The 72,089-nt window shown below is 37.1% G+C and overlaps 1 protein-coding gene across 2 annotated transcripts; it reads right to left on the bottom strand.

Moving 5' to 3' along the window:
• Positions 1-15,505: 15,505 nt before the first annotated feature.
• On the bottom strand, positions 15,506-53,263 carry CRISPLD1 (cysteine rich secretory protein LCCL domain containing 1). Of its 2 annotated transcripts, XM_061994926.1 has the most exons (15): positions 53,071-53,263; positions 51,835-52,157; positions 33,015-33,133; positions 32,752-32,884; positions 31,445-31,560; positions 30,471-30,571; positions 29,176-29,355; positions 29,022-29,082; positions 28,845-28,911; positions 28,067-28,197; positions 24,567-24,610; positions 24,392-24,464; positions 22,220-22,295; positions 18,855-18,985; positions 15,506-16,952 (listed from the first exon to the last, which is right to left on the bottom strand). In XM_061994926.1, the coding sequence occupies exons 2-15, from the start codon at positions 52,090-52,092 to the stop codon at positions 16,901-16,903; spliced, it is 1,542 nt and encodes a 513-aa protein (XP_061850910.1). In that variant the 5' UTR covers positions 52,093-52,157; positions 53,071-53,263; the 3' UTR covers positions 15,506-16,900. The 2 variants fall into 2 exon arrangements, with proteins under 2 accessions (XP_061850910.1, XP_061850911.1); XM_061994927.1 differs by lacking the exon at positions 53,071-53,263 and having other exon boundaries at positions 51,963-52,041.
• Between the last annotated feature and the right edge of the window lie 18,826 nt (positions 53,264-72,089).

Raw genomic sequence — 72,089 nt, 5'->3', positions numbered from 1 at the left:
TGAAATAATGTTTTATTTAGGTAAGTATATTTTTATGACTCAACAAGCCTCAGTCTACCCAAGACGAAGTGAGGCCTTAAGTGTTCTATATTCTCATCCTGACATACATCAATGGGCTACACTGTACCCAACAGACTGTTTGCAACTGGCAGTCTAAAAGTCTAAGCTCAGGCGTCCTCTAAATCCCATTTGTCTTCCCAGGACATGCTGTAGAAGCAGGTAATGTCACAGAAGGCAGAAATAAAATAATAGCTTTCTTCCTTTACTTTGCTTTGTCTGCCTGATACCAGTCCTGTGATAATAGCACAAAAACAGATGGATTACATGTCGGAAGACGAACCATCCAGAGCACATGGAGGTACTCTGAAGTGGATTCTACACTCCAGATTCCTGCTAAGTTTTTTCCTAGGAAATAGAAGCCAGAGCTGTTTCAAAAAGATTCCTGTACAGGCAAACAGTATGGACAACTGGAAGCTTTCATTACAAGTCTTCTCTGACCCAGACACACAAAATCCAATGTAAATGCAGTGTAAGATTTTCTTACACTGAGGAAGAAGACTTCACACTCAATGACTCCATCTTTTGACTCAAAATACTGCAAACTCATCAAGAAAATAGTTTAAATTAACTAATTCCCCCAAACTTCTCCTAAAAAAAAAAAAAAAAAAGAGAGAAAGAAAGGCATAAACCTGAATATTTTGGGCATTTTTCAGTTTTCCTGCTAATTTCTATTTTTTCTTTTCAGTAATCAGTAAAAAAGGTAATTATTAAATCACTTTCCCAATCCAGAAAGGGAAAGGCAGTCAGAAAAAGAAAACATGTTATCCTCCTCCATATGTCCACTGAGACAATAAAAGATATTTAAGTAATTTTAATTAGATTTTTTTAAGGGTATGGAGGCCACAGCTAAGAAACATGAGACAATTTCATGGAGAGGTTACAACAAGTAGAGTGAGGAAAGTTCAGTGAGTTACTTTTGGTATTAAAGAAGGTCATTCATCTATTATGCCAGCATTGGGAAAGATTGAACAACAAACGAAACAAGAAATCAAATACTAGAAAATCATAGAATCATAGAATGATAGGGGTTGGAAGGGACTTCTAGAGATCATCTAGTCCATCCCCCCTGCAGAAGCAGGGTCACCTAGATCAGGTCACATAGGAACGTGTCCAGGCGGGTCTTGAAAACCTCCAAGGAAGGAGACTGCAAACCTCCCCTGGGCAGCCTGTTCCACTGCTCCATCACCTGAACAGTGAGATAGTTTTTTCTTATATTTAAGTGGAACTTTTTGTGTTTCAGTTTCATCCCATTGCCCCTTGTCCTGTTGCTAGCTACTATAGAAAAAGGGATGTCCCAACCTCCTAACACCCACCCTTTAGATATTTGTAAAAGTGAATAAGATCTCCCCTCAGTCTCCTCTCCTCCAGACTAAACAGCCCCACTTCTCGCAGTCTTTCCTCATAGGAAAGATGTTCCAGTCCCCTGATCATCTTGGTGGCCCTGCGCTGGACTCTCTCCAGAAGTTCTCTGTCCTTCTTGATCTGGGGAGCCCAGACCGGATACAGTACTCCAGGTGAGGCCTCACCAGGGCAGAGTAGAGAGGGAGAAGAACCTCCCTTGACCTGCTGGCCACACTCTTCTTGATGCATCCCAGGATGCCAAAAGAAGCTATTGTTATGAAAAAATGCAGGATTATTTTTCAAGATAAAAAATATGAAAGTCCAACTTTTGGTCAAACCTCAAATATAGAGAAACTGATTCATAAATTGGTTAAAATTTACAATTGTCATCTTCGCTTTACCGTCAGATTTAAAAATCTCCTTTTTACATTGCTTTATGTCATCTGTATGACATCCCTGGATTGGTGCAGCCAACTTTGGTATATTAGGAAAAAAAGATAGATCTTGTCATTGAGAGTGGTTCTGGTCATCCATTCCCAAGGATCAGCATCAGTTATCAAACCAGGTAAGGAAACTCAATAATTCTTAAGAGAAGTGTTATCCTGTATTAGGTTGCACAAACCTCTGTGACAAAAGGAAAGGAATAAGAAATTAACAAAAGCCAAAGAGAAAAGGGAACAAGTTATATAGCCGCAGGCTATACTCAGGAAAATTAATGCCAAGAGCTAAAATTTTGCATAAAACTCATCCATGAGTCATAAGAAAAGGCTGTCAGTCTTTCAGCTTCATGAAATTAAGTGACAGCCTCCTGGAACTGATCAAAAGTAGAGAGAACCATAAATTCTTTCTTTTTTCTTTCAAATTTGGCATACTTGTCTCTCAATCTGTCAACTATTTTGTTCACCTTTGTATTAGCATTCATATTTCCTTCTACCATCAGCTTTGCCTGCTGTTAATAGTGAGCAGCATATTCACAGACATTGCTGTTCCTGGCTTAGAAGAGTCCTATAAAAATGGTTTACCAGATACCGAGCCTTGGCCCACGCACCAAGTCTTAGGGAGATGTGGAGTGCGTATACTAGGTGTTATAACGCAGTGTGAGATAATTCCAGTGTTAGCCTGAGTTTCACTGGCATATTGCCTTTTCCTGACCTTTGTAGCTCTGAAATAAAAATTCACCTGAAGTTTCAGGTCAATATTCTGTGAAGGTTATTTATGTATGTACTGTGGTATTCAGGACTCCACTATTCTCCTTTTCTGTTGTCTCTTTGAGAGGTAGTTGCAGAGTAAAGATACAACAAGGTTTTGAAAAAAATTCAAAAGACTAAAATTTATTTGCAAAATACTGTGAGGATTCTTGAGAGTAACAATCACAGAACAACAGTTACAGAAAATCATGATACGTTTGTGAGCAACTCACAAAATATGAAGTGCAACAATTGTCATATATCTTGTAATATAGAAATAGTGATGCTAGTATATAAAATATATGTTTCTTTTTCTTCTTTTTCTCTTATTCTCCTCCTTTTACAACTCTAAATATTTTCTGTATAGGTATGCATATACTGGTTTGCTATTATGAATTAAAATTGTGTAAACAAGAAAGACTGATGGAATTAACAGGAAAAGATGTGACTATCACATTGTTAGTTTCACTGTTGCAGTTTAAATATGTTCATGATTTGGTGTAGCTATTGTTTCTGAGAAAGGCATATTATAATGACTAAGGTTTCAAAAGATCTCTATCTCATCCAGTGTCTTCTACACGGAACAGATTTTCTAAAGGATTAGGTGCATTAAGTGTTGTTTTATTCCAATATTGTGCCCTCACCTGTTACTTCTAGCCCTGTAGTCCCAAAATCACACTTTTTAGAAAAATTGGCTCTAAATGCACCAGTTGTGATAAATCAACAAATACATATGAATACTTGTTTAAAAAAAAACCCATCATTGTTGCATCATTAAGATTAACTTTGGAGCCTTTGCATCATTGGATTTTTGTCCTAACTAACAGAACACAAGAAGTGTACATTTTTCGCTGAGTGTTCCTGAAGCAGTACTAATGATGATAGGTTTAGGTTTTGCAATGCCAGACATAATCATAGATGTAAACTATATTCAATCTAATAATAGCAGAAAGTAAATCAACGCAACTAATTTAAAGAAGTCCTTGTTCAATTCTCATAAGTATTCACTAGAAGCAGAGAAAAAAAAAATCAGAGTACGCTCATGGGATTTGGGTCATTTTTGGGGTCAGGTAAAATATCATCTGGAACTGACTCAACATGAGTCCCTTATGTATATAAAAACAAGTATCTATTAGTTTGTTTGAGGCTGCTGTAAACAGATGGTTTTTTACATTATCCATTATTTTTACTGTGCTTAGGTTAATTTCCATCTCTGTGTTCAGCCACATAAATAGGCTGAATGCTGGGGGCTCTGCAGTAGTTCCCGAAAGAGCTTCCCTCTCAACAAAGAAAATTAATGACAGTAAAATTGCTTTCCAGTGCAGGCTAGAGTTTCTGTCCCATCCATGGAGCAAATCCAATTCTCTCCTGCTTTGTTTCCTGAAATCTTCATGCTGGAAAAGATATGCTCCATTGTATTACCAGATATTTATGAAACATTTGTTTAATAGTAGTAGTTTTTTTTTAAATAACATGAATTTGAAGAGAGTCTTGTTTGTTGCCTGCATTGTCATTTGGCGTTGTTGACCAGGAAATGAGCCTGGGAATTGGAAATCATGCATGCTCTGTTGTATAAGTTAATATGAATCCAAATTAGATGTCCTTTTAAGAAGCTTTGCCACTGTTTCTTCTGTGTTTTTGAATAAGATAGACTATACCATCAGCTTCTGTAAATTAGTGAATTTACCATAAAGTCAAGACAGCTAGCCTGATTGATACCAGCTGAGCTTTTAAAAATCACTGAGATTAACTGTTGGTATTATTTTTCTTGAGTAATGATGTTTACAAAGAGGAAAATGAAACAAAAGCTTCAGGGATAGAAAAGTTCCAGCTATGTATCTCAAAGGCAGCTGGGACAATGGGCCATTACAGGGAGTTGGTTCTTCATATGACACTAAATTTAACAGATTTTGTTCTACTAAAGCTCTGTTCATTATGCCAGGGCATAAATGCCCTAGCAGAAAGGGGTCAAGGGAGCTGTCAAGCTGTGTCAAGCACAAAGATTGTCTGAAAGCCAAAGAAAATGTTAACTTCAGTCTCAAAAGACTCAGGCATACCAAGTTTACGATCAGTCCACATAAGATGCCAAACTCAAGGCATACCTTGGGTAGAGATCTCTTGCAATGAGACCATTCCCATGTCTGCTCTGTTACTTTGGGTAAAGTCAAGTCTATCTTACTTGGAAGAAAGTCTTCCTTTGTCTTCTTGCCTTAATGTTATCCATGTAAGTAGTATGTACCAAGATTAGTTTTCTTGCTGTGTAAAAAACCCAGCATACAGAGGGATATATCTAATTGGATCATAGCATAGCATCCCAGAAAGACATATGGGGAGAAGTCTGTTGAGAAAATGTTTGTAATGGAGAGAAAGGAGAAAGATATGAGAAGTCTACTCATGGAATTATAAACAGCCCTATTCAGGCTCCTTGAAGTAAAATAATAGTGAGCAATTATGTGCTAAAGAAGCAAATGATCTGCCTCCAAGAGAAGTATTTTGAATAATGTGTGCCTCTGTTATTATTTTTGCCCCTGAAATAATCTACCATTGTTTTGAATATCCTATAATTCATACCACTTCCTCAAACATTTCTAACCCTGAATGCTTCACTTCCTGTTCCACACAGAGCTGTTAACAGTGAAATCAGACAAAGAACATTTTCTTACACCAGTTCATTCATCACATTCAAATCTCTGTTTTGTTTATGGAGCTAATGTAAAAAAGATTTGCTTTTTGCAGAGTATTTTCTTATCTCATGGTATTGCAAGGCTTCCCACTTTTACAAGTTGAGCCTTCAGTTTGTGTAAATAAGCCTGCCAGTAATTACAGGACTGAATACCATCTGTCTGAAACAGCAAAACTGGTCATCACTTTCAGCAGACTGTCCAATTTTGTAAAGGACGTGTTCTCAGGTGAGTTTTTTGGAATCCTAGCAGAGGAAATTTAGGATAATGTTAAGAACTAGATGAAGCTTGAGTCGTATGATGAGACTGAAAGGGTTTTTTTAAATGGAGAATAATATGAAAACATGATTGAAGTAAAACACCAAGAATAATGTTTGTTAGTGTCTGTAGACTGCACCTACCTAAAGAATGAGCAACATTAATTAAATCTTACCAATGCCTGAATGAAACTTCCCGATCCTGCAGGCACTGTTTGAATAGATTATTTGCAGACTAGTAGGAAGTACTAGAGGCAATGCATAAATAGGCATGACTTTCTGTCAAGATATAGACACTGTCTCCCTTAAGATCCTCACATAGAAGTTAATGAATTACGGCCTTGATGAGCAGACGGTGTGGTAGATTACATCCTGGCTGAATGTACTCACTCAAGAAGTGATGATCAGTGGCACAAAGTCTAGTGGGAGATCAGTAGCTAGTGGTATACTCAAGGGGTCTATACTGGATCTAAGCCATCTTAATGTCTTTATTAATTATCTGGATGAAATGAGACACTGTGCCCTCAGTAAGTGCTAATGACATAAATCTGTGAGGAGTGGTTGAGATGCCAGAAGGTCATGCTTCCATCCAGAGGTACCTTGACAGGCTGAAGAAATGGGCTGTCAGGAATTTCATGAAGTTCAGCAACTGCAACTGAAGAGGAACAACTCAGTGCATCAATATATGCCAAGGGCCACTCAGCTGGAAAGTAGACTTGAATAAAAGGGGCTGAGGTTTCTGATGAACATCAAGTTGAACATGAGCCAAAAATGCTCACTTGTGGCAAAGCAAGCTAATGATATCCTGGGGTGCATGAGACAGAGCACTGCTAGCAGGTTGAGGGAGGTGATCCTTCCCCTCTACTTAGCACTGATGAGGCCACACCTGGACTGTTGGTTCCAGTTCTGGACTCCTCAGTACAAGAGAGAGATGGACACACTGGATAGAGCCCAGTAAACAATGACAAAGATGATTAAGGGACTAGATCATTTCTCTTAGAAGAAAAGGCTGAGAGATTTGAGACCTTTCAGTCTGGAGAAGAATCAGAAGGGTTTCATCAGTGTATATAAATACCTGAAAGGAGGGTGAAAAGAGGGTGGAGCTAGGCTCTTCCCATTGATACCCATGACAGGACCAGACATGAGGTGCACAAACTGAAACACAGGATGATTTGTCAGAATATCAGGAAACACATTTTTACTGTGAGGGTGACTGAACACAGGCACAAGTTGCCCAGAGAGGTTGTGGAGTCTCCATCCTTGGAGATATTAAAAAACTGTCTGGACATGGTCTGCTGTAGGTGGCCCTGCTTGAGCAGGGTTGGACCAGAGGTCTCTTCCAACTTCAGCCATTCTGTGATTCTGTGACCACCCTACACTTCAATGTACCAGTGAAAAGGATTAGCTTCCTTTTATAAAGATCTCCTTATTAAAGCACCTAGTAGCAACATAAGACATTATACAGAACAGGCAATGCTGATCCTTCTTCACTAAAAACATTTGAAACACTGACCTCACTAAAATTTTATAACGATGTCATAATTTTCTGAATAACTCACTACTTTCAGAAGTATCCTTATGTTTAGGAAAAAAGCCATCCTTATGGCAGTTTTTGGGCAGAATCTCAGGTATTGGTGGGATTGTTCTGTTAAATGATTTACACAAGTTTAACTGAAAAAATAACTCAATCTTTCATTTAACAAACTTGCAGCATGACATCTAACAATAGACATCTTGACTGCTTCATAATGCAGTTTTCTAAATCTCCTAGTGCACAAAACCTGTCTGTTGCCAGTATTTTTACTTTGCTGAAGATGTCTTTGTTATCACACTTCCTTGTACATGCTCATGGTACAGCATGACTCCCTCCCTCTCCTCTCTGTGATTTCATATGAACATTTCCAGTGACAGAGCCCTGCAAGGCGTCTGCCATCCCCCTAGCCCTGCTGTGAGGTGCAGTATCACCACAGACATCCTCTCAAGATTTTATCTTTCTTTGTAACTACCACCTTTGACTAGGAAGGAAAAGAAGAATTTATGCTCTTGCTGAGACTCAAAGCAGCCAGGTTATGTGGGAGGAGAGATATTACCTCTATTCACAGTCACTTCTGTCACTAGGTGTGAGTTATGAGAATGAGAGTTGGGTAGCAACTTCAACTGTGCAAATACTTCCAGTAACTCCAGGGTCAAAAGCAGAAGTTGCACTGAATAACAAGTCTTTCAGATAACATATAACGTATAGCCAGTAGGTTGAAAAAAGCTATTTCCTTTACATTTTCTTTTTGAAGACACAAACTGCATTCCTGTCAGGGTTTTACCCCAGCTGGCGACTAAGTCTCACACACCTGCTTGCTCTCTCCCCTGTGGTGAGGTGGGTAAGATAATTGGAAAACTCATAAGTTGGGATAAATACAGTTTAATAAGTAAAGACAAAGCCAAGCACACAGCAAAGCAAGACAAGGAATTAATTCACTGTTTCCCATGGGCAGGCAGATGTTCAGCCATCTCCAGGAAACCAGAGCTATAGTACATGTTACTTGGGAAGACAAAATACCACCACTCCAAACTCCTCCCCACCTTCCCTTCTCCTTCCCCTGGCTTCATGTGCCGAGCATGATGCCACCTGGTGTGGGATATCCCTTTGGGTCAGTTGAGGTCATCTGTCCTAGTTCAGTTCCCTCCCAACTTCTTGTGCCCCAACTTGCTGGTGTGGTGTGGTGAGAAGCAGAAAAGGCCTTCACTCTGAATAAGTACTGCTCAGCAACAGCAAATACATCCCTGAATTTTTGTCATGGTTTAAGCTGAGACCACAATAAAGCACCACACAGCTGCTTGCATACTCTTCTTCACCATAGTGGGATGGAGAAGAAAAAAGAAAATAAAGGGCCTCATTTGTCAAGACAAGGACAGAGAAGAGTCACTCACTAATTAGGGTCACAGGCAAAACATTCAGTTTGAGGAAAAACAAAATCAATTTAATCTAGCACTGACCAAAATCAGAAACAAAGAGAAAGCTGATGAGAAATACAATTAGTTCTTTGAAAACACCTTCCCCAAACCCCTCCTTTGTTCCTAGGCTAATCTCTGCTCCCTATCTGCAGTCTTTGAGAAACATTCTGCTCCAACACCACCTCCCCACAGAGTCACAGCCCCTCTGGCCACAGCTTCCTGCTCTGGCATTGAGTCCTCCATGAGCTGCCAGCACATCTCAGTTTCACATTACCCTCCAAGGGTTGTAGGGAGACAGCTGCCATCTCACCTCAGGATGCATGGCTGGGGTGGGGGGGGGGTGTCTCTACTCTGGCACACTTCTTCCCTCTACTTCTACACTGATCATGGTGCCTGCATGGTCTTTTTACTCTCATTCTACTTCCTCTCCTTCCATTTCCTCTTCCTGCTGCAAATTTTCTCTTCTTAAATAGTTATCACAGAGGTACCTGATTGGCCTGGCCTGGGCCAGAGATGGGTTCAACTTAGAATCAGGAACGTTTTGAGAAACTTCTTACGGGGTCCACCACTGCAGTTCCTCCTCATTACAAAAAACCTGACACACACAAGCCCAACACAATTAACCTCCCAGCAGAAAACCAAAACGTAGTGCCATACTAGCTACTATGATGAAAATTGCTCCATCCAAAACCAGCCCAATGAGCAGATTATCTTCTTTACACTGGGAGGATAACCCACATATTGTATCTTTTGTAACTTTCTACCAATGCATATACTCTGTATTTTCACTTGTAAAACAATTCTGTCTAGGAATATGTATGTCTGGAGAGTACTGCTGATCAAGACTGGTAGAGATTCACAGTGAACTACAGATTAGAAGGAACCAGCAACGGAAAGAGTTTGGAGTAGAATAAACTACAGGAATTTTATTTTAATGTTACTAATAATTAATTCCAAATAAAATTCTGGGTTGGCACCTTTATATCTACAAATAATAAAATATCTAACTAGAAATTAAGACAAACTTCATGATTGTTCAGTTTAGAAGACATGAGAAGATGTACTTGCTAACTAACATACAATTTGGGAAATCTTTTTTGGCAAAGTTACAGAACAAACCACCCTCCATCCTGTCTTATGCTTAGTGGAAACCTTTCTGAAGAATTTGCTCTTCATGATCCATCAACTCCAGACTATTAGAGCAGTTCTAAAAGCTACCAGATCCCAAATAGTATTTATTTCATTAAAGGATACTGAAAGGTGCAGCTCTGTAGTATAAGCAGTTTCAAGGTATAAAGATACATTTCTGAAATAAAATGAGGACTATATCTTACTTTACCTTATGGTTATCAATAAATAACTTTTAGAGCCATATTTGAAAAAAAAGTTTCATTGAAAATCAGTTATAGACATCCATTTAAGTGATTTGCTTGCACAAAAACCAATGCTGGGTTTACAGATAGTTTGGGTACTTCTGAATGAACCTCAAAATTTGCATCAGGTTTTTGTGCATCAGTGTATCTCAGTAAGCTCTTATCCACCTACCAGTCAAACTACAGACAAAATCTCCTTCTTGGCCCCATTGATTTAATTATTTGCCTATTTTCACATATAAAAGATAAACAATTAGCTTTCAAATGTTATTTGAAGGTTATTTGGCTTGTGATAGTAACCAGACAATTTTAAAGTACTGATATCAATCTATATTAAGATTTATTATTTATGCTGTAACAGCATCTACTAGTTCTACTCATGGATCATGTGATACAGTCATGTACGTTTGTCATCCCCATACGTCAAATGCCTTGGTTTCCTGTAAGATGCATTTCTCATAATCTCTGAGACCTCAGCTCTTACAGCGCTCAGCTGCAAATCAGTCCCATATTTCTTATTAAAGCCTGATTCTTTGACAGACTAGGGATGTTAAGTTATTCAGTATATTACAAGAGACATTGAATCCTTTATCTATGCTTTTTACTACTGCTAAATAAGAAAGTTCTAGGGAATCATAGGGTGCAATTTTTACAGAAGTTCATCGGAGTTGTTCATGTGCTGATGTGAGGTAAGAGCTGAATGTCTTCTGAAAGATTATGGTAGAGATGGTGGTTTTCCTTAAGTATATTTTAGATGTTTTGTTTGGAATGTGCTTCTCCAGGAATAGTAATGAAAGCTACAAATTGAACTGAAGCATGTGTAGAAAAGAAGTCCTAAATCAAAGAAAGTTATTCTTACTGTGTAGTAGATGCAACAGCACATTTCATTCAAGGAGTGACTTCCTCATTTCTAGGACAAATCTTTGCATACTACAAAATAATTGCCTTGTAGCTGCCTTAAATTTATGAGGGCTTTGAAGACTCTTGAGCAGAAGCTTCTGAACATAAATCAACATTAGTGCCAAGCAACGACAAGTACATCATTCAATGTGTTTGATATAACATGCTTAAATCCTCAATCAGTGGAAGAAGGACAAGTGTCTATCAGCAAGCTACCAAATCCATCCGTCTAGTCATTCCTTTAATTTAAAAATGCAAGCTGATCTAATATACCCTGTAATTTTCACTGGGTAAGAGAGGAGAGCTCAGAGCACTTCACAAAACTATTCCTTGGCTCAGTTATAGCTATGCCAGACTAACACTATCAACTCTACTACAGCAAGCACTAAATCAATTCATACAATGTACTTCTTTGTGTACTGAACTGGGCCAAATCCAAAATCTGAGGCTAAGTCCTTTTGCATAAAATGATTTCTCTGTTTCTGTGCTTAGTGCAGCCTGCAGCCCCAAAGGTCATTCTGACACAATAAAAGAAATGCTTATTCAGAAGACATGATCTTTCAGTAGGAAAAAAACCCACTCAAAACCAGATGGATTTCAACAGATAAATAAGGAATGAAGACTGAACTGCCTACAGAGAGATTTATTTAGCAACTGTTTCCAATTTATCTTTGGGATGTACAGTAGCAGCAATTTATGAAAAGTCAAAGCCAGCTTGCTATTTATGTTGCATATAAACAAGCCTAAGTGAGTAATTAAGAAACTGAAGTACTTGGAGTTTTTTCAAACTGTATATTAAGTCTGGAAGTCTTACCACCTCCTAGCACTTTTTTGTTTTTTGAGCATCCTAAAAATTATAGGTATTACTACAAATTCTTAGGACTCATTCAGCCTTTGGAAGTTATTCCAAAACCATATGCATGAAAATCTAAAGCAAGTTCTTATGTTCATTCTAAGATTATATTCCTAATAAGGATATTGTCTTCACAAACAACATTTATTCAGAAGTAACTGCAAATACAGCAAATTCAGTTAAACTGTGTTAAACTGTGTTAAACTGTGTAACCAGTCTTTATATTAAACGCAATTTCAGGGAGATTATTGCAAATATTGCTGATGCTAACTACAGCAATTTCTGTTTATCTGAAATAAATGGGAATTCTTTGAATAAGTGAACTTCTTAATAAACAGCATGTGATGACATTTAGTTATAATGCTTATGCTTTAAATGAAATTAGTGAATGTAAAAGCCCGAGAGTTATTGACATTGGCAACTGAAGTCTTTTGTGTGCCTATTAAAAGATATAGTATTGCAAACCTATTCATGTTGTTTGGCCAGCCTATCTCAGACCTCAATCAGCAACTTTGCTTCTAGCCTTGAGACACCCACTACATTGTTAGTGAAGACAAAGCCAATATTGGATACAGTACTGGGGGTAGATTCTGAACTGAAAAACCAGACTAATTATTGCAGAAATTAATGTGGCTGGTAAGACATTGAGCATCATGACTGGCTATTTTGGCTGCAAGTTCTTTACATTGCTCCTTCAGTCTTTTGTATTTTCCCATGCCTCATTATATGGACTAGCTTCTGAAAATTTAAGATTCCTTATTAGTGCTTTCTGTAAAGTGCTATGATGGTTTAATTATGTAGACACCTGTCTCCCAGCAAGTAGGCTAAGAAGAAAAAGATATTTAAAGCAGTTCATTAAACAGATCACAGCAAATTTCAGGTGTCACATTATCATTCTATATTAATATGGAGCAGGAATCACATTTTCTTGTATTTTCACATCCCCACCCCCCTAGTACATGACAAGGACCATTTGTTTAATAATAATAACATAAATAGTGACCATATATAAAATACTATTTCCATCCTTTATTCCTGAGAGCAAAAGCAGGCTAAAGCTAAGGCTTTTCCCATGTGCACTATGTATGTCTTTATAAAATCATATGCAACTTTCTGAATACTAAAGTATGCTATCATTTGTACATCTAAAGCTCTGTAAGATGCATATTATATACCGAATGAAACAAAATTCTTCAGGCTTTTCATTCCTTGTATAATTCCCTAGAGTTCCACAGATGCTATAAAAAGACCTAAGACATAGAAGTGTGACAGTACAGTATTCCATACAGTATTTATATAAATTTCCAAACAGAATATTGCACTGTGTGAATAGTCTTTGTAACTCCCAAGTATTTACATTTCTAAACCCTACCCTTTGTATGACTACAGCAATTGCAGGAAATAAACCTTCCCTTGTGTATTCACAGGAAGCTGGGTTATCTGAGTTTTAAACCACATTCAAAACATACTTCAAAAGCAATTGCCACACAGAAGACAGTGTTTATGTGAATAACTTGGTTACATCTCTGCCATATGAAATAAAGTACCCTGCATTTTCCTGAGAAAAGGCATCAAAACACACAAAAAAGCTGATGTTACTTTTCTTCTTTTAAACCTGCTGAGAATCCATAGGCAGCTGACGGTCTGATACTCACATAAAACTTGAAACTGAGTACTTCATCAGTTACCAAAATGTAAACTTACACACATTAGCCCAACCTTTGGTTCAGGTCTGATTCCAAAAATACCTTAATCCTAGATCAGATTGTCCCCTATGCAGAAATCAAACATGAGAAAGTCTGTAAACTCTAAAAATCTTCAATATCCACAAAGTTTAGGAAATGTTTCTTAGTTACCTTAGTTAATGTCCAGCTAGTACTTGAAGGTCTGCCTACATGAGTATGGGTCCCATGTTCTCTAAAACTTATAGCTATGAAAATAGTGAGACCGTTAAAGAATTATCTGTTATGAAATTAGCTACTCCAGCTGGAAGGGATTCAGCATAGCAGAGAAATGTGTCACCTGATCCTTACTGAAAAGCCCATTGAACAAGTGAACTACGCTTGACAAATACATGACTCCTCTCCAAAAGATTCCTATGATTTTCTTTTGAAAAGATTCCTCATAGAGCAAGTTGTAATAGGAAATACAGCAGGATCATGGGAAAAGGTTCGTATGCACTCTTGCCTGCTTCACATGTGCTTTTAAGGGTCTACTGTACTTAGTGCGTTTACATTTCTTGGTATTTAAACCCTTTCAAAATTACAAACGTCAGATGTCGACGTAATAAAACAGCTCTTTTTTTTTTTTTTTTTTTGTGTGGTAAAGGACTGTTATGCATCATCTGCAGAGAGAGACCTGGGAGTCTTGATTGATAATAAACTAACCATGAGCCACCAATGTGCCCTCATGGCCAAGAAGGCCAATGGCATACAGTTGCTTCTGATGCAGACAAAAGTACCAATGTGTAGCTCCTACCCTGCAACTGCTTGGAAATGACTACTCACTGACTCATTACTTACAATAAATATAGAGACAACTTCTAAAAATTTTGGGTTTTTATGTTCTGAGAAACCCAACTGGAAGTATTGCAAGGCCTTTTTGCAGTGCAAGTCTATCACAAGCCTTGGAGTGACTTGGAGCCTCATCACAAAGTCTACTTGTGCTTTGGTTGACAGTATTGCAAAAGTTTCTTTCAATGGTTCTCCCCTCATCATCTGCAAAAAAGGAAGAATGTCATGTTTTCAACTGGGACAAAGTTAATGTTCTTAGTAGCTGGTACAGTGCTGTATTTTGGATCTAGTATAATGTTCGTAACACAGAGACGTTTCGGTCACAGATTTTTCAGTTTCTCAAGCTCTGCAAGTGAGCAGGTGCACAAGAAACTGGTATGGAGAATGGCCAGGATAGCTGACCTGAACTAGCCCAGGTGATATTCCATACCATAGACCATCATGCCCAAGAGGGTAAACTACTGCTTATGGACTGGCTAAGCTTTTAGTCAGCGGGTGGTGAGCAATTGCATTGCACATCTCTTATCTTTCTCGGGTTCTATTTCTCTCCCTTTTTTCTATCTTACTCTTCATTGTCATAATCATTATTATTCTATTTTATTTTATTTCGGTTATTAAACTGTTCTTGTCTCAGCCCATAAGTTTTACTGTTTTTTTTTACCTTTTCAGTTTTCCTCCCCATCCCGCAGGCAAGGGGCAGGAGGTGAAGGAGTGAATAAGTGAGTGAATGGCTGCATGGTGCTTAGTTACCTGTTGGGGCTAAACCATGACAAGGAGTTATACATCGAAAACTCATTGACTCACTCATCAATTAAACAGATTCCCAAATGGAACTCTGAATTTGACCATCAGTCTTGTGAGGCAAAAAAAAAATGTTTAATATAAAAACTTATTTATTCCCAACACACGTAGCTAGGAACTTCTACCACATCAGCAGAGTTGTACTGAATAAAAGGTGGAGGCTTTTTCATAACCACTTCCTGACAGAGTTCCCCATTAAAATGAGAGCAATCTGTTTTGCAAAGATTCTTGGCAAAACTTGAAAAAAGTTACCAGAAGATTTAGCTATAAAACTCCTAATGAAAGTTATATGCCTAAATTGCCTAATTGATTTTTAGAACCTCAAACTATGCTTGGTCCACTTGCAGTGTTTAGGTCAGAAAAAAACACAGAAGTAAATTTTCTGTGGTTGTGATTTTTTTTCTTCTTGAGGGAAGACAACTTAAAAATAAAAGCTTTCAAATGTACTCTTACTATGTAAATTAATTTTATTCAAAACAGATTTTAAAAACTAACAAAGCTTGCCTAACTACATGAGGTAGTACATGTAGCAAAACAGAAGGCAGAATATAGTATTCTGAAATATGAAGAATACAAACAAGTTTACAGGATGGAAGGGAATAAATTCAACAACAGAAAAAAATACATCAAAAATAAATTTTAACGGCTTTTCAGTCTTAAAGCACCAATAGACTTTTCATAGAAAGAAACATAGTATCACCACTACATGTTCTTCATATACCATACATGGTAGAAATAATGCACAAGGCTGTTCACCATAAATAAATTCTTAAAAATGGTGAAGCAACAAATGATGTAATTATCACTGGCCTCCATACCACTATACTTCCTGGCCTGCAGGAGTATTTGCCAGGTCAGGAGAAGCAAGGTTAACTTTTGTTATAATTATCTTTAATTTTTTTGAACATTTACCCTCATGTTAATGTATAATATATGGATGCCATGTACAGCTTAAGGCCTCAAGCTTGGAAATTTTTATGTACGTGTACAATTCTATGTTTTCACTAAAACACAATTTAGGTAAATTGAAGGTGTTGCATGGCAAAAAATACAGCAAGTATATGTGCAGAATTGCATTGCAGAACTGATGGCTTAGTCCTAAATTTCAGGTTACTCCATTTCTCAATACAAAAATTTTCTCAGATATTTCAAGGTTATACATGTCTATTTCTCATTAGACCATCCCAAGGCAGCTGAATATCTGCGGAGGACTGGGCCATAATGAGTTGGTTATGTGAACTAAAGAGCTCCACAGCATCCAATAGCTACTTTATTAACATATTTAAAAAATAACAAAAATGAATGGATGATTGTTTTAAAAATATGTCTTTAGAGGAAAACACGGTAATATGGCCCAGCACATTGCTATACTTTATATGTTCCATTTTATTTGAAAATAGGTATTCGAACTTGTTATGATTAGCGTGAAATTGAAAACAGCCTAGCTCTTCAGTTATGCTTGCATGGCTAATGCTACTGGAAATCAACAAAAAGTTATATATTTTTAATTTACTTTAAAGCATGATTTATGATACTGAATTATTGGGATGGCTTTTTTTGTGTACACCGAAAATAGAAACCCAGGCCTCACAATGGTATAGTTTTTAGGTTACTGTTAGTGGCATATATAAAGCACCGTACGATAATATATTCAGATGAAGAAAACAAAGAACATTTATGAGCTTTGAATTAACTCTATAGGAGTTAACTGCTAAGAAAATATAGCAATATTTAACACAGGATTCAAAATATTGTTATGTATCATTACAGATTTTCAAATGAATTTTTCTCCCATGTTTAGTTTTACAGATTTTTTCATTAAGATATAGATGCAATTTAAACTTTTTGGTGGAAAGCAGTATACATCTTCTGTACAATAATGTTACAGCTTTTTACAAATTTGGGGAATTATAAGACATGGCCTTTATTACTCTCTTCCAAGTGCTCTGGTTTCACTTGCCTGGTTTACATTTTACTTGCTAGATTCAAACAACAGCAAATACTCTGAATGCTTTGCTTCCTGGAGGATTCTGTAAACTGAAACATAAAAACATGCCTAATGTTATTTTTAAGACTGCAACACCCCAATAACAACTTTTTAAAATTGTTAAATACAATTCTAGAATCCCATGACTCTTTTGGTGACTACTTGTAACTTTAGCTCTCTAAGAAATTAAAAAAAAAAAACCTGTTACAAACAAAAATTACATAAATTTCAGATTAATTTTTCTTCCAAGAATCTTATTAACAAAATTGTAACATAAATTTTAATATAAAACAATTAATGTAATCCTTTGTGATGAGGTATTCTGATTTAAGAATAAAATTCTATGAAAGTAAAATACTAAAAAAAAAGTCTTTAGGAAAAAGAGAAAGCATGTATCTTATATTAACAACCATATTCAGAGAGAAGCTGTAGAATCGGGAGGTCGCTTGTTTGTTTATATGCTGAAGAATAAGTTTCAGAACAGAACATTTTACAAAACCAAAGGAACTTCTTTCTGAAGAGATAAATATCCGGCTTTAAAAGAAAGAAAAAGTACCCAAATGCAACAAAATTTTATCAGAAAAAATATTTTTGTCTTATATACTGAATTTGCATGTCATATTTCATGGTCCCATTGCTTTCTCTTTACCACACCCTGTTTGAAGCACATCTGGGAAGGAAAGGGAAACGGAGGTGAAAGTAAGGAAGGGCACAATGAAATAGGTTGCCTGCAACGAACGGCATTACAATCCATCATTTTCTGCTTCACAGACAACTTGCATGGGATTGTTTTCCAATCACTGACCTTCCAAACTTTACCAAGATGGTAAAGTACAAATAATGACTAAATTTACAACAATATTCCTGGCTACATCTCTACTCAATTATGAGATTTATATGGAGAACTAAAGCGTCAGTAAGGAAGCACTTTTTCTGAGGGAACTGAATGGTCATGGGAATTGCCAAAAAATAGGTAAATTAAATCATCCACTAAGCAAAGGAAATTTGTAATTTACAAGTTTCCAAGTTTGTTAAAGTTATTGAGGGAAAGAGGCAGGACATTTCCACTGCCCCACCACCCCCTGTCCAATTGGAAATAAGAAAAAAAATACTCCATCTGTTCCTACTTCCAAGCTCTCTGCAGAAACTTTTGGAGTTAATTTTTTTCCACACAAGTTTACTGGAAAGCCTGTAGTTTTAGAGGTAACAATCACTCTTAGATTTACAGGGATAAAAGACTGGTACAAGATTTTCTTTTAAGGTAATTTATCTTCCTTCCTTTAGAATCTGGCAAACTGTTTCAGTGATTAAATTTAATCAGCAACATGCAGCCACACGTTATCATAGAATGCATGAATGCACTGAATACAACTAAATGAACTTTCCTGGCATCTACCTGTCTTTCAGAAAAACACTGTTAAAAACAGTCAAACCATTACAAAAATAATATATATTTTTTTTAAATATGGTTTAATGGTTACGAACTTTAGCATTGATGAATATTATTTTTGATCCAGGCCCACTGGTTCAATACTACGTTAATCATAATTTCATCATGAACCAATGAACCTGCATTAGATATTAGCAGTCATCTATTGCAGATCCTCCAACTTGGATAGAATAAATTATTAATGTTAAAAAGTCCAAAAGAAAGCAAAGGCAGTTTTCTGATCTAATACTGCATTAGCTGCAACAGAATCAGCAAAATAAACAAGAGGGTTATTTTATTTCGTAAGCAGCTTTTCAGAGTAATGATTTACAAGCTTAGAGGAGGCAGGCAGCTCTGGTACCACAGTTTCTCCAAAGCCACCACAGCTGTTCTGTAAATCACTCACGTTGGCCTATTGCTCAGTTTCTAGCACTGCCCTAGGTACAAGCAGACACAATGCAAGACTCTGTAAATCTAATTGAGGTGAAGGGTAAAGTATAATCTTTGAAACTGGGCTCTGTACCTTTCTGAATATATTCCATTTTGAAAGGAAGCAACATACACCTTTCTTTTGTCTACTGGCATCACATCAACATAACCACCTTGGTTACGGACTACACCAGCATGTACAGCTGCCCGGCAGATACTGGATATCTAAGAAAAAATGAGGAGAAGATTAGTTTTCATTCATTTCTTCTTTAGTTTCAAAATTCTTTAGAAAAATAAAAGACAAACCGAATTCTAGAAAACATATGTCTGTTTATTGCATGTTTAATTTTATTCACCTTCTAGTATTTAAATCCATTTCAAAGGAATTAGGACAGTTTATAAGTAAAGACACTGCCTCTTCAAAGACCTCCTACAGCATGACCCTAATTTTTTTTTTTTCAGGCTATTTCAGTTCAAACATCAGGAACTTGTCTGAATTCTTGAGCCTTTTAAAAGGAAAGCTTCATCAGCCTTCGCTTCAATGGCAGAGAGGTAGTAAACCCAAACCTTTGCCAATTCTTATAAATTGAGATTCAGTTTTATCTCCAGCCAGAAGCAAACAAGGGAACCAAGGAACAACTGAGGCACACTGCAGTCATGTCTTTCTAGGGCAATGTCCCGCCCAAAAGTTGAGGGAAAGACTGTAATAATTCCATCTCTCAAACAATAGTTAAATGATCCATATTCAAAAGGAACATCACAATTTCCTATCCAGGCATGGACGAATACTAAATTCTAATTAGATTAAAGGTATAATATGAGCACCAAACAGAAGACAGAGGTTTAATATTATTCCTTACATACGACAGTTGATTAATGGCAGACTAATGGCTTTAGCTCCTCAATTCTGAGTGAGGAACTAAAGCCAGAATGTTAAGACTTTGCAATTGCTTCAAAGGAAGAATTTTTGAATCAGAGTCTAATTCCACAGACTTTACACAGGCAAAATTACTGTTGGGCTTGCCGCAAGCGTTGAGAACAAAAATTTGGGTCGATGCAAACACAGATCCACCACCATCAATGAAGGAGGTGTTGGTTTATGAACTCTGACAGAAGCTTGACATAAATGTATACATGATTGCTATATAAACCATGTGGTTTCTCTGCCACAGACAAAGAGATAATAGCTAGCAGACTGGAAGAATGGAGGATGAAATAATAAGGGGTTTTATTTCAAACAAGTTTGGAACAGTCACTGCAATATTAAAGGAAAAAAAGAACATGAGGAAAAGAGGGTAAAAATTCTGTGGGGTACTACTGATAAACTATAGAACAACCCTTCTCAGGCACAGGGAAGAAAAGAAGTTACTGAAGAAAATGAAATGAGTTTCAGAATGAATGTCTGATCAGATGAAAGCCAGAAAAGGAAAGGTTTACCTAGATTCTCATGGGTACTACAAAAATCTTTTTGTAAACATATTTTTTGCATTAGTGATATCTATGAATGTTATTTGCTATTTTTTTCTTAATACCATTGCAAAATCTTCATTTACTGAATTCAAGTTACCTAAGTAGTAGTGCAAATAAATTGACACATGTGTACATCTGCATAATTATATATGCATTTTTGAAAAAAAAGATCTTTCAGGAACACCAAAAAAAATTCATCTGTTTTGTGGAATTAACCAAGATCACGTCCTGAAATTTCAAATACATTTACTACAAGTGGGCAGATGAATTCTCTATAGCTATGAATGAATCTCTCTGTGAATACATGAAAAACTGCAAAAGAGGACACACTTGTCAAATAGATTATTCGCTATAAGCACTTCATCTGAAACTACTTCAGTAGAATATTGTAATCTACAAAATATTCAACTATATTATTTATATTTGCTATTATTATTATTGACAATTTCAATAAAAAGCACTTTACCTTTAAAATAATTTAAGTGTTAACAACAAAGGAACAGCATAGAAAATCACATAATGCTGATACCATCAATAGGAACACCTGAACAAATATGGTTAGGACACATCTGTGTACATAGGAGCTACATGTCCTGGGACCCTTTCTGTAGGAAGTGGAGAGGAGCAGACATCTCTATTAGGAAATTCACCTCATACTAAGCTAGTCTCACTCTGAAAGGTCAAAGGAATTCTGCTCTGCAGATGCCTATTTATCTTCTTTACTACTATATGTATGTACTACAAACTACTGTAAACATAACCTAGATTACCACCTTCAGTGTAGCTATCTACAGCATCTGAAATTGATAAGAAGACTCCCATCCCTGGATTCTTACCTGTATCTAGGTCCATTTTTTCCTAAAAGCAGTATGGCTGCACACATTTCTATACAATGGAGATGAATAATGAGATAGTACATCTAAAATAAGTTTAATGTATAACTCTTTAATACTAATTAAGGTAATCTGGGACTTCTTCAACCAGAGCAAATACATATTCCTAGATGTTCTCCTGTATAAGTTAAACAGAAATGGATCTTCTTTCTCTACAACAGTCTTTTCTAACTCACTGAGAAACTTAGGCTGTAGGCTTTGATTGGAATCACAGAATTGAAAATAAAATTGTCTTCCACAAAATGGACTTTCATTGAAACTATTTTCACTGTCCTTCTTATCCACATGCATGAATCAGTTATCTTCCTGAACTGGAGGTACTTCTCACACATGGTAAAACTACTTATGGACAAGAGTGTTTTCAGGACAAGTTACTCAGGTAAACTAATTGACATTAGTTTCTTTCAAAATATTGATGAATAAATATTTGCATATTGTTTTCACACATTTCAAAGTCCTGGAAAGTAGTGGCAATCATCATCTTACCCAACTGGTTGCAATATTATTCCTTATAAAAGCTGAAAGACAGCTGAAGCATATAGCTAACAGGCAAAAATGTGAACTGCTCTTTCTGCCACTACCTTCTGGCTTTTAAACAGAAAGAGAACAAAGGAGGGACATAAAAAAGAACCCTCTTTTCATTCTTTTTACCCATTTCAGAACTAAACCTAGAAAAGACAGGGAAAAATGTTTACTAGGAAATGAAATGACAAGAAAAATTACAATATTAGTCTGTTACTATGAGAATGGGAGATACACAAAAAATAGTTGCATGAAGGTCTAAGAAGAAAGGTTTTAAATGAGTGTACACTGCCCATACTGAATAAATCGATGAGAATTTTGATAAAATATTGAAATTGTGGAACTATAGATTACTGAAGTCTACAATGAGTTTTCAAATAACTGTATCTTCAGTATCTCAGTACTACTAATTTAAAGGGAAGCCTCTGAAAAAGAACCTCTGAAAAGATTGTGTAAAAAATCAGCCTATGGAGAAAAACTGGACATCTACATTGTATCTTATTATCTTTATATTATAGCTTTTCATGAGATTTTATTTTTCATTATATACTGCAATGTAAATCATTATACTTACATCAGAATAAATTCGTGTTCCAATTACACGAGCATAGTGTGGATTTGCCTGCATACAGTTGTGAGGGCAATACACCCTTAAATATTAAAAATAAAACATACACAGTTAGGAAGATTTATATCAGAGCATTACTATATCATATTTAACATCAGCATTATTGAGTATAAATCAATTTGATGATGCATACATGGGTCTATACTGATGCTAAAAGGCTGTCATTTTCTAAGGCTATGACAATATAAGTGAAAGTATTGCTCAATTGCTCATGTAAGTTGTAGTTCACAATAAAGTGCTTAAAAATGTACTCAGTGGGTCCCGTCTTCCCTTTGGATAAGCAGATGGTGTCCTTGTTCAATATTTGTGAGGCAGTAGAAACGCCAGTGAGAAGAGAGATTGTTCACTTTTATACTATTGTATATTTGTGTAGCATCCTACACAAACTGTTCATTTGAATACTTTTCACAAGAAGCAGATCTGAATGAGGACCTGCTATGATGCTGACAACCTGGTGAAGCAAACCAATTTAGCAAATTATAATGAGGGGGAACACTTGGCATCTGTGTCTAAATTGTAAATCTTTGAAAAGTACTGAGATTCCTAGCTCTTTCCAGGACATTAGAAAGCTACTGCAACAAAGATTGTCTTTATTCAACTACATTTTGTTAACCTTTGAGGAAAAAACTCTCTCTGTGTTTGATGACTGCTATAGCTCCAAAATGTTCAAGAAAACCACGTGGGAAGTTAACAGTTGTGTGTCAGGCCTCTTGGTAATTGTGATGTGCTACAAGGAAGAAGAGTCAGTCAGCTTTAGGTCTACTCTCAGCCATTTAATTTTTAAAATGGGCCATGCCTTAATGGCTTTGGAGCCACTCTACATGAGGCAGCCCTGAGCAAGTGCACTTCTCCAGTATGCTAACCATGGTTCAATTGATATTCAGCATATCAAACCACTTGAGAGTACTACAGTCTTATCAGATGGGTAATTCAAACATGCTGATGCAGCTCAGAAAGAGATTTTTGTCTGAAGGAAGCAAGAAGTGTTTGGAAGACCTTTGGAAGACCTGTAGCTTTATTAGAGCATGAGAGGGGAAAAAGAAGTTGTGCGATCAATGCCATAGCTGTTTACTGATTTAACTCCTGAGACTACATTTTCAGAACTAAGAGCTCAGCATCTTGAATGAATCATTCCTGTTGGAAGGAATTAATCAGCCTTTTTAAATCTTGGTTTTGTTTTTAAATCTTAAAGATAGACCTCATTTTTCCTTAATCAATCTAGTTTTGCTTTTTAACAGTAATAATAATAATAAAAAAAAAAACCCAAGGATGACATTGTACCCATACATTCCTGCATTCCGTCACTTACTTCTCCACATCTTCCAGCTAGAAAGCCAGGAGTAACAGCCAAACACCAAACAAGTCCATGGACCCAAGTGCTACATGGAGAGATGTTTTCCTAGCAGTTCTGGCTTTGTACTTGCTTCCTGAATTGGCTGTAGGATTGCTATGAAAGTAATCCTGTGGATATCTCCAGCTTAGCTTGCGGTACATTGTATTTACATTTGACTCATCTATGGTTTTAAAAATGGTTACCAATTTCCTTCCCCAAAATATTGTGGCACAGGCTTCTTTCAAAGAGTTAAAATGTAGGCTTCAAAGAAATGACATGTATGTTTAAAGCTGTTAATTGAACCGCAAACCACAACTTATCTTAACCATACCTATTTTATTTGTTTTGCAAACATATTTGTTCACTCTATCCACCAGAACTCCTAAAGGAGTTGCTAACTTCTGCTGTAAACACCTCTATCAGATCTATCTTACAGGCAAATAAACTGAAATAAAGTATATTTTGCCCAAGGTACATAAATGTCCACTATTACAGACAAGGAAAAATAAAACCACCTTTTTCTTTGCAGTCTTTAGTCTAACCAGTGACAATTTCACTAAGATTTGCCAAGGGATCTAAGAAAGATCGTTATGGGCAAAAGAAGGTGAGATTCTCTGAATTAAAAAGCCCATAGCTGACCTTTTACTTAGACCAAAGACTGAAGTACGAGATAAACTTTTCTGGCTTCACTTTTAAAGCTATTGTTTTCACCTTTCTCAATGACAGTTATAGATAATTAGCAACTGACAGAATATATGGCAGTACTTGAAATCAATTAAACTCACCTTGGACAGTGTGAGGCTGGTTTTTGAAATGGGCACAGTTGTTCCACAGTAGTTTCACAGGTGATAGCTTGAACTGAAGAAAGTAAAATAGAAATAAATAAATGCCTGCTATTTAGGAAAAAAAACCAAAACAAAACATAAAGTGGTACTGAGTTTATAAGAAATAAATGCTAACCTGTGACTTTAGAGACAGTGAAGGAGTTAGCAGACTGGTATTTTCTGAAGAAGATATAATAGAAATAGTTAGTAAATAACATATCTCAGTGATTTCTTTCAGCTAGAGGACTTTTTACTAGAGAATTTAGAAATGAAGACATTGCCCACCATCAGTTTTTACTGACTGCTTTCCCTTTCCCAAGTTGTGAATGGATTTACTGCAATGAGACATTTACTTTATAATCCCGGTAAATCTGTTTGAAAACCTGGATTGCATGTTGAAATCTTTCAATAGTTTAATTTGTTAAGAGAATAAGTCTGCTAGGAACAAATTATGCAAGCTATTAGTCCCTCAAAATGTGGCAACCAAAATCTGTAGTTGCTCAGCAGCTTACATCTACCAGAAGAGATAATTCATGTCTCCCTAAAGGTTCATTCCTATGAATAGCTGCAACAATGACAAGTTTCTCCAAGCAGTGTTTTCTTTAAAAAAAATAATTAACTTTTGCTTTTTGAGTCTATGTTACATTGTCACAAGTATCACTGAAAGCCCAATATAACATGTAGCTGTCTGTTCTTCTCAGTAATTACACAGTACCCAGATGTATCTGTTTCCTGTTACATAAAGTCAGGTATATATATTCTGTTGTTGCATTACAACTGATCAATACATATGGTGCTCTTTATCCCCTATTTTCATCCTCTTTCAATGCATTGGCTATGACTCTGACATTTTTCACCTGTAACTAAGCTGATGATGGTTTTGGCAGTCATAAAGCTACTTATTAGTTTAAAAAAAAAACCCAAAAAAAACCAAACCAAAAAATCTGCAACCAAAAAACCCAAGGAAATTATTCCCTATTCACCTTTGGAGCAAATGTGTGTTCCACAGCACAGCACTGTATATTTAGAACCTGATTGCTTGCATTGGTTTATTTAGTTGTATGGCCCACCAGTTTTACATTTGTTCATTTATTGGATTCTGATATACTTTCATTGAGTTAGCTAATACTTGTGTTGCCCTAACATTGTCAAACACAATGAGGGAATAGTTCACTGCATGCTACTGTTGATTAGTTTATTGTTAAAAATTATATCCTACACTATGAAAATGCAACAGTTGAAAAAACTTCTGTATTAAAAATTCTGATAATAAAACAAATAAGCTGAAGATTTGGCTATATGTTGCACTGGCGTTCCCTTTTCTGTCTTTCTGGTCTGCAATATGCATTAAAGGTGAGGTCCACTTAATTTTGTCTATTCATTGAACAGGTGTGTAGTTTATGCAAGACTCCATCTAGAGTTACTGGTAAGAGTCAAGGAGTATTAAGGTATTCTAAGCCTTATTAATGGATCTTTTGAACACTGACATTTTGGTAAATAATTTTTATTTATCGCAAAGATTTTGATTTATAGACTGACTTGTAAAGCTGATGCCTGATTCAAAATATGTTGTAAATTTATTCTAAACGGTGATGTCCTAAATACTGCAGAACAATAATGAAGAATTATTCCAAGTATGTGCACACACAGCAGCAGGAGTTTCTGAAATATACTTTAGAGAGGAAAGTATAGATTTTGTCCTTTCATAGTCTTCAATCTATAAGGCATCTTTTTTTTTTTTTTTTAAACATCTGAACCACAGAGCCAAAACCAAAATTGCCATTACTGTTCAGCAATGATATGACTATCCACGACCATAGCAAACAAACCCAGGTGTTAATACCACAGTCTGAGTTCAGACTCCCAAAGGACAGGTGCTGAACACATTCTATAGACTGGACACTCAGTTTTGTTTCATATGGGACAGAAACACAGAGATTTCAAGAGATGGGAAATAAATTTCTTTTAGTCTGAAGACTGTCTACAGTTTAATGACTTTTACATTTGTAAGAAAGCTGGCTCCTAATATGTTAGGACTGATTCAATCAGGATTTACTTCTCTCTTTGTATCAAAGTATTTAAAAAAGAGATATTTGTCTGTTTCTTCACTGTTATAGGGGGGTACTTAAACCACAGTAACATTATAGGATGATCCAAACAAACATATTGATACCAATGTCTTAAATGCTACTCAAGTAGCCCAAATTATGGGCCACTGAACAAATATATTATTAAGCAAAATTGTTTTTTTTTTCAGTTAACTCCTTATTACTCCAATATTACTCCCGCATTAACTGTTAAACACATACTACAACTACACACATGCTAACTGTAGACAGAAATAAAGACACAAATGTACAGCTCTGCAGAATATATTAACATACAGGGAAGAGAAATTTGCAAATTTGCAGGTCAGTCCCCAGCCTGTACTGGAGTTGTTCCTCCCCAGGCGCAAGACTCTACACTTGTCCTTGTTGAACCTCATGAGGTTCCTCTCTGCCCAACTCTCAAGCTGGTTGAGATCTCATTGAATGGCAGCTCAGCCTTCTGGGGAATCAGCCACTCCTCCCAGTTTGGTGTCATCAGCCAACTTGCTGAGGGTACACTGTCCCCTCATTGAGGTTATTGATGAAGATGTTGAACAAGACTGGCTCAGAACTGGACCCTGTGGAACCCCACTGGCCACAGGCCTCCAACTTGACTCGGCTTCATTAATCGCCACCCTCTGGGCTCTGTCATGCATTCACCTCTCGAGCCACCTCACCATCCATGCATCCAACCCACACTGCTTGAGCTTTCCTGTGAATATGTTATGGGAGATGGTGTCAAAGGCCTTGCTGAAGTGATATCCACTGCTTTCCCCTCATCTACCTATCCAGTCATCCCTCCAGGGACTGGGCTTCTTGAGGCCCAGCCTTGGCAGTCAAAACTGAAGCAAAGAAGGCATTTGGTAGCGTTGCCTTCTCTGTATCCTCTGTCATCAGGGCATCCTCCTCATTTATCATTGGGCTTACATTCTTGCTTTTGCTGTGGATGAACTTGAAGAAGTCTTTCTTGTTGTCTTTTATATCCCTTGTCAGATTTAATACCAAGAGGGCTTTAGTATCAAACATATAGGAAGAAGTCTATTTTCTACTTCCACAGTACAATACAGTTGCTTCCAAATACAAACTTCCAAACACCAGCAAAAAGCAAGCTAATAGATACAGTAGATTTCCATGTCAGTGGTCCAACCTTGGAAATATTACCACTTCTGTCCAAAGAGTGTAAAACAATCTACTTCAGTACCAGTGTGTAGTAATTTTCTACAATAAATGCATACATTTACAAATGAATTAACTGAATACTCCAAAAATTGAGATTATTTAACTAGAAATACTTATTGCCCAAGTGATTTTGTGAATCATTTCACCTTTTTTACATAATTATTTCATCAGTTTTCAGTCCACTATTAAACACTGGTTAAAGTATCAGAATTTATAGAATAACTGTGTATCTATATGCCTCCTTATGGCACTGCCATATTCTTTATGATAAAAAGTATAAACAAAATGTTATGACTGTGATATATTTTGTATGAAATACAAAGACACAAGTGAAAAACTTTCTACACATTTTAACTGTAAGAAAACTTACCCAATTGACTGAATGCCATTTCTGTAAGACTTGATAAAGTAATTTTTCCTTCCTTGCCTAGTGACATCAACCCAACCACCTTCATTGTCTAGGATGCCATAATGTATGGCAGCTTTACAAATACTGGATTGCTGAAAAATAGAACAGGATTAACAGTTCCACATCAGACAATGCCACTTATTTTACATGGTAATTTATTTGTGAAAAAACCCACAGGTCTTAATCACAATGTGTAATTAAAAACTTGGTAGATGACTTATTGAGCTTGATGTTATCTGTGTAGGCATTACTTCAAATGAATAAAATACCCCTTTGCCTTACTTAAACTATACTCATTTACAGTATGGTTGTTCATAGCAGCTGTCATGCTCTATACTGTTTTTCAGTTCTCCAGAGGAAATTATATATTTTCAGCTGCCATAAAACTTACAGAAGTAGACCTATTTCACAGAAAAGAAATCCATGACTGTACCCACAAATTGCTGTACTTCTCCCTAAGTCACACCTTCACATGTTTACACACAGATATGTGGACACAGCAATTCCATTTCTGTTCATGTCTAAGAAGTATGATGTACATTAGGACAGTACATGCAGAATAGTAGACACAAACTTAGATTGTCTGATGCTATCATAAACATGTGCTGTAGGCTTTTATTTTTGGTGAATATTGATTTCTTAAAAATCTAGCCTTAATATGATTTTACCTAGTATTCCAACAGAAAAGACATTTCATTAAATATTCTACTGGTACAAAATCTAATTTTAAAATATTTACCATTTCATAATGCACACTTCCAATAACTTTGGCTTTGCTATCCAAACAGCCAGCAGGACATTCATACCTGAGAAAATAAAATACAGTTTGTTCTTAAATCTTGGGATTTAAGGGAAAATATACCAGCTAACATACAAATATAGCCTTTTAGAATGACAACTGTAAAGTTTACCGTACCTATTGCAAGTTGTTCCTTTGCACTGATCTCTTAGCCGTACTTCACATGAAACAATCTGAGCTAAAACAAGCAAAAAAGCAATTTCACTGCAATGTATTTGGTAATATATAATTCAAATTTGTTGACTACTTGCAAATCAGGTACATTCCTTACACATTTGCTGTGTGCTTATTACTTCATTTTTCTCACTGTCATCAGTGCCTGTGGAGGCTGAAGGTGAATGAGTTCTTGGCCGGCTTTGTGCTGTTGCATCCTGGGCTTTGGATTGCTGCCGTTCAATCTCATTGGTTTCCTCTTCTGGTTCACGGGGAGAATAAGGTCTTTCAGAGTCCTCTGTTTCAGAAAATGGGAAAAAATAATCTCTCAGAGAAAAAAAAAAAACCAACAGTATTTGTGGAATATAAATCCCTTACTACGTTTCAGTAACATGGCTTTGTTCTCATAAAATCATAGATGAATGCAAGCAAGAAAGCAAGGAACACTTCCCACTGCTTCATAAGATGAAAAACTTGAGATTAATCACATACCTTAAATATGGTTCTGATGTTGACAAAAAGTAATTTTTCCTAGCACAAGCAGTGCAACTGAGGTATGAAAATGCTCTTAACACTTACATTTTATTATCTTAATGCCATCAGAAACCCAATAAAACAATGATAATATTTCTATCATACATTGGAAGAGTTTTAACAAGTTTATTGATAACTTGTAATTGAAACAATTGATTTAATAAAAGCGTACACTTGAAAATGACGCCCTTCTATTCACACATAATGAAATTAATTTTGAAATACTCATCACTGAATCCACATTTCTTACTTAAGCGAGAACCATAAGGAATGTATCTGGGCACACTCATGCAGCTTTTATGATCTCTGTGAACTTTCAAATGTTATTTTAAAAAATTGCTAAATTGCACACTCAGTAAAACAAAAAGAACAGCAGCTTCATAATATGCTGTGTTTCAATGTTGAAAAATGTGAACAGCATTATGAAAATTATAAAAAATTGATAGTCATCCTAACTGACATTTTGTTTTATTAATGTCTTCTAGTCTTGTTCGTGATTTTTCTTATAGTAATTCACATGGCTATGTCACTGAGATAACGTTTCCCTATAAACAAGTACTGCCCAGACTTGCACTATAACTACAGAAAGAAATCCAAATCGCACACAGCAACAGTCTAGATCTTTGTGTACTAAAAGCCCTCAAGCGGCTCTTAAAGCAGCAGGAGTTCAGTACACTCCAATACTTCTGCTGAGGCTTGGCCTCACATTTCGTAAGTACATGATCTCATTCATCCTAGTAAAGTAGGCCCCTACCAAGTCTTTGGGCACATGCATAATATATTCTATTCTACTTTATTAAAGCATAATGAGGAAAGAAAGTAAAAGAAAGGTTAAATTTCTCTTCCCACTTATAGCTGTACTGTTGAAATAGTACATACCTCTGTAACAAAGATTTTCTCTGCAACCTCCTCCAAAACTAGGGGGACATGCAGAACAAGGACGGCCAGGTTTGTAAGGAGCATGACCCCACCAGTTCCCCCTTCACGTCAAAACAAAAAAAAAATAGCAACACATGCTTTAAGAAATGAGCACATTACCATTAAATAGTATTTAATATGTGGACAAATATATAACACTTCAATCATAACAATACTTCGATATTTCCGAGTAACCAGTGATAGGATAAGAGGAAATGGCCTCAAGTTGCACCAGAGGAAATATTGATTCAATATTACGAAAAAAATACATTCACTGAAAGAGTTGTTAAATACTGGACCAGGCTGCTCAGGAAGGTGATGGACTCATCCTTCCTGGAGGTATTTAAAGAAGATGTAGATAAGGTACTTAGGGACACATTTTAGTGATGGGCTTGGCAGTGTTAGGTTTACAGTGGACTCAACACTCTTAAAGGTCTTTTCCAATCTAAATGATTCTGGGATTCTGTACCAAATGCACAGGAAATAATTCAGAAGTTTGTGAAGAAAATACTGAAGTACTACCATAAACTGTGGTAAGAACTTTTTAGTTTGGCATGGCACATGACTAAAGTCTTCAACTACATGAGAACAAGCTCTGCTCTGCTATATGACATATCTGTAGAACTTGATCTTAACACAGGGTTCGTGTTACACAGTTACTAATGCCATAATGAGGAGATACATTTATTTTTCAAACAACTATGGCAGTGGAGTAGCAATCTCTGATTTTTTAATGCTAAAATACAAGCCAGAAAACTGAAGCTCTGAAAAATAATGAGGAGCTGTGCAACCAAAGGCTCCCTTGGGAACAATGCTCTACTTTGTAATATTACAAAACAATACAAAACCTAAACTGATTTTATTTCAGATTATTTCCTGGATTATTATAAAGTATCTTGCCTCCTCAAGATATTTTTGGATATCAGCCTACTTACTTAGGAGAATAATTGCATACAAGATAGACTGCTTTTGGCCAAATCTGCCCCCAGATATTCATGTTATGACACAAATTAATTGCACAACCAATTCTGCTACTTGTAGCCCAAACAACCTATGGAAAAGAAAAGAGAAAGACACGTGAAAATCAAAGCTGATTAACATAAAATAAAAATTTACCCCAAACTTCAATGTATAAAACTCAAATCACAAAACTATTGCTACATTTTCCCTCTCTTATAAATGGGTTGAAGTGACCTAGTTATAACTGTCAACTTATTAGAAAGAAAAGCTTTACCATGGCACAAAACATTTGTCTCCCACTTTAAAGTCTAAGCATGTATTTGAAAGCATAGAAAAATATTTACAAGGCATGATCTAAAGAACTGATTCTTGGAATTACAGTTAATAGATTGTGCATCAGAAGTTTCAAATAAGACAAAGATGAGAGGTGCTAAACATATTAATTCAAAATGAACTGTGTAGTTCCACCAGGATTTAGGAGTTGAAAAAGACAAGTACTGTGAAGAATTAGTCCCAAAAACAACTATATATGTATCGTAGACCTTGCATGTAATGAATAAACATAATTTTAAGTATTCTTACATAAATGGTATATAGGAATATGAAGGTAACTTTTAAAATTAGACACAACTGTAAATAGAAAATTAATGTTTAAAAATTAAACATGTTGAGGTTTTCTAATATTATACTGAAAATAACACGTAGATTTTAGTATAATCTGAGGATCATGTATTTCCCATTCACTGCAAACACGACTGGTTGCCACTGCAAACATGACTGTGGAGAAACTGAGGCTAGATACGTAGATTTCAGAAGTACCAAATTAATTCTTGTGCAACTTAAAATCCTGCTGAAGTTAAAGCAACATGTTAAAAAATGGTTTTGATCTAAGGAATTCACCTAAGAAAACCTTTAAAAAAAAATGTGCTGCTTCTTCAATATATTACAGAAAGGACTACCAGCACATCACTACAGGGACTAAAATATGCAAAACACACTGAGCAGTAACAGTCAGTTTAACACTGAAGGTTTTGAGCTTTCCTTGTTAAGGAAGTGATATTTATGAGTCTGAAATCTTAAAGATTTATATGACAATCCTATTCTGTATCACCAATACCCAATACTTGTGACTATGGAGTTTAGTAACAATAAACCTCTTTTGTCCTTTAGTGCTATGATATATACTGCAACATTAATATGTTCTACATGTCATACAGGGACTTAACTGGAGGTCTTGGCCACTCTTCTCTATAGTTAGCAAGGCACAGACCCATCTACATACCTGTGTGTAATGTGTACAAACAGGACCAGAGCATTTATAAGGACAATACGGGTTGCATTCATGAGGATGAGGATATGTGAAATCTCTCACTTCATCATACCATGCTTGGACATGAAATGTTGGAGGTCTGTACCTATGAAAGCCAATATTAATCTATTAGATCGTTCAGAAGTTGTAGCTTCTATCATTCTTCCTTTAAGTAACAAGTACAATTTGTTAGATTTAAAAAAACCTCTACCATACAAAAGAGTATATTAAAGTACCTTCCCCAGTGTGCCCCCAAATTCTGCCCAATTGATGGAAGAAGGCTTGCAGGCCCATGCTCCCATAGACATGTTTCAGCCCATGACTCTGCAGATCTCTCCAGTTCTGTGTCCCATGTCTGAAATTTGAAAGAACAGAAAGAGACAGATTCTTAGGAAACCTTGCTGTGCATCATAAACTTTAAATAAAAAATAAATTTAAAAAAACCCAAAAACAAGAAAAAAAAAAGAGAGGATTGACCATTTTTAAAGCTTCTGTTACTGAGGAAGAAAACTGAAAAAAAAAATGAGACTTGACAATTTTGTATCCCTCTTGTGTTATGTAAGAAAGAAAAATATTTTCAGCAAGAGAAAAAAAGTTTTAGTCCCTTCACAGCATTCCCTTTAGAAAACATGTGCAACCATGCTGCATGAAATAAAGCACAAATATGAAACTGAAGGGCTTAGTTCAACTTTCTGAACTAAATTAAGTGCATTTTCTGTCTCGTGTGATTTCTTTTTAGTAATCTGCACTTTTCTTAGCCAAAAGGGTATGATCCAACACACTTTCAGCATAAGACTTTGTTTCCTCTAAACCAATAGTTTATCTGAAAGTGATTTTCTCCCTTTTTTTAATCAGCCTTTGGGGAGATAATACACAGCTCATCATAAAACATGAAAAACGGATGTCATTCATTAATTTTATGTCTAGATTGGAAAAAAAAAGGGGCACTCAGGTAAGTAAAAGATATGCTTAGGACAAGTCAAAGAAAAATATGAATTATTGTTTATCACAATTGTTTATCCTTACTTTTTATTCTTTAAGGAACATGGAAGAATAGGCTTATAGCTGTAAGGCAATTGCAAGTTTCTTTCTTTTAAAAGCACACTTTAAATAAATACTTTAAACCCTACTCTTCTTGAAAGAAATTATTTACTGCACTAAGTCAAAAGTAGTCCCTCTCATGTAAAGTAACTATCTTGCTGCTTAACTTTTTTAATCTCCTGATAGTTGCAGAAGTAGTTTCCATATACCTGACTCTCTGTTACCAATGCTCAGTTTAGGAAATGGAAATATTTCCAAGAAGAAAATACACTTATAGATAAAACCTCAATTATTTCATCATAAGTTCAGATTAAGTTTCTTAGAGTGACACGGTGTTATCTAAATAACAGTAATTCAGTATTTCCAAACACAAATTCCCATGCATTCACTGGAGACCATGTCTACAAATTTCTGGCACAGTTTAAAGTTAAAACACCTCTTAACACCACCAAAGAATACACAAATATAGTGGACAAATTCCATGTGCTAGAAAATACTTTTCTATTGATTTTGACATGCAGTTTTCATTTTTTTAATCAGATTACTCAATAAAAACAATTTCATCCTTGGTTATGTAAGACCATGATTATGTAAATAATTTAATATTACTCTATTTAATCCTAGAAAAATCTGGTTTTAGTTCTCCTCTTCATGCATTGGATTCCCTTTTGTCTGCTACTATTAATATCATCAGCAACTAAGAAATTCACAAGGTACATTTTAACTCATAAAATGCAGCATTTTTTTATGTTACTCTAACAGTATAATAACGAGAGAATAAAGCTTTTATACACATATGGATATAAAGCCCACGGACTTTAGGAAACTGTATGAATTTTCATCCTACTGAATCATCACACCATCATAAATAGTTCTTCTTCCTATTGTACCCACTGTAAAAACCACAAAGATTAACATCCTTCTTCTACATATATAATTTGTTCTTATAAACTGTAGTACAATTACTTCTTCATTCTACAATGGAATGTAGAAGGGTGTAACATCTTAAATTAAAAACCACCAGTTTGTTGTATGTATTGCATTTAGATTTAGCTCTGAATATGAGGATGCTATAAATGTAATGTATTTCCCAAATAACTGCTGTTAAGAATGTCTTTACCAATTTGATTGTATAGTACAGATTTAAAGTAAATTAGACTTATGCTAGACCAAAACTAAGAATCTGTTCATTTTTAGAGCTTCCCACCTCCAAATCTAGCTAAAATTTCTTGTACCTCCTATGAACCTCAGAATGGTACAATATACTCTTTTGTAAAGCGTTCCCCTACAATTTGAACTCTTAAAGCAGCAGTTGCAATTAAAGGAATAGTACTGTTGTATTATTTTTTCTTCACACAAGTTTCAAAATATTGTATTCACAAGTTTAGTTGCAAGAAAGAAATAGTCTTAATGGCTGAGCACATGAGACACACTGAAGCTCTTTGCAGGAAGCACAGTACAGGTAATGGTATCAGCACAGAGAAGCTTGTTATTTTTGCTCGTCATACAATCATTCCTGACTCTGGGAAAAGGTTGGTGTATGAACCAGGAAGTCAACTCCACCTTCTTCAAGAATGGTTTGATATGTCCAAGATTACCTCAGGTAGGAATTTGCACGATAAATGAAAGAGGTATGGCTCATCATAGGTGAGCATCCTGTTTCTTTTTATATTACAGAGTTTAAATCTGTCCCATTGGTGCTTTCCAGAGTTTATTTACTACTGTTTATGGTGAAGTGAGCTTCATAATAGTACACATTCCTTGGAGCAGCTTCATTTATGATTCTGTTCTGTAGTCCTCTAAGACAATGATAACATCAGCCTTCCTTGGACACTGCCCTTTCACATCAATCATAATGACAGAAACTCCACAGAGTTATGAGTTTATGACATAGACAAAATAGGAAGGAATTAAGTAATGGAGACAGATCTCAGCTAATTACAGTTTTTGTCAGCTTTCATTGAAAGTAAATAAATCTAATTCTCCAATAGAAGATTAAGTTCAAATTTTGTTTCAACCAAAATTTTTCAAATTTCCTTTCTCTAATAAAAATTTAAAAGTATTTTAACTTGCAATAACAGGGCAGACAATTGTCATTTAATGATGTATCAAATAAATAAGAAATCTTCAAAATGTACTAGGAAAGTAATTATTTAGCCTAATGAGATCTATTGTTTTAATTAGCAAGGTAAATTTTTATATAGAAATATTTTTGCATCTTTTCTTCATTTATCAACTGTTTCCTAAAAACGGCTTTAGCAATCTAATCTTTATAACACTAGAGAAAGAACATGATTTTTAGAACTTGAGTAATTCAATTCAAAATGTCTGTGATACTATGTGATAGAAGATGTTTCATATCTCAGAATTTAAATAAAAGCATTAAAAATATCTTTTTACAAGAAATATAGTACAAAATTGTACAGTATACATTTCATACACTCATTAATTTTAAGCTTAATAACTAAAATCTTGAAAAAAGCGGTGAATAAAAAGTTTTCTTATAAAAATAATACAAAGTCTTACAGTAAACAGTTCCTGCTGTGTAAGGATTGAATTCATCCAATTATGTCACATAACTGCACAGGTTTATCATATAAACCCAATTTGAACGTGTTGTGAGATATGAATCTGATGCCCAAAAACCTGCATTTTTGTATTTTGGGTTTGCAGTAAGTGATGCAACATGTCTTGCTTTCCTCCTCAATGTACATACGACACAATTAAGCCACTTCAGAACAGTCAATTAGTTGTTCAGGAAATTGTGTGCCATAAAAGAAAGGACTTATTAATTTGATTCTTGACACTTTCTTCATTTTAGTTATTTAATGTTGTTTGGGGGTGTGATGGAGTAATTATCAAAAACATTACATATTCAGATGTAAAAGATCTGTTAAGTGTAAATAGCTATAGGAAACAATCTCTTTAATTAAAGCATTCATGGTCTAGCTGTCTCTTTTTCTCATCAAAGCCACTACTTCCTGAATGACCCAAAAGTTTCAGCTTTAAAGATTTTCATAGAGATCCAAATAAATTTCTTGGTTGTCATAGACTTTTAAAGGAAAACAGAGTATAAAACACCAATAATTACATCTTCAGGTTTCAATGACTTTGCATTATAAGATTTCTTTGGTGGATCCGGGGTACTGATGGGAGCAGAACAAAATGGAAGTGCAAGTAAGCAGCTGATTCCCAGGTCTGACGAGCATTTTGACAGACAATTGTCAAAATTGTGCTGTGTTTTATTATTATTACCTTGTACTATGTGCAAAGTATTGCTCACATTGTTGGAAAACTACATGGGGTCTCACTTTTGGATAAAAGATCACCATGAGGGTTGGCTTTCTACACTGAGGTAGAGGTAGGCACTGAGCATATCAGCAATTGCTCAACAACACAAACCTACTTGAAACTGTTCCTTTTGTTTCACAGAGCTTTGTTACAGTAGCAACAAATGTAAAAGGAGTTCCTGGTGAATCTGAAGTTAAAAAACATCCTTCTACTTTCAAAATCTTGCACTTTCTTCATTTAAGAGAAAAATCACTCAGTGATGCTAATTATAAAGATCAAAAGATGATACCTAGCAATGGTAACACAGTGTTATGGCAGAGATGTGAAAAAATAATTTTTTTTTTTTCCCTCTCATCCATCAATGTTGATGATGTGAAAGTGGTGGCAGCTACTAAGTTATGTACATTTCTTTTCCTCCCTCTCACATACAGCAAGTTCACATGCACACCTGTCTTGAGAAATGCATGTTGTACTTTTCTGCTTTTGATATAAGAGGATATGACACATGCAAATCAATACATATTTATTCTGTAAGAAAATAAGATATGCTGTACCATTCTGTGCTCCACAATCTCTTCAGCATCATCTGCTATGAAACTATTGAATATGGGGTTATCATGACAAATACAGCTTTCTGTCTCATAAACTACATTTTCCTAGAATATAATTTGCAAGATGGTCCTTGGTTCAGTGCTTTCTAACATTTTGCATACATAAACGATTGTGCACTGGAAGCTACTTTGACTGATGACTCATCACCCTTTGAAATGTCTATGAAAATTTGATCCCATTATCTTGCCTTTTTTCAGCATTATACTTCCTAATTTCAGATTTCAGAGATAACCATATCTACAAATTTACTTCTTTACAACTGCAGCCTGCTGACTTTGACTTTACCTTACTAGTCACACACATGGCTTTTACAAATCCTATACCAGTATTACAAGTTTACGGATCAGGTCTTCAATAAAAAGATATTAATCTTATATTCCAGTCTGTATCTGATGTTTCATCTCTTTGAAGTTTTTTTCTTAGTTTTTTGTCCACATCTGCTTTAAGGATGGACTACATAATTAAAAAAAAAAATACTATTTTAATTAAGCTACAGATGACCACAAGTTCACATTGGCTCTGTGAGTATACAGGTATACATTTCTTTGAATTCACACAGCTAATTTAGATATTTGGTACATTAAATGGTGCTAACAGCAAAAGGAGTTTGGGTATTGTTATGCTAATAGCTGATGGATGGTGTGTAAAGTGCACACATATATCTGAAGACTGCATCAGCAAGTGAAATCTAGGTTCTTATGAAGGCAAAAGATAATGTCCTTCCCTCCCATATTATTGCCTATTAGTCTAGTACCAAGTGGTGAACAGATTCATTAATCCAGACTTATATCCTCTACAGAGATAAATCATGGGTTTATGAGTATAATAATTTTATATTCCTTTTTGGTGGCATTCACAAGATCTTGTCTGTACTTTGTTGAATAAAATGCTCAAATATTTGTCAGAGATTGCTGAGCAACAGGGTAGTGATGCTGATCATAATTTTAAAGATGCTCATCTTGCTTCAGTTTTTGATGTAAAAATTTCCAAATTCAGAAGGATGGGACCAAAACATAACAAAACAGGAATAGGCAATACTGAGTTTACTGATACTCAAGATCCTGCAAGGCAGACTTGCTCAAGCACTTATTCAATACTTGATCAAGATACTATCTTGATTAAGCTTTTAACCTTGCCAAATATACTCTCCCTCAATTCCTTCAACTTTTAGTATTCTATCCTCCTGTGTGACAGAAATGGTCTACATTAACTTTTTATGTATCATTTCTGTGAAGCATGTTCCTCTCACAGTATAATTCACGCATAAGCAAAACCCCTAAGTTTAAGTCTTACTGCTCTAGACTCAATTCTATCACCACTGACAAGTTGACATGTTCTATAGTCAGATGCTTCTGCTATCCAAAAGAATGATGGACATCACACTGTAAAATTTTATTTCAAACTTATATTTGAGTCACTATGTACATTAGGAGCATTGCTTAAACTTCCAGTCCCTGTGAACACCTATTTTACAGTAAGAGAAAAAAAAAATAAGCCCTACACACTTTAGCCTTACAGGCTCAGTAGGGTTAAACACTTCATCTAGTGTCTTCCCATTTCTCTTTCGGAAAACAACTTGCATATCATCCAAGTACCATGGATATTTATGCTATTTCTGGCATTTTCATTAGATTTCATCCAGATTGACTATCCAAAACATTCCTTTTCACGAAATCGGCAGTCATAAAATTACACTGATCTTTTAAACTGTGTTGCAATACCACTATGACCGAACTCAAACTGGATGAGGGTTGTGACTTGGGTTTTTTGAATATCAGGAATTTACTTTTGTAAAGAAAGTTCCGATCACTCTCACTGTATATGCCAGGAACTTGCTGCAGGACTGCATCTAACATTTTGCAGTTGCTCACGGGTATTCAGTCCACACAGATTAGACCTAGTTCAAATTAAAACACCCTGACATTGCATACAGCATGAATATCTGGTCCTCAGCACCAAATCTTCAGCTCTACAAATCTGCCCCTATTGCACAACAATTCCCAACACAGGCCTCACCATTGTCAGTATCAATATACTGTTAAAATCTAGTGCAGAGTCAAAGATCCACACAGATATGTCACTATCAGCATTTCACAAATGTTCTGAACACATTAGACCAGCTGACGCTAAAACCCAAGTGGCAGATTGAACTGAATGGCAGTAGCAGTTACTGACTCCAGCTGCTGACTATTCTACCCCAGAAGGTTACAAGATTTGTAGCAAGGACATTGCATGCAATATGGATCTTCTGAATGCTTCTGGTTTTATAACATATCACGTTAAAATAAATCACAACTACACCAGTTCAAATTTACAGTCTGGACTACAAATTGTGGTATTTAACCTCTGTCAACATGAGGTTCAAGTAGCATGTAGACTGAAACCAATGTTCTGCTATGGAGGAGCTGACGTTTCAGTGAGGATGCCGCAGCTTAAACTACAATTCATCAACAGCCAAACTAATGGCATGGAATGTGATTAACCTCACCTGAATTTAAATAGCCTCAAAGCAGATACCTACATGTGAGCTAATTACTTAAATTACCTTTGCAGTTACATAGACAAATAAGCATCTATAGAGGGAGATAATTTTAGCTAACCACCTTTAATTGAAATAAACTGTGTGTTGGAAATTCCCAAACTTCTCTACTAATTATAAAGGAGACCAGCTCAAATGCAGGCATCTACACCACAGACATCAAAGACTTGGTGAAATGAATTCCACCATTTGTATTCTGTGAGCGTTAAATCAAAAGAGTACATTCTCACTCAGGGCAGACCAGCATAAGTTACTCCACCAATTATACCAACCAGTGTTGCAATGAAACTGGCAAGCCCAGTAGCTCAAAGCTCATTTCCCAGTAAAAGAAAGAAAGAAAGAAAGAAAGAAAGAAAGAAAGAAAGAAAGAAAGAAAGAAAGAAAGAAAGAAAGAGAAAGAAAGAAAGAAAGATACAGTGACAACATTTAAATTGGACAGATTTTCATATAGGTAGGAGAGTAGAAAAAAAAATCATACGTAATGGTACTATATGGAAAGGAAAAAAGAGCTAAAATGTAAGGTCAGTAAAGATGGAAAAGTAAGTACAGTGGGCTCAACTGAAAGCAAACATTTACCATGGCATAGTATAAATACCTCATTGCTGTATACATTCTAAATATAGGGAAAGAGTGGTAAAGTAAATACCACAGTACAGTATGAGTATGTATTTACTTTTAATAGAATCCACTGTATTCTTTAAGACTTATGACACTGAGAAGGAAAAAAAGGAAAGATAAAACATAGAATGAGAAATGCCACGAGCAAATAAGCCAGAAATACAGTTAAGAACTAGAAATCAGCTGCATGGCACCAGCAAAGAATGACAGAAGGGTATATCTGAAAATGGCTTGAAGAGACTGATCTTGACTGTAGTCTATCTAGCTGCTCCCACTGAACCAGAATCAAATATATGCATATTACTCACATTTTAAAAATTAAAACTACTAACAGTAGTTTCAGAATAATATTTACTGTAATTTTCTTCTTGAGTTTTATCAGTGTAAGAATACAGAGGATTTCCTTGCCATGCAACCTTAACCTCCTGCCCTGCAACGGTAGCTGATAATTTATTGCCAATAAAAAAGGAAGTCACTCTTCTCCTCTAGTATCCTTTTTCTATTTCCCAGATTAACCAAATTCAGCTGCTTCACTCCTTCAGTCTTCTTAATAAATCACATATTCTTTGTTTCTAATCAATTTATTAATGTCTTATATTCCATCTAGAATGGACAGACCATTACTAAAATAAATGACCAAATCTAGACATTGCATTTCAGACAAGATCTCACCAGGTTACCCTAGTGAAGTCTCCTTTCAAAGACTGTGGCTTCATAGTATTTTTTAACTCAGTGCAACTCCTGTATCTTTTTACTGAAATGTTACCTCTATGTTTTATTCCTTGTATTTTACGTGTTTGATTTCTTCCTTATTCCAGACCTTGCAGTTCAATTTCATCTTATTGATTCCAGGTCATTATTTCCACTTGTCAAGTTGTTCTACTTTTGACTGTGTCTCTAAAACAACACAAACCTGTGTCCATGTTAATGTATTCTCCAGTTTTCAAGAGTATTCTTTGCTCACACAAGTCATGACCTAAGTGCTTAACCAAAAAGAGATGGGGGGTCCAACAACATTAACATCTTCCGTCTCTGTCAGTTTAACAGTGAGCTTCTGTCAACTATCACTCACAAAAATGTCAGGGTGGGGAGTGTAAAAAACTTTCAAAAAGTCAAAAATACAACACCTGCTACTTCCCTCTGATACACTATGCTGGTTAATTAAAAAAAAAAAAAAAGGTAAAATAGAATGGTTTGACATGATATCTTCTTGAGTAACAGACATTGGCAGTTTTCATCTGCTTGGCTCACTGTTATGCTTAAATGAAGCATTTTCATCTGTACCAAGGCTGATGAAGGAAGTCTATGAAAACTAATAAGAATTAGCACATCTGAAAATTCAGTAACTTACACCTGACTAAAATGCTTACTTTCAGTCACCAGAGTCTGAAAAAAACATGGCTTCCATAGTAGTCCAAGGTCTCTAATAGTATATGGCAGAGTAACCACAAAAACATCGTAGTACTGAAGAGCCAGACAACTCTCCTTGAAAATATAAATCCAAACATACTAATAAGTAGTACTGATAGATCCTTTAAGCGCAAAGAAAGAGGACAGCTGAAACTGTTAAACTTTTCACTGTCAAGAAAGTTAGGATACTCTCCTGGAGAACTACTGCCAGTCTAGAAACGAAATGGTAAAGACCTTACATGCTACCATGTGGTAGAATGGAGTTTATAGAGCTTTAAACTGGGCAGAGATCCCTGAATAGACCTTGAGGTTTCAGCTGCTCTTTTGGAAAAGTGTAGAAGGCTGGAAAAATGTGGCTTTTGCCTGGAAACACAAAAGTAGTATAAAGCCAAAAATATTGTTCCCAAACACTGAATAAATTGCACTAATATTAAGAAGTATCTCCCTATTACAGTTTCATATATTTGAGCTTTTTGTCTTCAAAAAGTAAAACCAGGAATAGGAACCAGAAGACATGACTAATCACATTTAATTCTGTGTGTACTCTTAAGCATGTTAAAAAAAAATATCTTACTGGAATATTCAGTTTTCCAAAATGTTCTGAAACAGTGCATTTACTTTGCTACTTTTTAAAAGCAGTGCATAAAGACTTTCTTTTAGAACATGACTAAAAGTCATCTATTCACTTCTGTATTCTGACACAAATGGAAGACAAGCAACAGTGTAAAAGCTGATCTTGACTACTGCATCTTCTCCGTTGTCAAAGAATGAATTGCACACATCCAATTCAAACAGGATTGATAAATATTTACAGCTAATCGCAAATTGACCAGAGCACAAGTCATTTCCTCAAATCTTAATAGTGATGACCACAATAAACTACTTGTAACTGACTTCTTTAATACAGCAGTTTTAAAGATGCTACAGAATTTCCCAGACTTTGAACAAGAATTATCTTCAGTATCTCAAAAATGTGTTACAGTAAATGCTTTTAAAAGATGACCACTGTGATTTGACATAACTGAATTGAACTTACTGCCAGAAAGAATACATTGATCAATCTACTGTTAAAATAAATTTAAATAAAATCTTTTTAAAAAAGAGTGTTGTTTAATGTTTTGAAGGAGTTCCTGACCATTTGGAGATCCAACAGGGAATTCAGGACAAACATATCATGATATGTATCAGGCAGTCAAAATTCTGGATTTTAAGAAACTCTTATCTTCTTTGATAATAAAATTAAAATTGTCCTTCCCTACATGGACAGAACGTAGTTTTCTTAAAGAAATGTACTTTTCTAACTATGACAGTTCCTCTAATTATGCCAAATCTAAGATTGAGGACTATATTTACAGCAAGGTAAATTAATATCTACCATTTCAATGAATTATTTAAAGAAATATTTTTTTTTTCTTGATTAAAAAAACCTTAAGTTAAAGAAGATTCCCAGGCAGATATCATGAAGATGACAGGCTATATGGGGTTACTCCTATACATCTCATCCATTCGTTCTGTCTTCAGTTTGTATTTTATATATAAGCTACAAAAATATTTAACAATATTTTTTATATGGGGGATAAAGTGCTCTGACAGCAAAAATAAAAGAAAATTGGTGTTTGTCCTGTGTTGTTAATTATTTTATTTTGAGAAGGCTCTCTTAAACTTTAAGACAATGAGTCTTTCTGCTACTTTCCGCTTCCAGTTTCTTTACTTGGAGTTACTCAGTTGGTGTTGGCATTACATCAATATAAGTCATACCACGGACTTATCCACTCACTTTCTTGGCCACTTCACATTGCACAATCATTTGCTAAAACTGCCAGAGAGAATAAGAGGAAAAGTCAACGTCACTGTTCTTTGATGCAGTGTCAGAAGCCTTTAAGCACAGGCAAAGAAATTGAAGCACTTCTACCAACCTTTGAAGTGGAGCAGAAAAGTGGAAAACCAAAAGGAAAGAAGGTAGGTTCACTCTGAAAAGAGCTGCTCTGTTCTTGGCACCCAAAGTGCTCACCAGCCACTTAAGGAATTCCACAAACCAAAGTCCTCTGCTCAAAAGGAATGGGAATTGTTTTTAACCAAGTATCCCTGTAGAGTTTTGGCAAAACAGGCAAGATACACTAAACAGACACATGAAAAATTCTTGTCAGAAAGGTCCAAGATATTCAACAGGGCACTTTTGTTCAGCACAGAATAATTCACCAAAATGTGTAAGTCTACAACAAAGTTCTCTTTTACATTTCCTAATGCTGTTTCAATTCTCCTAAGTATATTGTAGACAAAAAAAAAAAAAAACCCACAGCTGAGAGCTGACAGATACACATAGAGAAACTGCTACAGACAGACTTATGCAGATCATAGGATCTAAAATAATCAGAAAATATCCAAAAATTTATTTTAATGTCTATTTACTCACTATGATGACATAAACAACATTTTGTTATTTATCCATACAAGAGCTCTACCAAATTACTCAACATCCACGTATTATACCAAGAAAAAGTAAGAATAAATATAATTTATTGTTTTTTTCCCTTGCGAATAAAATATGGATTCAATACTGCTGCCAGATACACATCCATAATTGTCCCCAAGAACCATACAGCGATACCGAGGAAATTATTCTAGTATGGAGGTACTTCTATGAAGTACCTCCAGAAGACTGCATTTTCTTCTCAAGGGCTGCAACATAAAACTTAACAGAATCAAGGCACAGGCTTTGCAATAACATCTCTAGCATTTATCAGCAGGATCTGGACAAAGGAAGGATAAAAATAAATAAGTAAAGACTTACTTGCCCTAGAGGACATTGATGTTCTCCAGTTGCAGTAATTGCAAAATGTAGTGTGGGGCTAGATGCCAAGAAATACCAGGTTGAAATGTATTACTATCTATGAAGCTGGGAACCTAAACACTTTTCTGTACAACAAAGGTACATGCATGAAAAGAGGATTTTGCATGAGCTATTTAACTTATTAATTTGTGAAGGAAGGAAGGAATGAATACTGGAAGAACAGTTTAAAATAGAATGCATTACAAATTCATTAATCAAAATTGCTTTTGTAAATTTTATTCTTAGTGGATCCTTTTGTTTTGCAGAGTACAACTGTGTGGAATAAAAAGGAACCAACAACTTCCACTATCCAAATAATAATGACTATTTTTAAAGTATTGACAAAGATAATCATAAAAAAGTTCTAGTTTTCATCAATATATTCAGATTTATTAAGGTGTATTGTTGTCAATGAAATTAACACAAAGAAAAAGTATTTGCAAATTCAGTCCAAATACACAAATAATGTCTACAAAAAAATCCAAAACAAACAAACAAACAAAAAAATCAAGAGGTTAGGAAGTTGTTAGTGCCTAAAACAAGTGTTTCAAGAGCTAACACTTTATAATCTAGTAAGTATTGCTTAATAATGTAATAAAACCCTTTCTAACTGAGAAACACAGAATAAGGCCTTTCCACATCAATCCATGGCAAATCAACATACTAATTTCCTGATTAGGTCACAGTCTCTTGCATGGGATTTTTTTAGGGGTGGGAATAGATAGAATGTGTAAGGTTGTCTAAAGTCAACTGGCCAAATCACAAGTTTAACTACAGAAAGAACATATTGCCTTACATATTCCATTCCCACTTTTGTCTTAAAGGTTAGGTCTTTGCCAAGGAAGGCTGGGCAGGCACAGACATCTCCAGTACAAAAAAATGAAGAGGTAGGGACATCAGAGCAGCCACAGAGTGGAAGAGCTACAACAGCATGCTGCTCTGGTCACACTGACCACTGCCAGTTGCAACTGAAATCAGTTTCAATACTAGCTCGGCTATCTCTTCCATACAGACATATCCTAAGTGTGTTCATGATGTGAAGGCCACAGTGGTGTCAATGGCCCAGGGAGGAAATGTTGAAAGTATGATATTTCATACAACGCACTGATAAAGTTTTTCGTGTGCTTCTGGAAGGCCGGAGGGTAAATGTCATCCCTCTCTGCTCCCTCTCCAGTGTTTTTACATTCTTATGCATGCCAAAAAGAAAATGTTTCTTACTCCTTTCTTTACTGGGAAAGAGTTACGTACAACATATGCTAGGATAAACATATATACAGCATGCATGTCATACATTTTCATATGAAACTTCTCATCATAACCTCAATAAAGATTTAATTTTTCTATTTAAGTCATAATAGCGTCAATGCAAAAACTCTCCCAGCATTGAAGAAAGAGGTCTAGGAAAGAATGATCTAACATGCAGTCATAAGATCATATAAGGTCACTGCAGAGGAATTATTGCATTTGTCGGACTGTTGTTTCCTACAAATGAGCTTATTCGGGTTTTCATGCCAGAATCTTTCTATATGGAGAGACACCAAAAGTGAGTCGGAGGTTACATATCAAACTTAAGAAACATTAGATGAAACTGAAAATATTAACAGTATCAAATTGCCAGGAGCAGAATCTGGAATAACTTGATCACGAAACTTCGGAAATACTGTGTGTTATACACCTTGTCCTAAAATGGCCTCATTAAAAGAGTACCAAAAAACCAGTGTGTGAGTGTTAATATTTTAAAAAGCTTCTAGTAGGTTCTGATAAACTGCAGATTAAAAGCTGCCTTACATTGGAAAGAATCCATAGGATAAATTAAAAACATACTAAATATACAGATAATATGAATTCCTCCCAAATATATTAGACTTTGAAAGCAACAACAACAAGCAGAAAAGGGTTAAGTGTAGTTAATCTTTTCTACAAAGTTCCTAAGCTAGTTAAAAAATTGACAAATGAATAAAACTAAGCTGTCATGAGATAACAACAAAAAGTGATAAAAGAGAGAGAACAGACTTAAGAATAAGCAATCATTTTTCAGATTCCCTGCAAGACATGCACATTGCCTTCTGCTGTATATTGTCTTCACAACAGCTCAAGAAAAGGGAATGCAAGATGGTATTCACTACTTAAAAACAAGATAAGAAAGTAAAAGATAAAAGACGGGCAACTTACCAATAATAAGCAGACAAAATAGCCTTGAATATGAACACATGCAAAATAATGAGGACATTGTTAGAGATACATTCACTGCAGTGTAGTAAATGTCCTCTTAGCACACTGGAAAGATCCTGGAGTCATTTTGCAAAGCTCTATGAAAATGTTGAGTTTAGTTTAGCCACAGTTAAAATGTAAAAGAATGTTAGAAATTATTAGTAGGCACAACAAAGGCAACCTCCTCCCTACCCACTATATCAATTTGCAGTATGCTGTAACTATCAACTTTGGTTTATTCCCTTTGTATTAAAAGGAAAACAGTACTATCATAGCAGATAACAAAACAGAGTATCTTCTCAGAGCAGTTTTCAATTAAGAGGAGTAGGACTCTTCAGCTGAAAAAGATGTGACTACTGAGGAAATTTCTCACAATAAAGAAAAACAAATTAAACAACAAGTTTAAAGCAAAAAAAAAAAAAAAGGGTACTTTTTCACATAGTGTCTAATTAAATGTATAGAGCTCTGTAACCTGATGTCATGGATTCAAAAGCTTTCAGATTTATGAAAGAAAATTCCACCTAAGAGTACTGGACACAAAAAGTACAATAGTAGATTTGAAAAATTCCCAAGCTGCTGCTTGCTGGAAGCTGTGGGGTTCATTGCAAAAGTTTATTTGTTCATATGCCCTCCTCTTATCCCCTTACCCTAGGAATCCATCACTGCTCACCACCAGAGCCACAGTACGTGGGAAGATGAACTTTTCATCCGGTAAGTTCAGCCAGAGAACCACGAGAACATTCTGTGCATTAGATTTGTCTTCTGTAACTTTAGGTCTCTGAACTGTGATAGCCCAGTACCCTTTTTCTTTTTCAAGGTAATAAGGGGAGAGTGTGCAACTGTACAGAAAAATCAGTAATTCAACTTGTTTTTTTTGTTTTTTTCTTTAAACAGAACCAAGATCTTACATGCTGGAGACCATCTTCAAAGTTTTTCTCCTCTGCACAACTTATTTAAACCAAAATGTGGTTATTAGCCTTACAATTCTCTCAAATATAAGGCTGAATTTTGCAGACATATAACCAATAGCTCTTACTGAAAGTATGATTTTCAGTCCCTCCCATTCCTTGGTTATGCAATCCCATCCTCTTTTATCAGTACTGGTACTCATCTGATTCAGTCATGTAGGGAGCCACTTTCATAACTCAGGCTGGAAAAAAAATTAGAAATTATATTTTAAAGAATTAGATTTTATTTTTTAATTACCTGGATCAGTCTCATCGCCAACTCAGATTTGTGACAGTGGCAGGACCAGGACACAGGCATTTAAGCCTGAGCCACCTGTTAGGTTAGCTTAGTTGCTACACACTAACAGTCTGATAAGGGCATGCAGCCCCTACACACCTTCTCTCAGCTCCAAGTGCTCCTTCAGATCTATACGACAGACTTCAAGAGAGACAGGTGTAACAAAGAAGCACTTGGACCTTGACCACCTCCATTTGGATTCAATAAGACACAAAACTTCACTTCCATAAGAGATAGCTCTGTTTACAATGACAGATTTTATGAGTACAAGGAGCACCTTTCAGCGACATGACTGTGGCTGTAGCAAGAGATTTATTTGCCAGTATGTCCATACTAATAAAGCATTAAAAAATTAGATGAAGGTATTTCACCTGTAGTTATCTCACTAAATATTGGGCAAACAAACTTCCCTATTCTGGAATGCTAGAATTCACCTTTGTAAGACCCAATGCATCATGTGGTACAGGTCTACTGGATGACAAGTTTTTTTAAATTAAACATTCCCATTCTTCCCTATCCTTTATTTTACAAAAAATAGCCAAGTATCATTTTAATTCTGTCAATACTTGGGTATTTGAACTTTCTGTCATTCACAAAACTGATCCAGAGGTCACAGACCCTTGGAAAACTAGATCTAGGAGCATTTATGTCTTTACCCGGAAAAGTGGAACTTTCATATTATTAATATGCATCTAGAAAGGTGAATATTAAGTGTCAAAACAGGAGCTTGCCTTAATTATGGACAAATAGCTAGCAATAATAGTTATACAGCTATACCTGTCAGAAGTTATGGAGCAACAGAACGGAGTTTACCTTTGCAACTTATTTCTTGTATATATGCACTGTGATAATGACCAGATATTAGTTTTTGCAAAAGAATTTTTTTGCATGAAAGAAATTATGCTTCCATAATGAGCTATTACTCATTATTATTACTCCTTCTTTACCATTCAATCTGGAGCTTCTCACTGCATTTACGATTATGTACTTTAATTTTGCTCTTAGTAAACAATAAAACAGCCACGATTCCCTTAGGACACTTCGTACAGAAAGAGTAGACAAACACACAATCAGAAACTGTATCATAAAAATATATGTGCTAACAATCAGAAATAACACAATTTCTTCCTTCTGTTAAAGCAGTGGAAGGCTCTCGCTGTCTCCTATCCATCCTCTCTCAGTTCCCAATACTGACTTCCACTAACTTCCTCCAGGTACAATCTCCCTTTCCACTCCCAGGCTTACTCTTTTTCAACAGACTCATAGCAAATTTTGGTGCTCTTAACCTGCTCTTTAATCTGTGCTCCATAAACTCTTGCTCCCAATTTTTCTCTGCCCAGAGATTTGTAGCTCTTCCCCTTACCACATCTGTTCATCAAACACTCTTTCCCTCCACATCACTGACTTCTCAATGCCTTCTTGACCAGACTCTCAGCCCCTCTTCATGCCGTCTTATGAGTCTCTTTCCCTGAACATGTAACCATCCTTTGCCAGGACCCTTTGCTCCTTTGCATTAACAAATCCCAAACTCTTCTCCATCCCAATCCTTGATTCTCTTGGATATTACACCAAAACTAAATTTGACTCTTGAAAGCTGCTGTTCCATTCTGAATAACGAGACATAGTATCTCCTTGACATTAAAATCAAGTAATCTCTTTTCCACACTACTTGTATACTGGGTCAGGAGTCACTGGGGAGCACAGAAAAAACAACAGAACTTTTTCCAGATGTAGACCTAACACAAAACACTAGGCCAAAGCACATGCAGTGCAGGAGTAATTTTTGAAGGATACAGTTGTCAAAAATCTAACTCAATGAGTACATTCAATTTTTTCTTTCCATGATATATAACACAGGCAAATGTAGAATGGTACTAGGACTGGAAAAAGGCATACAACTAAAAATCAAAGTTACCCTTTGGAGAATCTCAGGGAAAAAAAACATCTTGTGGTTACTTAACAGAAGAAAACAATACAATTCTCCTTATTCTTATTTTACAAAAAGGCTGGACAGCTTTTTCTTAAGGTTTCCAGAAAGAAATCAACCTGAGTTATTGAGAAGAAAAACATAACTCATATTATAACAAGGGCTGAAAATGCTACAACAGAAAACAAAGTCTAATGATATGTGCAGACAATTGTAAATGGAAGAATTAAAGGGGTTTTAGATATTATCATCCCCTTGTTTGGAGAGGAAACGTGGTAACTAACTCTCTGATGGCTCTTAGTCTAGTATAGTAACACATAGGAAAACTTAAGTTAAACTGCCTTTATAGGTAGTATAAGCAAATGTGGTTTCCCCAGGACACATACATGCTTAGTTCAATCAGATCCCCAAGCTGAGAGACATCATTGCAAGCTGGGAAAGATATCTACATCTTGAAATGTGTTCCTATGATCCACTGTCATAACCTTACAAAGGTTATCAGGAAATCTGTGTAATATTTGCTACAAACAACCCAACCTATAATAATGTTAGTACTCTAGCGCCTGGACAAATAAACAAATAATACACAGGGTGGATGTGGGAAAAAGATTTGAACTTTTCTGTGGAATCAAGAATACAGAAAAAACTTTGCCCGTCTTGTTCGACCCCTCTGTACTTCTTTAAAGCTCTAACAACTTGATTTGATCTCATTAGCAAGGAGAAAGAGCCTTGAATTATGGCATAAAATCAAAGTTCTAAAACAAGGGAGATTTAACTTACTAACAACAAATCAAATACAGAGGCTTCTTAAGGGACAAACACAAACAGAAACTATGTATTACATTATTAATTTGTTAAAATACAGGAACATACAGGACTCCACTAACATATGTCAACTTAAATAGAAGACTTCCTTGTTCTAGGAGTCTCTTTTTGCTCAGAAATTCCATCCAACCTAGAAGCATGGGAGAGAATCTATGTTATTTTGAAAATTCATAGTTCAGTATTCTTAGATGGTAACTTCTTAGGCCACAATCAACTATTTTGAGTAACGCAGTTTTGGAAATTGGCCCCTAACACTGAGGAATTGCCACTTAAATTCAGGAGACTTGTGAGAGATTAAACCCACTAGCATCAGTAGAACATGACACTTGAACCACAATCAGGCATTTTTATCTCACAGTTCACCCCTGTACAAAAAAAGACAAGGAAGTAACAACTGCTTTAAACGAGAAAACAAGCAAGCTAAGACTGAAAGTATGCTTTTTTACAAAGTGTAGTAACTATTCTAAGAGCATTTCTTTCTGAACATCACTATCAATTTTTCCTTACCATATATTCCATATTGGAAGCTGGTGGATACACCTGACCCCGTAATTTATTATGAAGATCCAAGATACTCTGCATATCACTGTCTGTGATAGCCCTTTTCCCTCTCTGCTTGGCGATCCACCACTCACCATCTTCATCCATGTACTTTTCCAAAAGTTCCTCTAAGACCGTGGCATTGGGAAGAACCATTGCAGAAAGTACTTGAGCTATGAATAGCAAGGCAGTTACTCTGAGCCATTCCTGTACTACATACTTCATGATGAACGAACTCAAAATGCTCAGGAGTTAGCTCCAAGACAAAGTCTTTCTTCCAGGTCTGTTGGCTGTAAAGGCATAAGAGGAAGTAATGTAATTTGGAGGTCAAAGTACTGCACTATATAAACTTGCTGTCAGAAAAACTGTAGGATGATTTTTTTTTTTTTTTAAGAAAAAAACTTCTAAGTATATGCTGTTGATTGGGGAAAACAGCTTATCATCAACCTTATGAACTTCAGTTTGCTCAAGTGGTTTTATATATTACACTGGCATGCACATTTCACTGCCAGCATGCAAGGCAGCATGCATTTCATAACTACTTAAAAGGAGACAGACATCAGTGAAGATTAGATTGCAGATAAGGTCTTCCAGCATTGGAATTTAAGAACAGCAACAACAAAAAAAGTTAAAAGGTTTCCATTCACTGTCAAAAAGTGAACTGAAAAACACAGTAAAGTTGATGTGAAATATCACCTCTTGGTGCATTACAAAATAAGACTTTAAATTAAAGCTTTTGTTTTATTATTTCCAAAAACGTAGCAAAACTTAAGGTATTCAAGTCGGACAAGCAAATGGGGGGAAATGGTGTTATCCTGTTCACCAAACAAAGAAAAGCACCGATAACTCTCAGAAAAAGTACAGTTACTTCCAAGAATACAACGTTCCAACACGGGATATTATATGACTGAGTGGTTGAGGTAGGAAAGCCACCGACACTCCCCGGGCGAGAGGAGAGCGTGGCTCCCGCCACACCGACCGCTAGCCGCTGGGAGCAAACAAAAAGCGGTGGAGGGGGCAGAGCTGGGCTCTCCCCGCGCGCCACCGGCGGGCCGGCCTCGGCCCCGTTCCCCACCTGGCAGCCGGCCCTTCGGCCGGAGCGCCCCGCGGCCGCCGGGGCCTGCCCGCGCCGCCCCTCGCCCTGCCCCGCCGCCGGGAGGATACTGCGGGGAGCCGCCGGCCGCCCGCCACTAACGCCCTTACCCCTCCTCACTCGGCGGCCGGCTCGGCTGCGCTCCGCCGACCACCTCCTCGCCAGGCCCGCGTCGGGGCCGGGGCCGGAGGGCGCAGGCACGGCCTCGCCCCACTCGCTGCGGCGGGTAGGACGCGTCCAGCAGCGGAGCCGCGGCCACTGCCCGCCCCCTCCGGGTCGCTGCGGCCCCGAGGAGCTCCGCGCTTGTCCCGGTCGCGCCCGCTCCGCCGGGCATTTATCGCGGGCGGCGGTGACGTGCGGCGGACACCCCTCCCCGGCACCCCGCGGGGCGGGACGCGCCGCGCTGCGCCGCGCTCCGAGTATCGCGCCCCTGCCCCAGCTCCGGCACCAGCGTACGCGCCGCCCGGCCTCGCCCAGGCGGCCTGGAAACAACTGGGGGCGGCGGAGCCCCCGCCAGCGCTCGGGAGGTGCCTCGAGGCCCGCGGGCAGCGACGGCTGGCTGGGATCTCAGCCTCCTGCCAGAAGCTGGCCTCAGTCCTGCAAATAAGCTGTCTCCCAGAAAAGTCGAGGAGGGCCCCTTGCCCTGCTGCCTCCATTTGTTGGAAGCTGGCGAGAGGATGCTAAGCCAGCCTGCTCCTGCAGAGACACAGCAAAGAGAAAAAAATGGTGTTCGTACATGAGCTCCGCAGAAGTCCAGAACATGTGAATATGTCTGGAGGTATCAGGACATGAATTTTGTTGTGGGTTTAGACCAGATGCATAAGCCTCCTCTTTACAAAGCAGAATTCAAAAGCCCATAACCACTTATTTCTGTGTCCAGTAAGCCTAGGCATCATACTCTTTCATTGCATTTTCATCAAAGTCTTCTAGCCTGAATTTTTATGCAAGCTGATCGGGACAGTGTTTCATTTATTTAGTATAATTCGGTTCATTGAACTAACAGCAGGATTGACCAGCTTCCAGTCTTCACAGGACTGCTGTACCAGCTTCCAGAGGTTTTCTGTATTTTCATTTTCAGAAACTGAGAGGCTGAGGTTAAAATTCATCAGAATCCAGCTGGCTTCAGATCGACCCTACAAACACTTCCAGTTTTCATGGGCCCAAGAGAAACAATGCTATGCAAGTAACACAGTGCCTTTTATTGTACTCTCCCAGTTTGAGTTATAATTTCCCTAAAGACTTTGAAATTAACCTGTTGTGCAGGATGCTCTAGGTATTCTGTTACTTACCCACCATGATATACAAAAGTTTTTATGCTCTGTATTAGTTGATCTTTATGACCTTGCAATGCTGGGAAGTGGACCTCTGCACCCAAGTATTGGGAACTAAACTTTTTTTCCTAGCAAAATTGTGTGAGGCAAAACACCACTGTGCAACTGGATACACAGACTAGATACAAGTTTATTCAGGGTTTATGTAGCAGGATGCTTTAATATCTGTCATTTTTGGTACAGAATGACCCTCACTTAGAGTCTGAGCACCCAAAAAAGTATGAAGACATGGAAAGGAAAACAAAAATTATAAGAATTTGATACAGTCTACACCTCAAATCTCCATTTTTTTAATATTCCATCATGAGTTTGTGTGGAGCTGTTTTTTGCTTGGTAAAAGGGGGAGGAAGCTTCAATGCTGTCCGAATAAGCAGTTCTCAAAACATCCCTCTGAGGTGGACCCAGCTCCAGCCTGGCCAAGCCAATCTGGCACCTCTGTGATTACTGTTTACAGAGGGAAATCTGCAGCCAAAGAGGAGGTAGAAGAGTGGTACAAGATGCACTCTTAGTGAATTTGCAGATGATACCAAGCTGGGTGGAAGAGCTGATCTGCTCAAGGGTAGGGAAGCTCTACAGAGAGCTCTAGATAGGCTGGATGGCGGGGCCAAGTCCAATGCCATGAGTTTCAATAAGCCCAAGTGCTGGGTCCTGCACTTAGACTACAACAATCCCCAGCAGCACTACAGGCTTGGGCAGGAGTGGCTGGAAAGCTGTCAGGCAGAGAGGGACATGAGAGTGTCGATTGACAGTGGCTGAACATGAGCCAGCCGTGTCCCCAGTTGACCAAGAAGGCCAGTGGCATCCTGGCATGTAGGAACCGTGGCACAAGGAACCGTGTTGTCAACAGGAGGAGGGAGGTAATCATTCCCGTGTATTCAGCTTCGGTGAGGCAGCACATCCAATACTGTGACCAGTTTTGGGCCCCGCTCTACAAGGAGGACATTGAGCTGCTGGAGAGGATCCAGAGGTGGGCTACCAAGCTAGTAAAGGATTTGGAGCACATTTCATATGAGGAACAACTGAAGGATCTGGGGCTGTTTAGCCTGGAGAAAAGAAGGCTTGGGGGAGACCTTATCACTCTCTACAACTACCTGAAAGGAAGCTGTAGCAAGGCAGGCATCAGTCTGTTCTCCCTAGTAACAAGCAATAGAACAAGAGGAAATGACCTCAAGTTGCGCCAGGGGAGGTTCAGGCTGGATATGAGGAGGAGTTTCTTTACTGAAAGGGTTATCAGGCATTGGAACAACCTGCCCACGGAGGTGGAGGTGTTTAAGAGATGAGTGATTGTTTTGTGTTTGTTATGTTTTTTGATTGATGATGGATTAAATTAACTTTTGTTTTCTTCTCCAAGTTGAGTAATCTCGTTGTGCTTTGCCTGGGACCATAAGTGTCAAGTCATCCTTCCTTGTCCTTAGGAGGATCCAAAGACCCTTGGTGCTTCTGACTGATTGTGGTCCTTTGTTCCACAATATACTCACATCCTGTTTGTCTTCCTAGATGGGCTTATGTCCTCTGTGAACCTCTGGTGGCCAAGGCATAGACTCTACCATTGAGATAAAGATTCATCTTGATCACCGAATAAAGAATATGTGTCATACTATGCCATTTATTCTTTGTACAGGCACAAGTGCTATTTAATTAGAAAGCATTAGAAAAGATTTACATTTATGGTTGTATACAAGAAACTGAAAAGTTCTAAAGGACTTTATGAACATTTATGTGGTTCCCATTAATCATTGGAAAGTGCAATACTTGCCTCTTCTAGCAATACCAGACATGTACTGACCTTTAAATAGGATGTAGATCAAACATCACCTTCCATCTTTCATTTTTGAGTATTTATTGCACTTTTTGGAAAGCACTGGCTCATAGTTCCTTTTAAGATTTTGAAGAACTGAAGATCTTATTATACTATAAAGCATTGTTTAGTTTCAATAAAACAAGTATCAACACAGAGATAGGCCTTATTGAAACGGACATTTTTTTGTTCATCAAAGAATTTATCAGCAAATTAATAAACCCTTTACACTCTGTGATTGTTCCCCTTTATATTTGTTTTATGACTGTATGATTTGTGACCACATAATAGTGTTTTAACCCCGCCAAATGAAATTTTGACCTTCAGGGAGATCCTTTTCTCCTTTTTTTTGGTTATTCTGGATTGGTTTAAACTTCTGACACTGAGGATATAACTGCTATCTATAATTTAAAATTGTTATAATAAAAAGTTAGGCACCACCACATTTCCTGAAATAAAAACTAACTATCCTCCTTTCTCAAAGGCACATGCAGACAGGCCATATGCAGACTATATGTGACTGTATTCTGAATAGTTATAGCAGCAACAATAATAATTGCCACAAAAAAATCCACCCGACAAAAAATGAGTAAGGAGTCATCAGGGACGTGCTGGACAAGCACTTAGAATACAGCATTGAGAACACCCTAGAAAGGAAGATTTTTAGCCTAAGCTTTAGCTAAATAGTGATTTAAAGATTGAGGAAGAGAGTATCTTCAGCTGTTAAGAGTCTTCCTGGGTTCAAGGAGAGAGAATTCCAGCAGTCACTGTAAATAAACAAGGACCTGAATAAAAGATGTTTTACTTCATCATCAATGTGTTTTCCTAATAGAAATCATATACAGGGCCCTCAAATGCAGATAATTGCGTTAAGAGAGAGCAACACGCCCAGGGAAGAAAGACAGAAAGACACTAATACATATAAAAACATATTTTGCAAATCTGCTAAATTGCAAAAGCTTGTCTTTGATTTAAAACAGGAGGAAGAGAAATCCAGGGCATCTTTCTGTTGATTTTGAACATCTTTAGTTAATATACTTTCTGATTTGATGCTTGATATTGCAGGACCACAGCAGTGCATTAACCAAAAAATACTATTAAAAAGTTTGATCTGTTACAGGAATTTGGTGTTTAACTGCCACTTTTTAAATTTGTTTGTTTGTTTTTTCCCAAAAATTAGACCCATAAAAACAGTGTCCAGTGTTTTCTTGGTCCTGTAGGCAACTAATAATAATGGGAACAATTTTTGCCAGAAAATCCTGTTGTACACTAGTACCTCAACCCCTGGAAGTGTACGTTACTGCATGTATGACAAACCTGCTGTCAGGGACATATGCTCCAGTGACTCTCAAATCAGACACCTCTATACCTACCTGCCTTAACAGTATGACAAATTGCTCCAGTCTCCCTCAAAAATGGCCAAGTAGATTTTCATGAGACACATCTGTAAAATGAGAGAGCAATTTTCAGTCATAGAATCATAGAATGATTTGGATTGGGAGGGATCTCTAAAGGTTATCTGGTTCACCTTCCCTGTAGTGAGCAGGACACAGAGCCCCATCCAGCCTGACATTGAATATTTCCGGGGATGGGGCATCCACGACCTCTCTGGGCAACTTGTTCCATTGTTTCACCACCTCACTTATATCTAGTCTAAATCTATTGTCTTTTAGTTTAAATCCATTACCTCTTGTTCTGTTGGAACTAGCACTACTAAAAAATCTTGCATCCACCTTTATAGGCTACCTTTAAGTATTGTGAGGCTTCTCTTCTCCAGGCTGACAACCTGAACTCTCTCAGCCTTTCTTCACAGAAGAGATGTTCCAGCCCTCTGATCGTTTTTGTGGCCTTTTCTGAACCCACTCCAATAGGTCCATGTATTTCCTGTGCTGAGGACCCCAGAGTAGGACGTGGCGCCACAGGTGAAGTATCACCAGAGCAGAGCAGAGGAGCAGAATGACCTCTCTTGACCTGCCTCTGTTGTTTTTCAATTTTCTGCCTGGTTACAAAAAGGTCACCAAAAGCCATCACAAATGTTTTGTAGCAAGGTGTGGTAGTTTGACCTTGGCTGGATGCCAGGTGCCCACCACACCACTCTGTCACCCACCTCCTTAGCAAGCTGGGGAAGGGGAGAAAATAAGATGATAATCTTGTGGATTGAGACAAAAGCAGTTTAATAAAGAAGCAGCAAATCACAGGCACAAGAAGTGAAGCAAAAGCAAATAAAGCTGTTACTGTCTACTTCCCATCAGCAGCAATGTCTGGCCACCTCCCGAGAAGCAGGGCTTCGGTATGCATAACGGTTCCTTTTCGAAGGCCAAAAATGAATCTTGCCCCTCCTTCCTGCTCCTCTCCCCCAGTTTATATTACTGAGCTGACGTCATATGGTATGGAATATCTCCTTGGTCAGCCTGGGTCAGCTGTTCTGGCCATGGTTCCTCCCAAGATTGTGCCCACTCACAGCTATTGGTGAAGGTGGGGGAAGGAATGCTGGAGAGACAGACCTGATGCTGTGGGAGCAATAGTCATAATATTGATACCAAGAGTAAACACAGTACTGCAAGAGCTGCTGTGGAAAATCACTACCATCCCAGACCCACCACACAGGGATAGCAAATGAAGTAAAGAGATGGTGGGTGTTGGTTGGTATTTGCACTATTTTGGGTGTGATGGGAAACCTTTATTCAAACCAAAATGATTCCAATGTTGCAAGATCTTTTGATAGATAGTTTCCTTCATCTAAAAATGTCTTGGCCACGTCCATTGCTGACGGCCTCCTGGACTGTTTTATTGTCAAGGAGCATGGCTATGTTGATGATTCAGAGATAGAATTCAACAGGAAAGCAAGAAGACATAGTTTTCCTACGGCTAGGTTTACCAGAGATGCATAAAAAGATGCATAAAGATCCCATGTTGTCTATCAGAAGTCACACAAGCACCTGGACACTTTGCATGTACCAGCTAACACTTCCAAGCATTTCCTTTTATCAACAGGCATCGCTATGTATTGTGTAACACATGCTGTTCATTCAAGAGTTGGTCTTCTTTAGATGCTGGAGCATCATAGAGAAAATATTATACCCATTGATTTTGGTAATTCATCAACAGAGTTCACAAAAATCATAATTTCCCATTATCTCTTCAAGAAGCTTGAAAAATACTTAAAAGAACAGGGCTTAACAAAAGCACTTGTAACACTACACAGCTCCTGGACTCTGGAAAAAGGAGCCATACCTATTATCATGTATTATATATCATTAGAATGGAAAGTAAAATTGGCAGAACTGTTTTTCTGCACTATCTTCACCAGCTATTTCACCCAAGTGAATGAGAAATTAATTACAAAAGTCTGGTCTGTAAAAGTAAATAGCAAAATATATATTGGGTTATAAAGATACGTGAGATACATGAAATAAAGTCACACAATGATTTCTAGAGCAATTAGCTGAACATAACTCTTTATACTTAAGTTATTAATAGATGACATGAAGATTTTATTTTTATGTTACTAATTTTGAAAGTTTCATTTTAAAATGTGAATACAGTGATTGCATGAAGACAGAGCCATAATTTTATTGTCATTGTATTACTTTGAAAAAGTAATTCCTATGTATTTACAATGTCTGGAAGCAATTATTTCTACTAAGAGGATATTCTTCTTTCCTTCTAATTGAGATTAAGAACAGTTTCATTTTTCTTAGTTTAATTTTGTCCAAGATAAACAAAGAACAGTTGTCAGCCGTTAATATTTTGCAACTAATATGAAATCCAAGAAAGATTTTAACCACTGGAGACATGTCAGAACTGAAGGCCACTGGGGAGCTGGGGTGAGTGTAAGGCAGGTTATCATTAAAAAAAAAAAAAAGTCATGATTTGAATAACTTTGAAGACACATTTTAAAAGAAAGATCCAGGAAATAGTTCTGATTTCTGAACTGTTGTTTATTATAAAACTGGGAAATTTTCTTCCCTTGCTTCTTGAGCATGTGAAATTCAAAAAGTATTTTGCTTACCAAACAGAAAAACTCCTGAAATTAAGAACAATTGGACTTTCACAGAAATGGTCTTTTACATTTAGATGTTAGCACATAGACTCATTGTTTCAATGTTCATAAAACATAAAAGAAGACAAATAGGTACTCACTTTTCTTTTACACATTACCACAAGAGATTATCAGTCAGCATCTGAAAGAGCAGACTTCAATTTCCATCCATCTCTAGAAAGATTTAAGCCTGATTGTCCTTCATTAATCCACCCAACATTAGAGTATATTAGAGTGAGTCAGGGTGGCATTCTCTCTGTCACTTCTATTTCACAAAATAATCAAGTATACTTTGAGTCAGGAAGATGTGTAGAAACATTTCGGTGATCCAGTGATAATGAGTGCACTTCTACTAAAAAGAATTCATGGTGAAAACCAATGTTTACACTGAATATATTTGAAATAAAGTACTAATTGGGGCAGGTATATGGTATTATATATATTCTTGATGATTTAGACTCCCATATCTGCTCACTCTCAAGCTCACAAATACGTGCTTCTCTCTTTTCTTATTTTGTAGACGTAGAGGACTTACGAACATGTTGGGTTTTTTTGCCTAACAGATGTACCCTGACAGCTCCAACAAATTCAAGCCTTAAGCTCAAAAACACTATTCTAAGTCCCTTTACTGCTGATTGATTTGAAATACAACTGAGAACTTTGGTGGCTTTTATTATCTCCAGCTATTTGTCTCAGAAAATTAACTGAATTAAGTGTTGCTGCAGAGACAGGATTACAGCATTTTACCCAAAGCCAACTTTTACTCTAAGATAGGTGGGTCATATTGTGATATGTTTGGAACCAAACCAAGTAGTAAACTGCATGCATTTTTCATATATATTTTGATATTAAAAAAGTGACTGACAATTTAATTATAAATTTACATGTATGTATCACTTGAGCTGCATGTATGAGGGAGCAAACCAAAGTCTGAATCACTTCCTACCAGTTAGAATAGGACACTGAACTTTGCAGTGGCTTAACAGTTTAATTGTAATGGTACAATCCTGTCCAGTTGGACCCTGTGAAAGTCATTAATACCTTGTTTACTCTCTGGAAAAGAAATGGCTTGGCTTAGCCATATCAATCTTTCTAAAGTATGGTAGGAATATCACTATTTTTTTCAGTACCACTGCTAAAAGCAGCATCTTTATCAACATGTTAATTACAGCAAAGACATGAAATTAAAAGGGGTAAAAATATTTGAAAATGAGAGTTTATGGAGAAGTATACTCCTGGACCAAGCCTTTTCCAATGAAAATGCTCAAAGCTTTTTTTGAATGATTGTTTTTGGTTTGTTTTTTTTTTCTCCCATAGGAGTAAATTTCATCTCCCCAGGGATCCTGTTTTCTGGTCTGAATTGGCTGGCACAGAAACAGTATCAGAGAGCTGGTATGAAGTTTAGCCAGTTAGAAGCATTTTTGGTTTCTCCTGAACATCTAAATATAAGCATAGGAAATCTCTGAATTGTAAAAAATGATGAAGAACCTAAGGTTGCCCTTCTGGGTCAGACCTATGGTCCATCTCGCCTGGTGTCCCACCTCCAATGCCAGCATAGAAGAGGATACACCAGGAATGTACATAAGACAGACACTTTGTGATGGGTTTTGCCCTTGCAGAAAACTACAGCCCCATAGGGGCCAGCCAGGGCAGAAGGACAATCCCTGCCTCACTGCCTATGTTTATGGCAAGGCCTGCTGGCCACAGCAACATAGAAATAGAAATCCCTACTGTCACACTGAAGGCTGAGGAGAAGAATCAAACTTTTACCATTTGAACTGCTGCAACCAATTGTTGTTATCGCCAGGAGTTACATCTACACGTAGATTCCTCAGTTTCTTCCCCTTGAAAGGGGAGGGACAGAAAAGTCTTTCCTGTTGACTTTTGTTTTGTTTCTCCTTGTTTCACCTTTTTCCTTTATTGCTCCCAAGTATTTAGATAACATTTTTTGGTTTTGCAGAAGGAGTTAAGAAAAATTCTGCCTTCCTTGATCATGTTGTTTTGCCCCAACCTGAGACTAATACAGACCTTGCAGAGAGGATGGAGCTCTCAGCTGTGGCAATTATTCTCTAAGATGTGTAACAAGATGGTCTTCTTTGTATTGGGGAATAACTCCCTGACAGCAGTGGAGAAGGAAATCACACTGTTTAGTATCACCATCCCCTTTGAGTCTTCATGGTCATAAGCAGTCTTCATCCCCCTTCTGACACTCCTCTTCTTGCTGTCCTGTGCTGCCCTTCCTCCCTTTTCTAGCCTCACTAGGCCAGTTTCCCCCCTAGTCCTCTCCAACAGGGGTGCAAGTGCCTTACCTTCTACCACTTGCTCTCGTTTTGCTGGCCAAACCTCATCCAAAAGTCAGTAACAGCCCACAATGGGATGGAGAGGAATAGGAAAATTCTTTTGTCATTTGTCTTTGTCAAGTAAAGATCTCTCTGTCTAGTGAACTGTTCTGCAAGAGCAAATTGGTACCATTCCTGATGGCCATGAGAGTACCTGAGGAAGAATAATCCTTTGGTGCAGTAAGGAGGAGCTTTGGTACCTCAGACAGAATCACACTCTTCCTTTGTAAAGTTACAGCGATTAGAAGTATAGGAAGTAGCACTGCGCTGACCCCAGAGCTAGAAATGGTGCAAGGCGTAACATTTGACTTACCTGCTGACAGAAATGCTTGGGGTCCAGTTTGTTCCTCTTATGCACTTAATTGTTTGATTTTAAAATCAAATAGAGAAGCAAAAGGACCTATGTAACTGCTTTTACTCAGGCTGCTCTTCTTTACCTACAGTTCCCTGCATAATCAGAGAATTTCAGATGTCTTGACTAGTCTGAAGCCATCTTGGTCTAAGAAATCTATTTTAACCCAGGAACAGCTTCTACCATGATAATGCCCTTATTTTGGATTCATCTTCTGCCTCCAGCATCATTGTGGGTCCTAAAAGCTGTATGCTACGCTTGAGGATGAAAGGTGGAGAACAGGTCCACTTACTTATGCAAGCTTCTTATGACTCGGAAAAAGTAAGAAACAAGGCTGACAATGACATCTTCATCTGAGAAACATCTTGCAAATACCGATGCAGATGATAATGTGTTGGCACCTGAATATCTCCATCCATGCCACTGTAATAAATGACTCCTTGGTGGAAATTTTTCTCCTTAGAGATCTGGTACAGACAACACTTCTGCCTAGGTAGGCATTCAATATCAGATGCTGCAGTGAAATACATAATGATTTTCAAGTTTAAGGCCTCGCTTTGACTGAATCGCATATAATATGGGCAAAACCAGATAGAGGCATCATAATTCCATTTACCATAAGTAGTGTTCACCTAGAGAAAGGATTGATGCTTTTAAAGGATTTGAGGGGCAGAAGCTTCCAAGAGTAACAGAGGCCAAAGGAACAAAGAAGATCATGCCTGTGGTACTGCTAGTACATCTAGAGCACAGGACAGTTTTAGATAAAACAGAATAAGTCCTTGCACAGTTAACCTGGTTTTTTCTTTTTTTTTTTCTCCTGAAAAATCTGAACTAGCACAGACGTATAGATCAGGCAAGAAAATTATACTTTTTAGCTTTTACAATTCTGAGTTTGTACTAGTAGTCCTATAGTATCTCATGATACCACAGCCTAAAGGTCAGATAAAATTGCCTTTATCCACATCCCAATAGTATAATTGTAACATTCTGAAACAGCGTTGTTACAGTAAGAATACTGAATTCAGATTTTTTGTTGGCATGACTAAACATGCTACTTCTTCCATTATAGGTTGTTAGTAATTCTTTTTTCTTCTATATAAATTACTCATATACCGCTGTGCAAAACAGAGTCTTTATAAATTATACCAGCATGGACAGTTATGATCCACTTATTAAGAATTAATTTAAATCACCCTCATATCCCCTTGATTTTCAATAGCAATTCATTCTAGATGGAAAAAATCAACACAATGTTTTAAACAAAGATCTTAAGATTATTAGTTTTTGTTATTATTATATTTCCTGTAAATTTCCAGATAAATGTAATTAAATATATAATTCCACAAGTACATGAAAGGAAGGATTGGTTTAAAAATTGATTCATAAGGGAAGATTTAATTAGAATTACAAAGGACAATGAAAGCAATGAACTTTGTCAGTTGGAATATGACTCTTTCATAAGTAGATCTTTGAAGAAAGTGCTTATTAGCATATTTCTATATTTTGCCCAGGAGCACTTCAACCAGACTTATTCAAGTTTCATTAATATTTTAAAATTTGTGGTAAAAATGTAACTTTAATTATAGGGTTGGATTATTTGAAAATTAAAATACTGCCTTTAGCTGTACTAAAAGACCGTTCAGAAGAGACCTCGTGAGAATCTTATTTCTCTGTAAATCCCACAAGATGGAATCAATTTCTCTTTTAATTAATAGCTTATTTGCCAGTCATTTACAATTCAGTGCATAGCATTGACTGTTAACACCTCTAAATACTCATTCCTCACACCAGGTAAATTATTTTCCATTATCAGAAAAAGGTGATGCAGTATCTTTTTTTTTTTGAGGCAGTGATGACTTTGAGAATTGATCCACACGGTACATTTGATTTCATCAAGAAGAGATGGATATGATCATAGAAGAGTGACATCATTGCAAGGGTACTGTGATGTGGATGGGCTGCCACCCTCACCAGCAGCAGCAGCAGCTTCCAGGTCTGTGCCTGCAGGACAGTTGATGCCAGAAGAACCATTCTTCCATCATTTTTTCTTAAAAATAGAGTAAAATGTTGATTGAATGAGATCATCCAAGTACCAAATTCCCCTCTCTACTTCCCTCTGTCCCAGTTCTGTTCTTCCACCTCCCCTGAATTCTTCTGTTGTGTCTGTCCACCAACAAATGAACAGACCCCATACTCCCTCTCTCTCACAGCAAGACCCAGCCCCTTATTTTCGGCCTCTCCAACTTCTTGATTGCATTCACTTACCTGCCTCATCTTGGGACCCCTGACTCTTCCTCTGGAGCAATCTCTTTACAACTCCCTATCTTCCTACCTCAGCTCTCAGAATAATTGGACACATATTTCTAAGTAGCTATACCATTTATTTTTACCACCTTTTTACTTGTGCAGCATGAGTTATGCATAAAAAATCCTACATTTGACAGCAGTATGGGCATGGGTGGGCATACAGGTGGCTGAAAAATATAAAGGGATGTTTATTAGATAACTCCATTTTCCTAGAAATCTCCCAGTTCATCAGTCTTCCATTGTCTGTTTTTTCTGCATCCAGTGAACCCAACTGTCTTTGTCCTCTGACCCACAGTTAAAACAGAGCAACACTGCTAGGGGTTGGGGAATGTACTGAATCCACAGCTGCTGCAGTGGATGGCAAACCCACACAGCTACAATTACAGCTATGGCTACAGTTAAAGCAAAAGGAGGGTGTGTGAGGATCTAAGTCACTGCTTTGAAGGAATCGCACCTTTAGTGGAGTGCAGGTTATACACATCAAAACACTGACCTGTTCTCTGAATGCTTATGTTATAAAACATAGCTAATTGCTTACAAAATGTGGGGCCCCAGAAAAGGAAGTTCAAACAAGCAGTATGGTAAAGAGGCTTGCAAAGAAGCTTTCAGATTTGCAAAGTCTATTGGCACTTTCCAAAACAGTGTCGCCAATGTCAGCGGGGTAGGTGCCATTGAAAACACCACCAGGGTAAATACTGAAAGGTCAGCTCCTCTTTAGTGCCAGTTGTGTGTGCCTGCTCTTCAGCCTTCTCACTCTAAACAGACTGATATCTGTATGTGCACAAATATTCAAACATACATTCTTACATTGGTGCCAGCGTCTGTTTTTCTTAAAGAAGTAATATTTATATATGCAAACAAGACAGCTACAGAGGGTATGGACTGCAATATTTTTGCACCACAGTTCCTTCTTGTCTTAAAAAAAACCAAAAAACAAAAAACAAAAAAAAAAAAACCCCAAAAAACCCAAAAAAAAAACCAAGGCAAAGGGACAAGTCTTTCCTGATGTGGGTGAGAGATTTTGGGATCTTGTCATCTTTGCAGTAGTACCTGATGAATCTGACACTAAACTTTGTGAGCCATATGGCCTTTTGTGATTGATCCTCCCAAGGATGCTGTAAAAGTCAGTGCAGACAAGTGGAAACAAAAATATTTACTCAAAGTTTATTTCCTTTGGAAAAGATATTTGATGTGGCTTGATTTTAGTTAGTTTGTATCATGCAAGAATAAACTGACTACAGAGGAAGTGTGAAATGCAGCAGGGATGCTGGAGTCACAGTCTGGATCTTGCAGGGAATGGGCAGTTAGAAGGCTTCCTGAGACTTTTTTGACACACATCAAAGAGGATGCTAAGGACTCTGTGGCTGGTACAATATGATTGTGCCATTGAGATGTGTATCTGTTAGGGCCAGTGAGCTGGATATTTGTGATATGTGGAAAAGTACCACTGACTTCTTCCATTATCCCTAATGAACTAAACCTCTAGCTTCCCCATATGCAAGTGCATGATTGGAAAGGGGAGATTTTGTTTCCTTCATTTCCTCTGTGCAAATCATATTGCTAATAGTCTGTACGTCCTATGCACTTAGGAAACCAAAATACTGCTGTGTTTGTGTTATCTGCTGCTGTAATGGAATAGTATGTAATTTCCGGTCTAGCATTAGGAAAATAAAGTTTTAATATTTTGGGGTTTGTAATATATTCTGTAATAGATCTGGTAAGTGGGGATTTTTTTGTTTTGGGGTTTTTGGGGGTATTTGTTTTGTTTTGTTTTGTTTTGTTTTTTTTAATCTTACCATTGAAAACCAGTAAAATGATAAATACTGCCATTTATGTGCAAAGTTTTCAGGGCACATTGTAGAGCAGTTTTATTAAAAGATGCTTATGCCAGAGGTAAATACTTCCAAGAAAATTTTCAGAGGTGGAAAGTTTTTTGGAAATATTATGAAACTTGATTTTTGTGGTTTTGGTGAAAAACTGTGGATGACATTTTATGTATTGTGGCCTTTTTTTCTCCTAATTATTTCATGTCATACAAATTTACAACTGAATTACTATGCATGAATGCTAGCATATCACATACTCAAAATAATACTATCATAATAAAAAGCCACACAGCATTAATGTGCTGACACACCTGATGCTGGGCAAATTCTAACTCTATACTCTGTCTCCTCTCAGCCAGGTTTCCCTTCACAATCACTTCCTGACATCAGGACCACCCGTTCACTGACATATGATAAAGTTTTGAAAAACGATGTGTCAGCAAGATTCACATCAGTAATTAACTAATCATGATAAAAATAACTGAAATTTCTAAGGCTCCCAAAATATACATTAGAAAAAATGCTCTGAGATAGCTATATAATGCATTATTTCCAGATGTATAATAAATAGCATGTTGCTTTAAAAAATGCTAGGAAAGCAATTCTAACTTTAAGACGGTTTAAGGACAAAGGCACATAAAGGAAGCAGCATTAAGTTCATGAAAGATGGTTTGGCATTCGTAATGTCTATAGAGATTACTGTAAGGAAACTAAAGGTCAAAGTCCTATTTTTCCTCCAATAAGAATCCTCAATCATAATGTACATATTTCCATGTGTAGAAGAGGGATTTGAAACATAGAAGTTAAAATATTTCTGTTATATTTCACAATTCTCATGTCCAGCTGCTTATCCAACTTTCATACCTTGCCAGACTGTTGCTCCCAGTACAATGTCTTCATCTCTCCAAGCCCACTCTCATTCTTCTCTTCCATATGAGATGCTACTCCCAAATCTGTTTGTGCAGCCTTTATTCTTTTTTGGATGGTAGGCATTCTTTAAACCAGGCTTTGGACCTCAAATGATTCAGTGTTTTCCCTAATCTAATGTTACATTTGCTAATTGAAGCCAAGACAAGCTGCACAGATCTCCTGTCAAAGTGGAAGCTATCCAGTTGTCTAAGGGTATGCTCAATAAGGCCAGCTGGCAGTTCAAATCCTATCACAACCATCTATTCTTGACAGAGCCTAAAAATATGCCTTACCAGAACTGATATATTTTGAAGCATTTCTAGAAAGCTTGTATAAATAACCCATGAAGAGTTACATATCATCTACTGAGTGCATGGAATCCACTAACTATCTGGAATGTATTGAAATTTGGGCAGTATTTGATAGTATGCTCTATACTTTGTCCACTTACATTTCTTATAAAATTTTCCAATGAGTCTTTTAAAAATATTTTCCCCAATTTGCTCACCAAGATGTTGTTTCACCCATTTGTTACCTGCCACGATGAATTTTCTCAGTCTCTTTCATTTCACAGCTTTCCTTTTTTTTTGAACATGAACTCATCTTCCCTGTAGCTTTTCTTATGCTCACTGTACTTTTCCTTTCATTCTTAGAATAGGGAAGCATTTGTTTCACTGTCTCTCTTTCTTCAATTCCTCATCTGTTGTTTTCATGTTCCTTGCCTTCAATTTATCTTCTCTCTACTGTCTCTCCCTCCTGCAGTACTCTGACATGGTAGGTCAGGATAATACCACAGCATTAGACCCAGGAAAACACATCCCCTCCAGCTACAAATCCAAATGTAGCAAAAGCAGAAGACAATTGTTTACTCTTACACAGATCAGAGTTTTACTAAAAGTTTGATTGTTAAATGGCAAATGTTTGTATTTTTGGTTTTTGATGTCTACTTTTATTTTAACCCTTCAAGATGCAATGCAGCACAATGTAATGGTTTGACATGACAGCCTTTTCTGGTATGGGGGAAGGGGCTGCAAAGATGGCTCCTGCAAGAAGTTGCTCACAACTCTCCCCAGCTCAGAAAAGGCTCACTTCTGGGGCTGAGCCAATTAGACGCCTCCACGATCACTTTTTAAGAAGAAGCCAGAAGGGGAGGTGTCTTCCTCCATCTTCTTTTCTTTCTTCTGCCCCTTCTTCTCTTCTTCTGGCTGGTGGTGGTGCAAGGAGTAGGAACGGTGAGAGAAACAACCATGCGGACTCCAAGGTCAGTGATGAAAGGGAGGAGGTGTGCTGTAGCAGAGACTCCCCTGCATTCTATGGAGAGAACTGGTGAAGCTGAGATTTATTTTCATTTCTTTAAAGACCCCACATCAGCGGGAGAGACTTATTTTGATAATGAGCCCGCATCAGGGGCAGAGACTCATTTTGGTAAAGCTGACCCCAGACCAGGGGCAGCGATTCACTTCATTAAAGGCCCTGAGCCAGGGACAGTGATTTTGGCCGGAGGAGGCCTTGTCCCGAAGGAGGGGCCCTTTATCACTATGGCCGGAGCAGGCCCTGTCCCAAGGAAGGGACCCAATATCCACAGCTGCAGCTGTGGGGAGGAACCCACGACAAAGCAGCTCATTAAACTTATGCCCAGAAGAGGCCTTGTCCCGAGAGAGGGACCTTGCAACTGCAGAAACTGCAACCGCGGTGAAGAATCCACGCCAGAGATATTCACCAAGGACTGTGTCCCGTGTGAGGGAACCTGTATCGGCAGAAGCCGCAGCTGCTGGGAACAACCCACACCAGAGAAGTTTGTTAAGGACTGTGTTCCGGGGGAGGAACCCCGTGTTGGAGCAGGGGAAGAATGCCAGGAGTCATCCTCATCTGAGAAGACAGAAGCGGCAAAGCCCATCTGTGAGAGACTGACCACATCCCCCACTCCCTGCCCCCCTGAGCTGTTGCGGGGGGAGGAGGTAGAGATATCGGGAGCAGTGAGCTGGGCCCGGGAAGAAAGGAGGGATGGGGGAGGGAGATCTTAAAGTGCTGGTTGTAATTTTCTCATCATCCTACTCCCTTTTTGCTTTTATTCTGTTCTGTTTCTTGTAGAATAAACTTTCCTACTTTCCTCTCTAAGTCGAGTACTAGAGTCTGTTTTGCCCAGAACCATAATTGGCAGTGAGCCCTCCCTGCCCTTGTCTCAATCCACAACAATCTTGCTTATCTTTTTACTCCCATTTCGCTGGGTCCTCCGCCATCTTAATGAGGGTGGGGGTGAATGGGAGCATCGAGTGAGAAACTGTCATGGTGCTGTTGTGCTAGCTGGGCCAAACCACGACACACAATATCAGTTTAATATCACTGCTACAACATAGTTAATAAAACAGAAATATGACCTATATAGCATGTAGGGAAAGTAACATGGAGCTTCGACAGATAGTACTGTGTGTCTCAGGTATAATCAATTTCTGATGTCATGTTGATTTTCTTTGCTTCCTGGATCAAACTCACCTCTTGAGTCTCTTATTTGACTATAGAATACAATCTGTATCTTTGTTTGGATATTTTTAATTTTTTATTTTAGTTATTAGGCATATTATGGACTATCAATGAGTGAAGAACAGCAAGCACCACTTCAAGATGCCGAAAGCATCTTCAGCAATCTTACAGAGATAGTAGCAAACTAGTATGCTTGTCATAATATTTCTACTACTTTGAGTTCCAGATGTACCATTTAATTGTAACCATTTCAAAGCTTATCTGTCTTTGAAGAAAATCCGTAGGTTTATTAGCAAGCTCTGAAAACAAGATGAATGGAAAGGAAATTGTTTAGTAAGATTTTAATTCCACTAAATGAAATGTTGACGTAGCACAGGTAAACTGACAAGTTGATGAGAAGAAAGCTGATGAAAACAACTCATAATGAATTAAATTGCATTGTTTTTAATTTACCAAGACAAGATCTCCTGGTGAAGAAACTAATTTCAATGTATGTCATTTTTTTCTCCATTAACAAAAAAAATCTTAAAGAATATTTAATTAATAAGATAATTGTCCCTATTTTCAAAACTATTTTAGAACTATGCAGATATATGTTTCAAAGAGGTACTTGTTTTTTTGAGAATTAGTTGCAGTTACCAGAAAACTATTAATGGACTCTGGTTTATTTGTTTAAGCAATCAAACATAGAACTCTAATCTTGCATCATTATCTTCTATTCATACCTACAAGATGATGTTTTACTACATGTCAAGGTTATGCTATAGTTGATAATTCTTTGTTGATCAAAATAACAGAAGTATTCTTGTCTCTGTCTGCCACTGTTCCTTCCTGGAGTACCAAATAAGGTACCTCATTTGCATTTACTAGTTAGTGCTGTTCCTCTACATTTTTATTTTGCCTTTCTTCCTTTATATGACTTTTTAATTAAATCTTACTCCTTCCTTTCATTACTTATTAATGTTTTCATAGGAGAAGGATAGTTTTCACTATCTTCACAAAGGAGAGTCAATTTATTTCAATAACTTCATTTAAACTTAGTTGTCGGTAATAAAACAATCCATTTGTTAATTATGCAAATTGAAATGACAATTTCAGAACACACATTCCTAACATAATGTCAAATGGTTGGTCACACCTGGAATGTGGCTTCTGCTTCACGAATAAATGTACTAGCTATTAATGTGACAGCATCTGACAGAGGTTATTCAGAGCTTCCAACTGGGAATATTTTACATAGGTAGTTAAGTAAGGATGATGCTGCTATTCCATCAGTGATGAAAAATATGCTCATTATGAAGATGTCTTTGAACATCGAAGTTAACCTCCTTATCTTGGCCAGCCCTCTAAAGAAGTCTACATTGACATACAGGAGCTCAGATTCCTAGGTTACATGCCTGAACTTAGGCAGTGCAAATAATCTCTTCTCCATGTCTACAAATAACCAAATTTCATTAAACAACATATTCACAAAGATGGTTTAACTGTAGCTCTTGTGTTAGCCACATTTGCATAGAGCAGCTTCCTGACGGTATCTCCAGACTTCTGTTACCTGCAAACCTCTGACCACATTTCATCCTTACTGCTACATTTCTTGTAAATTTGCCTTAATCCAGTAATGTTTTAAAGTGACAACATAAAGCACCAACACCATTTTCTGTACTTTGTCTGGTTCCTCATCTTCTTTACTTTGCCATTATCTGACTTTCTAGAACTTTTGGTCCTACCGTTATAATCAACAGTA

This window comes from Colius striatus, chromosome 4, assembly GCF_028858725.1.
Source record: "Colius striatus isolate bColStr4 chromosome 4, bColStr4.1.hap1, whole genome shotgun sequence".
Classification (NCBI taxonomy): domain Eukaryota; kingdom Metazoa; phylum Chordata; class Aves; order Coliiformes; family Coliidae; genus Colius; species Colius striatus.
The sequence above is the reverse complement of the archived record's forward strand: the minus strand, read 5'-3'. Positions and strand labels throughout refer to the sequence as shown.

Excerpts from the sequence above, each read along its gene's own strand:
- CRISPLD1 (XM_061994926.1), bottom strand. The coding sequence starts at position 52,092 with ATGAAGTATGTAGTACAGGAATGGCTCAGAGTAACTGCCTTGCTATTC. Across the intron at positions 33,134-51,834 it reads CTTCCAATATGGAATATATG|ACATGGGACACAGAACTGGA; the intron begins GTAAGGAAAAAT and ends TTCAAATTTCAG. Across the intron at positions 16,953-18,854 it reads AATGGAATATATTCAGAAAG|TTTACAGAATCCTCCAGGAA; the intron begins GTACAGAGCCCA and ends TTTATGTTTCAG.